Source organism: Sceloporus occidentalis, unplaced genomic scaffold, assembly GCF_023333645.1.
Source record: "Sceloporus occidentalis isolate IW3139 unplaced genomic scaffold, rSceOcc1.0.p SCAF_54, whole genome shotgun sequence".
Classification (NCBI taxonomy): domain Eukaryota; kingdom Metazoa; phylum Chordata; class Lepidosauria; order Squamata; family Phrynosomatidae; genus Sceloporus; species Sceloporus occidentalis.
Window position 1 is genome coordinate 3,208,713 of NW_028317034.1, and position 72,089 is coordinate 3,280,801.

Genomic DNA, 72,089 nt, shown 5'->3' on the forward strand with positions numbered 1-72,089 from the left:
GCACCATGAAGTGTTTCATCCGTACTCAGTTTGCCTATTATTATTGATATTTACCATTTATGTTCATAGTACACTATCTGTACTTTCACAAGATTTCTGTGTATATCTAGAAGAGCATTACATTCCAGAAACAAATAGCAAAGCGTCTCTGCTGTCTATTCAATTTGTTTTGTACTTGCAATTGCTTGTAGTTGCCTAGCGATTATTTGTGCTAGTAGACTCGGAGGCAGGCTCTTTTCTTTGTACTGGGCCCCATGATTTCTAATGATGATCCTGCTCACAGCGTGTGAGCAGGAATACATTCTTGTGCAAAATGTACCGTAATGATTCCCCTCCTTCTACCTACTCTACCATTAAAGCTTTCCTGCCTATAACAAAGACACACATTTCATGTACTGCTTTGCTTTCTCGAGATTGGGATGCACAGGTTGTTTTTTCTTGTTTTTAATGAATAAAAATGCATGTTTTCATACGTTTTATCTGAATTCAGAATTTTGCATTTTAATGGTATGGTATGGTTTAAGTCCCTTGCTGTAATACTTTAAGGCAATATTCAAAAAATAAGAGTAAAACTGTAGTGATTGCATGCCAATAATGAATGACTGGACAAAAAAATAGATATTTCTGTATCTCTTTATTAAAAAGTGGAAATACAGAGTATGAATTTGGTAGTATAAAAAGATCAGGGGCATCTCATTTCTTGTCATGGCTGAGGACAAATGAGATCCAAAGTTGCCAATCGTAGGTTCTTCTGTCCCTCCATGAAAAGCAATTGTAGACCAAATTAAAGAGGATAAGGAAAACTCTATGCCTTCTCATACTGACGGACAGAAACGATGTCACCGAAAGTTAGAGTCTAAAAAGAGATCAACACATGCCATTAGTGAAATGATAAAACACCCTGGAATGCAAAAACGGCACAAGATGTGAAAGTTTTAAGACGTCTTAATACTATTTTCATGTAGCAAAATGAGTTGCTGTCTTATCGCATTTGTAAACTTTGATTCTTACTGAAACAGTTGCATATACATAGTTTTAGGACTAAAGCAAACAATGAGATCCATTTAGAATGAAAAAAAAATGCAAGTGTATTAAAGACCGAGAGTTGTAGATGAGATGAAACATTTTTACACCAAACTTTGCTATGTACTGTGGAGAACTCACTTCAACTGGTTTATAAATGACCCCTGCATAATAAATCTGTAAGATTTATCCCTCCAACTGAACTATATTTTGTACTAAGCCAACTCCATCCTTTTTGTGGAAGAAACTCACCCTACAGCATGCAACAGCATGTCAACAAATGTGGTGAAATAGTTGCAAAAAGGCTCCTAAAGCTAAACTTGCATCTTGAGTGCGGTTTACTCTTGGGTTTTATTTTGTATCTAGTGTTTTCTTCTGTGTTAATGAGCAAGTGGATGAAGACTAGGACACATAAAACTTGTAGGGGTTGCCGGAGATATAGCTCACCTAGCGTTGTTGAAAACCCTGGAGCAAGCACTGATGTTAAGCACATATTGAACTCAGGCTACATCAGAGTTAGAAAATACAAGGCTTCAACTTCCCCTTGCCAGTGTAGGTGTCTAAGGTGTCTAAGGTTTGTTTTGGGGTAAAGGATATCCCTTAAACAACGTTTTCCCTTACATGTTTAAAGGACCAATTAGAATCCTCTAATTGGTAAAACTTGTCACTAATCCCCACTTTTGGCACTCGTAGGTTTTTAAAAGTCTCCCCTGAACTAAACCTGCCTGTAGAAAACACTAAATTTGAGTCTTACTGAATGTACTCATACTCTACAGGCTTTCTGACATATCCACCAGAACTAATGAAAGACCCAATTGCTTTGTCCAGGTTCTGCACATGTCATGATTACTTCAGTATAGGTGCACCATAAGTTAAAGCGGTATTGCTCCATTGAGTAAGGCCACTCACTGATGACACATAAAACTTACCATAACCATCTTGTCATCTTTGATTTCCCTCACAAACTTGGTCTCCTTCCCATCCCACTTCTGAACGTGCACAAGTGTGTCCCCCTCCAGGGCTACAACAGACTGTTAAAGACAGAAACAATCAAGATTTATCAGATCGCAGAGAGGTATGATGATCGTGGCATTATATAAGAATACAATGCCATCATTTAATCAACAAAAAATTATTTGATCTGTGCATCATATAATATGAAATAGATCATTATTAGCACATGACCATTCAGAAATTGTTGAAAGTGGTTGTATCCCCGACATTCCCATATAACGCGCGAGAAATCATATGAAATATTCTAGTAAGGAATCAGTCATTTACACATGTTGCTACATGGCACAATCACAAAAGCATGGAACCAGTGGAGGTTATGTTAAAAAAAGGATGGTGGTGCAAAGTTTGAAAAGTGGTCCTATCAGCATAGCAACCATGCATATGATTGGCCAGTCACACATGTTGCTATAGTGATAAAATCACTTTTCAAACTTTGTCCCAGAATCACTTTTTTACAGATAACAGCTGGTAACTATTTTTGTTTTGGTCTGGTTCAAATGAAGCTTGTGTACAAACGGAGTCATTGGGCTTTATTCACTAAACAGTATAGCAAGAGCAACATTGTCCCTACTATAAATGCAGGGGGATTACACATTTCTGCTGCCACATTTCATCTGAAGGTTTAGCGAATAAACATTGCTATTAATCTGAGGCACCCACACATGCATGCGCACTGTACTCCCACACTGATCAGCATCTTCTGGCCAACATTTAACCGTTTGTATGCCTCCAGGGGAAACAAAGCTCTTCCTCTCACCCCAAGGTTTACTACACATAGCATCTCATAATTTGCTGAATATCCAACTATTCCTGTATTCATCTACAGATCGGTATATACAGATAAGATTCTTGTTTAGAATGTTTAACCTTTTCAATAACATTCACTGAGAGGCAAGTGGCTTTAGGCACGCTCATTCTTCTCTGATATTATACAATGTATAGGATATCCGCCCCTAACTTTTCCAAAATTATGATAACATAAAAAGAGACTAGAAAGCATATTTTGGGTTTAAATTTGTTTTGCTCACCTTGCAGTTCCTGTCATCTGCTGTGGCTTCATCGAACTCCTCACCCAGCTTGAAGCTGATCTCTGTGTTCTTGAAGGTACTCTGTGTCCTGATCACCACCTTGTCGCCCTCTTTGCTTATGATGACGGTAGGTTTGGTGACATTTCCAACTTGTCTGGTGGCGAAGCCAACTCCTGCAGAAGCCAATAGACACAGCACAGTGACTTTTCACACCAGCAAAAAGCAGTTGTGAAACTGAAATACAACTTGCCACTTGCACTAACATTGAAACCAAAGAATATAGTCTGGCACCGGAACATTGTGCCATTGTACGTACACTCTACATTTTTTCCAGAATCCTAAAAGTGGAAATGCATCTAAAACAGCAGTCAAACTGGTCTGTTAGCCATAAAAACCCTTTCACTTCTAGAGATGCTTACACAAAGCAGGTGCAGAAAAAGATTTAGCTTATAGATTTGCTGGCTTACAGGAAGCTGCAGCCTAAATAATGCATGAATAGACACAGCGGACACAAATCTGCAGCTTAACCGATGCAGCACATACCCAAGGCTTTCATGTACTCATCAAAGTTCTGGCTGTCTACCAGTTTCCAGGTGGCACAGAAAGCATCTACCATTTTATCAGTTGGCGATAAGCACAGTGCGCGACACAAGATCTGTTCTTGCTGGGGCTTTATCCTGCCTTAGGATGCTCTGCTCAGCTTGAGATAGGAGCTCTACTTATTGAGAGCCTGGTAACTGGTGACATGGGCTGGGCAAGTGCTAGGTGAAAAGAACTCAACCCCCCTGCACCAATTAAATATCAAGAGGCGGGGTACGGCTAATACTCCAGATTCAGACAAAGGGTCGAGAAAGTAAATGCTAGCCCACTGACTGTGAACTAATGTTCTGATGGCTTGGATTAGAAAACATTGCCAGTGCACTTTGCCAGTACAACATGCACTTTGAAAATTACACACTTTTAGTGTATTCATTATAATTACAACATGCATTATTATAGTATAAATAAAGAAATTAAGTGCATGCATTTATCAATTACTTTAGTACCCTGGCAATTGGAAACGTTATACAAAACTTTTATTTGTTATTATTTCTTGACTATGATAAAAATGTGACTATACAATTCCAACAGACAAATATAAAGGCATCATAGTGAAAAACAAAATGTTCAATAATCCAAATATGTATTCATCAGTTAACATGCTGCATATAATTTCACATTGTACTTTATATAAGGTTATCATATCATGTATAGAAATACATTCAAACAATTACTGAGTTTGTAGACTCAAATTGAATGACAAAGAGACTAAACCAATAAAGAACCAGTCTATTAGACATTAATTGGATTTATTAAATTAGAGCAGAAGCTGGCTTAACAGGCAAAAAAGAATTATTTTCATTATCTTGTGATAACCAGGGGCGTAACTAGATACCGTGCCCTGGTGCAAAATTGCCCTGCCCCAACAGCTGGTCTGTGCCATCATTGCTCCTTTCCCCTCCTTTGAACATATACTCTGGCACACATATGTAAACAAACGTACATAAATTACACACACTTACGCATTCAGACACGTACACATTAATTCTAACACACACTCTGTCTCACCCCACTTGCACATCCATGCTCACACACACAATTAGACATCCATGCTCACACACACAAATTGGACATCCATGCTCATGCACACAATTAGACCATTCTTACGCACACACACACACACACACAATTACACATCCATGCCAACAATCGTACATACAAACAACCTCCCGCCCTTGCTTACCTCTCTTTCCAAACTATTTTGAAACAGTATGAGGAGACAGGAACAAGGGGTCGCACCAGGCCTCCTAGAGGCATGGGCCCTGTCGCAGCTGTGACCACTGCAACCCCTGTGGTTATGCAAGTGTTTGCAACATGAATTTTGGTCCAAAAGACCAAACCCAATGTATAAAAAGTTAAAGGGAAGGCAGTAACAGGGTGTTTGTGGTAGAAAATGTACCAAATGTTTCATAGTTACAAATGACTTCCACAAACCTCATCGTCATTATTTTCCTTGCATGGACACTTTACCTACCAGTGAAACAAATTCTGGTACAAAGTGGCCTTATTATCATAGCAACCAATAGAGTAGTCCAATTTGCAGCAGCATGTAATTGGTTTCAATGGTAATATGATCATTTGTCAAATTTTGCACATTAATCACTTTGTAGGCATAATCCCCCGTATATCTTCCATTATTTAATTTTTTTCCCCCTCTACTGATTGCAGATGCAATGTCTGTTAGGATTGATTATATATATATGCATTGTATAAAAGGCAAATAGTATAAGAGAAAAGAGGAATATACGTATGCATGTTTCTCAGAGTTTAACAAAAGATTACTATTTTTTTATCTAAACGCTACTCTGCAGTTCTCCTCATTCTCATGCTGACAACGATGCAGGGTAACTCCAGTTCATTCTCTTTCTCATGGGGAGAATGGATGGTGATTAAATAAGAGGACTGTAGCTGGCTTTTGAATGTAATCCAATTGTAGCAAAGTCTCTGCCAAACAATGATCTGCTTTATTCTCACTGCAATCATTCTAGTAGGCGTTATACATCTACACAAGCTACTGAAATTCTAGATACTATTCTAAGTAATCGAAACGCAGTTACATGTACAGTATATAAAATAATCTAACATGGTGAACAGAGATCTTACACTAAAATCTTTACTCATTCTAACAGTTTTGCTTTATGTTAAAGTATTGCTTTAAAGCTGGAGCTTTATTTAGGAAATTTATGTAATTCAATTTGTAATGATTTATTACCAGGCATGAGCAAGGTGTCTGTTAACACATCACTGGATTATTATATGTGAAAAGTGGAGTTTAGGCTTAATGAGGATAAGTGAGTTCTAATTTTACACATGTGGAATGACGTATTCACCTACACGGACATTCAGCTACACAGGCATTCTGATCCACAATTGAGCAGATGAAAGGAGAGTGAGGCCCCCAGCTGGGGTCGCTTCATTTTATGTTACATCTCTAATCAACCTAAACAAAAGTCTGCTGTATGTTAAGGTGGCATACTGACCCAGAGGCCCATTAATCAGTTTCCTGAGTCTCTGTGTGAAATCTATTACGTTATAAAAAGCTAGGGGCGTATGTTGAAAATGGGTAGCATATAGTGTTACCAAATAGTAATGTCCCAAGTCCCAGATTTAACTCTTTATGTCCCAGGAAATGTTTGGACCAGTAGCAATGCAGGGGGGACTTGGTAGTGTTTGGAGAAGTGAAAGTGGCTGATTGCAACACTTAACAGGACCCTGCTCCCACATGAAATGCAAGTTGAGGTTGGGATGACATTCAGAGCAAGTGGGGGAGAGATTGTATGTTCCATGCATGCTTCAATCACATGATGGACAAACATGTACTACAGTGTCGACATACACAAGTGTAACTGTAGATATGTAGACTGTGGAGATGGTCCAGGGTAGGAGGCAGCTGAGTTTTACATAACTGTAATATTATGATTTAACATAGTTAGTTCCAGGTGCACTTTGAAACATCAAGTTCACAAACTGACTTGCCAGTTTCCCCACACAACTTGCCCCTGCACCCAGTGACTTGCTATTGCACACCCACAGGAATAATCATGGTACCCACAGTACCTGCCATTACACACCCACAGGACCTGCCATGACACCCACATGACATTGCATTGCATACACTAGACCTTGGTCATTGCACACCCACAGGACTTGTTATTGCCCACCCACAGGACTTACCATAGTACCCACATGACTTGCCATTGCCATGAACCCTTTAGACACCTGTCAATAGGCTAATGAGCCATCAACGGGCTGGCCCCAGGCCAAATAATAATCTAGAATTACCTGGAATTTAATCATGGTTAAATCCAAGCATATCACTAGTTCATATAATACATTAAATATTACAATAAGATTGGCTCTATACTTAAGAAGTTAAACATAAGTAATTTAATAAAATAAAATAACACAGTTATGCTGCAGCAGCAACAACAACTTACAGACACAGATGAACCACAGATACTACTATGAGGTATTGAAGGTGCCCTCTAAGATGCTTGGCACAATGACAGCATTAGAGAGAGGGGAGGAGCCTGATCTGGGGAGGGGCACTGGCACTAAAAGACACACCCAAATACACTACTACATACACCCATTTCCAATCATGCAGACATAGACAAACACCCTTACACACCAAAAAACAATAACATGCCCATACACACAAGCACTTACGATAACATACCCAAACACACACTAACATAGCCAAACGTACACACCCTTACACACCTAGACACACACTAACCCACCACACACTAACTTACCCCAATGCATGTCCACAATAACACACCCAGTCGCACAAACACTAACATTCCTATTCACACAAACACTAACATACTCAGTGACACACGTGCACACACAATCATACAACCAGATACAAACTAACATAACTAGAAAACCACAAGTCCACAATAACATACAAAGACACACATACTATCATACCCAAACACACATTCAAACACACTGACGCCACTCACTTAGCCTGTCTCAGCCTATTCTTCAATGTAGCTGCCCTGCAACTCAATGTTACGTGACCCTGGTCGACCTCGAATACTGCTGGATTCAACTATTTTTGGTAGCATTTGTTTTAGTGGCGCCCAGGGCTGATCCTAGGCACACCAGGCAACAATATTCTCTTACTACAAAAGATTTACCCACAGCGCCCAGTGTTGGAGAAAATCTGAACAGTTGGCAAGTACGCTTTAATATTAATGCACCTCTGTTAATACACTGACATTTTCAAATTTGACCACTAGAGGGTAATCGTGTATTACATGCAAGCACACAAAGTATAGTCTGTTTTTTTGTTTGTTTATTTGTTTTTTGTTTAAGACAGTGTCACTTAACGCTCATTTATAATGTTTGTAGCCTCTTTGGGCTTACCATCTAGGACCAAGACATAATGATATCTCATTAATTAAAGTATTAACTAAAGTAGTTCTTATTTGTTCTTCCATACAACTCTTTAGATATTTGTCGGTTTAGAATGAGTTTATCACCAATTATTAAAGGGTTAGTGGGGACTATTCAATAACAGTCACAAACAGGCTCACAGAATACCCTCCACTATACTACCAAGTGTCTCACTTTCCACAGGATAGTCACGATTTTCAGGCATTATCCTCAAAACTGCCCCACTCTACCACTTTTTGAGGCATTGGTGGTGATCAGTTGGAGAGATGCTCTGTTTACCCCTGACTGACCCAGTCAATAGAGGTCTGTACTGTTGCAGCTCTCTAACTCACACAACAGATCAAGCAAATAAACAACATTGGATATCACATACTGTCCATCTTTTTTACCTCGAAACTTATTCTCAGAGCTTTTCCTCCAGCTCTGCAGCAGTAAACTATATCAAGGACAGGATTTCTCCCACTACAACAAGTAGATATGTAACAAAACCCCATTTTGCATATGCATTGTCTGGTCCCATTCCACATTCTTCATACCTGTATCACCTTATTCATGGTGGTTTTGACATTTTAAATTGCATTTTGTGAATACAACAAATCGAGGAATCTGCAAAACCAGCAAATGCATACCGCAACTAATATTGTAAAAAAAACACTTCTTAGGCACAAATATTGGGCATTCTGTCATACTATAAATATGTTGCTAAGCCAACCACTTTTGATGTTTTGATGTTTGATTGCATGCATTGTTGTATATATACTGTACATACTGGTTATATAGTAGCACACCAAAGTCTGTACTGATATTCATGTTAGAGTGTCTTTTTTATTTTGTGTGTTAGCTTTTACCTCAGAAGATATAGGCATTACATATGTTTATATATCGAGTATAGTATTAAAATAAATTGCAACACTACAAGTATAAGTTTAATCATATGCCATAAGAGATGGTTGGATGGATAGAGGTAGAACGATACATATAGATACAGTTGCTAGATATACAATGACTGACTATGCAGTGCCATCTTGTGGACACATCCATATTGCAATTTACAATTCTCACTGTGCAAGCTGCCCTGGTTCTTCACCCAGTGGGGGTCACATTATGTGACCCCACTGGGTGCCTCAGTAACCAAGACGCCTAGGTTCCGTGCACCCTCTGCACTTGTCTTAGCATGCTCCTTGGCTTATTTTCATGTAATGTTTATTAACAATTTTAAGAGGACCAGCTACCAGCTTATCTATTTTGACACAAGCTAGCCTCCCACAGCCTGAATATTGATATTAGTGATAAAAGTTGTAGTCCCCAAAATGTTGACATATTTGAAGTCATATGTATTGTCTACCTAGAGTTTGTGTCCTTATCACAATTACAGACGATACACTATGCGTCTACCCTCCTCTGTATTGTGCACTGTTACTTGTGCAATGTGTCTGTATAACCACACCTATTGTAATGTGTTTACATTTACCAGGAGGGAGGGCTAAAGAAAAAATATTCAGTTTAAGCTGATTTTACTATTTATTTTGACTTTGTAAACAAATAATTGGGGGGGGGTGTTTAATATATTTTCATTAGAAAAAAAGCACATAGGTTTCTGTAGTTAAAATGTAGGTTGTGTATAGGATTGTCACCAAAATGTAACTATAGTGAGCGATTGCTATAGCTTGATGCAGATAGTTACCTCAAGGCAAACGATCTGTGGGGGCAAGCAAACAGATCAAATGTATACATAGGATCCTGATGATTTTGAACCTTTAAATCGTAAACAATCCATATGGTGTTGAGACTCACGGCTTCATCTCTAACCAACTTTTCTGGCTCGATAAATATCACCTTAGCCCTTACATCAGATGTCTAGCTGATAATATATCTGAGGTTTGCTGTGGTTACATCTGGTATCATTTGTGATCAGGCAGATGGTCTCAAAGAATCCATATTCCAAATATTGTTGAGACCCGCTATCACACTTCTATAAATTACAGTTCAATTCAATTTCTTTTGCATCAGATAAAGTGTAGAAGACAAAAAGTTATATTACATGTACCAACTTAATCCATCATAAACGTTCCATAGCTTTTAATTGGCAATTAATATAAGGGTTAGGGTCACAGTTATAACAATGTTTTATGACTAGGACAAAAGTCTTTTGAGTCTTATGACTAAGACAAGCTGAACCACAACTGCAATAAGGAAATGTTTTTTACGGTACCCTTGTCTTTTCAAAGATGGCATGGTGGTACTTTCCCATACACATTGTGGTTGCTAACTTGCTAGTTAATAAAGATAGAAATATAGAAAATATTTTGATTACCTATCAGCTAGTAATGGCACAAAGACTTATAGCCAGGCGAGGGTGCATGTGTACATGTCCACAGAGTCATATGGCCACATAGCCTACCCCGCTCCCAGCAGTGAATACATGTTTCCAGATGACTGGTCCACTTAAAGACCCAGATTGACAAGTGTTTTAACTTACGTATGACTCAATATTAAGCTACTAAACACCAACAAAGACCAGTGTTTAAGTATCTGCCTAATAACCCCCTTCTTCTTTCTACTAAGAAGAATGCTGCAACAGTTATCACTGCAGGCTCAGAATGCCCTCAATATCATAATATCTCATATATTCTTTCAAGCATTTTACATAGGAAGCCGCATCTATACATTGTATTGCACATATCTGCAGCGCCTTACACCATCCATCACAGCCTTCGGTGTTGTCAAAGCTCACTATGTAGTTTTTATAATAGTTTTGAAAGTCAATACTCTGCGGCGGTTGAAATCTCTTCAGAAGGCCATATAGACTGTTGGGCTGAAGATCCTTTATCTGGTATATTTCAGTCATGATATACTCTAGTTTCCAAGTGGGTTCTTTTTTCAAGTTGGCATCTGTTAGGTTTAGGTAATAACCATGTAGGTCCTGAAATACGCAAACAAAAATCTGTTGCGATCAACTCCGTTTTCTAATCCTCAAAAGGAAATGGTAAACTAATGAACTTTCATATACTTTACCTATAAAGTCATCAAGGGTGTCATAAAAAAGCTGAGTTTAAGGCAGTTATTTATAATCCATGTTAAACATTTTATCAAACACTTTTTTATAATTGTCTACAAAGAGGACAAATATAAAAGTTGGGGTTTGTATCTTGGAAATCACTTGTTCTCAAAGCCTTTGTAGTAGCTGAATGATATTATGAACAAGATGTGATGGGCGCTGACAGTATATAAAATCTTCTGCTATTATGCCAGTGTTGCCCATGGACTCTTTAACACTTGTTTAATAATAACTGGGTAAGCAAATAAAGACTGTGTGATATGCAGTAGGGATGATAAAAGTGATGGACATGATACATAGCCACTTGGCATTGCTACTGTGTGTCCTGTGTGTATAAAGGAAAGGGTCGTAAGAGGCAATTCGCTCACCGTCTTGAATGTCGATAGTTGTAAGCAAAAGCTGGCACGCACACAATTGGGGGTTTGTATAGTAAATAGGAAAGTATAAAAATGTTGCACGACACACACTAGGCGCAGAATACTGAACTGGAAGGATTCTGATAATAAAAGACCAAGATAAATTATACAATAGGTCTATATAAATTGATTCTGGTGGAAAGTGTGAAAATTGGTTTTATCACACTAGTAACCAATGGAATTGGCCAATCAGCAGATACCATTCTCACTTATATTAATTGAGAAATTGTCCACATTATTCTCTTTTATTAATTGATTCAATATTATGAATGTGCCAAAAAATCATGTTAAAGTTTGTTGTTCCTTTTTATCCAGATTTAGAGCCCATGATCTTTACTTACCAATAGATTATAGGATCCGGTGTCATACTGATACAACCTGAAGCCTGGGTTGTTGGATTCTTTCTCCGACGCAGATTTAATTGGTGTTACAGCTGGAGCCACAAATACTGATCCAACAGGCTTTTCTGAATAATAACAGATATATTCATAATTAAAAGCAAGCAAAACATAGCAGTTATGGTATTTTGCTCTAGAGTGCTATAGATTTGTAACCAGAAGATCGTTTCATAATTTCTACTCCACTAGCGGAATAATCCAAATATGGTCATGCACTTGTATAAGATTTTATAAAATATAACATGGATCAGGATTTTAGTCTGGTCATTTTTCTGTTATTGTGATACTGTAAATCTGAAAATCTGACCACACTAAAAATATATACATCATTCAGGGACATTCGAGGAGACTTTAGCATAGTAAGGAGGTTAAGGTAAGTGCTGTAAGAGGATAGAAGTTTGGCTGGGTGGAAAGGCAGCATATTGTCAATTTCCACAGCCACACGCTGCATGTTTCATGAGTAATTAAAAATATAGCTGAAAAGGACAGACGTGAATAATATTTGATCTTCATATTAAACACTTGCTGCCAATACTTTTTACATGGGCAGGTCTATTCACTAATGAGCAAGCGCTTATGGGTTGGCAAAAAAAGTTAAGTTAAAAAAAAAAGCAGATAGCTTCAGTAATCTGTGAGTTTCCTGTAACTTTATATGCAAGCTGCAACTTTTTTCCAATTTGCAAACTTCATCAGCATCTCCCAATGTATTCAAGTCCAATGAGCCCAATGAAGTCAATAGAGATGCAATACAGGCTTCTAACACTAGGGGCTGCTTGTGCACAAGTTTCTTTTTTCAAGCTCGCTTTTTTTTTTAATGGTCTCTTACGATGGGCCAGAAATTGAGAAGCCACTGCTTCATGGATTAATCGCTGGTTGTCCTTGACTGTAACTCGCAAAATTTAAAATCGCAGGCAGCTTAGTGAATCTGTGACTTTTTTGCGATTGTTAGCATGCAAGGGCACGCAAAGAAAGTCAAGTGTGGTCAGATGAGTTAAGCCTTAACTCAAGTGACCACTACACGTCCATTCCTGTGGTTACATTTCTGAGGTTGTCCAATGCACAACATTGTAGTAATATTACATATAGTTATTTTTTTTAGTTACTGGCTTCAAGGTCAATACGCTTTTTCATAGGTTGTACAAAATATCAGCCAAATCTTATAAGCAAAAATTGTAATGATGTCAGATAGCCAGGTATATTACATGAGACTGCTTTATATATATATATATATATATATATATATATATATATTATTGGGGTGGGATTTAGGGGGTAGTTACTTAAGGGGTTGTAACACGAGGCTTAGGGACATTTTGCAGTCATGTTACCTTGTGTTGTTTGTCCCTCCCTCCCTCCCTGTTTATTGTGTTATGTTGGGGTATTTGTGTTATGTTGGGGTATTTATTCTGTCACAGCCAGGTGGGTAGCTTACCAGGCATCTAGGGTGTGTGAATGCTCTGGGGGAGAGAATTTGATGGGAGGTTCCCGGTAGGTGGTGTTGGGAGCCTCAGGTTTGAGTTTGGCATCTTAGTATGTCCGTCCCTGTGTGGTGGTTCCTAGTTTGCCTGGTAGGCTTTATGGTTTTTGTTAGTTATTTATGTTTATTGATGTTATTTATTATATTTATGTGTTCAGTTGGTAGTCTTTGACCTGTTAATGCAACAAGGTGTTGGGCCTAAGGTTGTGTGGCATTGACTTGGTTAATAAAGAAAATTGGCTGTGGCCTTTTCAACCCAAGTTCCATGTGTCTGTCATTATTGGGTTAAAGTTAATTGGGTGGGGGGCTTGAGCTGGAGATCAAGGGTACTTCAGTCATGAGAGTGGATACAAAAATCAATAGAAGTGTCTGATGATGTCTATGTTTATGCTTTCAAGTCTTTTCAAACACAGAATTTAGAATCTTACCATTTTCATTAAGAAGCACCATAATGCTGTCTCGGTGAGTATGACCATAAAACTGACCGGCGATAACATCACTGTAGTTTCTGAAGATTTTAACCAGTTTCTCATTAAAATCCCCCCTCATTGCAGGTGTATAGGGTACAAACGCCAGGTATCCAATGGGCACATGAGCAATAATGTACACCTGCACAAGATAAGGAAATTTATTTTCAACTAACATGCCTATCATCTACTATCTCCACTTAGCTCCCTTGACCAACCAAGTATCTCCTAGATCAGTGATTCACAACCTGTCTGTAACCAACTATCTCCTGACATCTTCAGCTAGGTACATGCAATGTATAACAAACAGTAACCCCTAATAGCTGGAATTAAAGTCTTGTGTACCTTCATACCCAGAAGAGGTAGACCAAAAGGTACAAGGCAAAACTGTTCTAGATGTTCTAGATTGAACTTTTTTAACTTTCTTTGTTTCTTGCACTTGTGTCAGGTTTAAGAAACCCACCTTCAGGACATCATACCTTTTCGTTGTTTTGACGAGATGCTGCCAATGTCTCCTCAAGCCAATCCAACTGACCAGCTGGGTCACTTATATTTAGAGTCACTTTGTTAGGACTGTAGTATAAGTTGGTGTTCAGACTAATGATCCTCAGAGGAAGTGCAGTAGGGCTTGATTTGTAGATCTGCGAGTAGTATCCCCCTGTATAAAGTGAGCAATAAAGGAATTTCTAATAAAGTAATTATTATATACAATAAAGTATTAGTCAGGTCTAAGTTGTACCGGTAATTGCCCTAATTTTATTAATATACATGCACTCATCATAACTAGTATTACTATATTATGATCATTCTGCTTTGTTTTTTTGGCTTTTAAAAAAGTTCACATTTCTCTAAGATTATGCACAAGATGATACAGGTCAGACAGTTATTTCACACATGAGCACAATGCTTACATTAATAAAGCTTATATTTTATATTTTTATGTTTTGGCTTCATGTTTATATTTAGCTGTTGCAGGTTTTGAGTTGGGAGTCACAATCTATCCACTCTAATGTAAATTCTTCAAGTAAATTCGTAATTTGAATTTAGTCATTTAATATTATTTACTTTTGATTAGTTAAAGGGTATCCGAAAGGAATACCATAACAGATACCGTAAGTAATTATTACAATGACATTTGATTTGAATTGTGTTGAATGGACAGAGCGGTATAATGAAATTAGGGATAGGGTTAATACGGTATGAAGTGAGAGGGACAATTAGTAAGATAACATGTGGACAAGATGAAGAAGTTGAGATGTGTTCCCTGAGTTTGAAATGTAAAACAGTGAGTAAGGAGGCACCTGAGACATATTGAAGATTAATTCAATAGGTGCAATAATGAAGTGTGATAGAGGCAGAGAGAAAGACATCAAAATTGGTTACACACTATAAATGGTGGAAAGAGAATATCAAATTTTAAATAATAGCAAGAATAATGTGTGAGATGCTTTAGAGTATAAGAGAAAGAAATAATGAGACGCACATGCAAGAGAAGGAAGGGATTTGACAGTACCTGGAGGACTTCAATATTAAATTATAGGCAATACAAAATTGCAGTTTTTCTAGGCAAAATGCCAGTGTTGAAAAAATTAGCATAAGCACTCCATTGCTTTCTACGGTAATTGCTTCACATTTTTCATTGTGCTCCAGAATAGCTCAGTTGTGCCTTGATGAACGTGGCTCTAAAGAATGTCAGGGCATAGACATAAACCAGCACCTACCATATCTAAAACTCTCAAGCAGGTACATGACAGTACCCTGCCTTAAACGTATTTACTTATTTTGCTTTTTTAATTTTTGGGGTTATTAGCTAAAGAGCCATCAAAACAATACTGATAGATAGAAACAACCATATTGGGCATCTTCCTATTATAGTCAAACTTGTTACATGATACACTACCTGCTATGTCTTGTTTAACCACTGCGGAATATAATGGAATAAATAATAATTATAAAGTAGTTAACCTGTTTCTAGAATATGACGTATGTATACCATTCATTCTCTGTAAGATTTTACCAGTGCTGTGCTGGTTTTAGTAGTCACAGAATATATCTTCACCAGTTTCGTTGTTATAGAAGTGCTAGCTCTCTCAGATATAGCCCATGTAAGGTTTAATCAGTAAGCCTGATATCCTTTATTTATTAATGATTAACAAAATGGGGAAACTCTTAAATCACGCAAGCTGCATATTAGTAGGGCATGAGAAGTTCCAGTAATTGCACTCAACAGGAAGGGCTTTAAAATAAAAAAAAAGATAAAATGATGATATATTTGCCTGGTTTTCATATAAGTCAACCCCAGTAATCATTACGTTGTTCTTCCCGTGGTGAAACAAGGAATTTCATAATACTTTGCAAAATACTGAAAAATTTGCAGGTTTCAACATTACTTCTGCTGTACCTTTCCGGAAAGTGGTAAGAGCTTGTTCATTTAGCCAGGGTTTCCAGAACTCTGCCACTGCTGTATATACCTCGCTCCCGTCTACAGGAAATTGATCCTAAAAAATATATATATATATATTTGAAAGCGTAACATGCCATTAATTAAAAAAATATATTGCAAACGATCTGCACATGACATGTATGTTCAGCAACAAACAGTGTGGGCCAGTAAGTCTCATCCCAACTGGCCCCCGGGAAAAAAACGCTGTTAAAGCATGACGTGGGCAGCTTATCAGACAAAATCCCATTGTTTTTCCAAAGCACCGTTATACTCAAGTACATTTTTAGCAATGACTTGCGATAGTGTTTCAAAACTTAGCAACTTGCGCAATTATTAGGACAGTTAAGTATAGGTCATTTTAAAATTCTATTCCCAGATATTTCAGTGCGTATTTTAAAGAAATAAGGAAGTAGCGTACTTATATGACAAATTAACTTTTACAGAATGTGACAAACAGTGTCTGGAAACTGTTAACCATCTCTTGTCTAGATCATAAATCTAAATTAACCACAAAAAAAATATGACCATCGTAATATTATCTATGTTACTACACAAGAGATGACGCAACCAAGCTTTAGGTACATTTCAGGCACTTAAACGGTAAAATCACTGGCCTTATTGACCATTGCACCTAAAGGGTTATTGATAGCAGAATTCTATTGTACTTTTTAATGGGGCAGAAGTCAGGTCCCAAAATAAATAGCGCTGTGCCACAATCTATGGTCAGTCTATGGTCAAAGTAAGTCAACATGGACCTTCATGCTACGCATGCATGTCTGTGAAAACATGATAAGTATGTCTTTTCATGTATTTAATTATAAACATTTATACTTAAGCTGATACAGTGCTAGTTAGCCTGACTCTGATAAAATTCATTGAATTCATTCAATGATAATGTTATGAAAACAATAACCTGGCCAGTATTGTTTTTCTTGGAATGGTGGCACTCCTGTAGTGTCTTTAATCTTGCCTCATAGCAGTGTAGGAGGAGGTTATGTTTCACTAATTGCAGCCCTTGCCAAGTGTCTGTGACACAATTTCGTCTGGAGGTAGCCTTGAGTCCATAAATATAAAGTTGGTCAATACCTGGGGCCAGTAGTCATGGTTACCAAGTGCGGGGAATACAGGCAAATCAGGTAAAAGGCTGCGGATGGTAGTTGTCATGTTACCAATAACATCAATTACGATTTTGGTGGACAGTTCATTCACTGGTACATGAGGAGGGCTGTCACTGTAGGAGAGACATAAAGAGAAGATGGGTTAATAATTAAGCAAAACACAAAATCTACCAAAATTCAAGGATATGGCCTACAAAAATGGGAAACACAATCAGTGAATAGTTTTGAGCTTTTACATTGTGGAATTACATTCCTAGACTTGGGCTGCCATATTTCTGGGAAACAATAGATCATTAACTTCTTAATGGTTATTTGCTTTAACCTGCTTGGAAAATACTGCCTGGTTAACTATCTAAAAGCCTTGTAAAAAAGGGTTGCAAACAAGCCATCTTTTATGCGCATAAGAAATACATATCTCACCTGAACTAGGAATAGTATTGCATGTTTTTAAAGAAACAGAAAACAATTTTTTTTCTACCAAATATCTATATTTCTGTAATAAAATATTAGGGTTCATTCGCAAACATCTCACGCAGCACCGTACAACATACTACCCCAACACTTCAGGTGTTGGAATTGTGATACCTGTTTTGGGGGGGAGGCAGGAGGCAGAAGTGGGCACGTTGATACATTTGCTAATCCACCTTACCCAAAGTGCCACCTTGCAGTGTTTAGAGGGTCGTTAGGTGGCCATGTGGAGCTACAATGGACGTCAACCCTGTAACTGCACAGACCTCTATTGATTTTACACCTCCTTGGTCAGTTGGAGAGGAGTTCACCAATCCCTTGAGTAGCTACTTGGAACAGCGAGGCAGTGCCTGAAAACGGTGACTGTCCCACAAAAACCATGATTGTTGGGAGGTATGCTACTCGAACCCCTGACTGACAATAATATGAGTTGTAGCTCAACAAATACTCGCAAGACCTGCTCTGTAATAAACAACTTGTGAGAACAGCTTTCATGCTATGCTATGACTCATTACATATTAACTTTTATGATTGGATTCTTAAATGCATGTATGTGACGTGCAGAAATTAAATTATGAGTCAGTGTACTTATTTTCAAGATACGCATTTATCTGCATGCCTTATACAATTTCCCAACCACCTCTTTTCTCACCCCTTTTTGGTTTCTCTTTCTTTTTGGTGAATGTTGGTCTAATAAAATGCCCCTGACACCATCAGGGCCGGCCCGACAATGGAGCTGAGTGGGGCAACCGCTCCAGGCGGCACTTTTGAAGGGGCGGCACTTTGCTGCCCCAAGCCCTTTTTTTTTTTTTTTTTTTTTAAAGCGAAAGAGAGAGAAAGGGGCGCGAGTGGTTTTCGCTTACCAAGCTGTCAGTACCCGCTCGGCGCCCCTCTCTCTCTCCTCTGCGGCGAGTCTCCCTGTTCGGTCTCGGTACCGGCTTGTAATGCTGAGTGCCGGAAGATTTCCGGCGCTCAGCATTACAAGCCGACACCAAGACCGAACAGGGAGACTCGCCGCAGGACTGCTGAAAGGTAAGTGCAAGGGGGGCGGCAGGGACGGAGGGAGAGGAAGGGTAGATAATGGGGGGGGGTGGCATTTTAAAATTCGACCCAGGCGGCATTTTGCCTTGGGCCGGCGCTGTATAGAATAATGTATATTAGAGTCCTTTAACCCCTTAAAGACCAGGGCTTTTTTTTTCTCTATAGGACCAGATCAATTTTTGTTTTGCGATGTTTATCTTTAATAGTTATTTCCCTCTTTCTCATTTGCTATACCCACACAATTTCTTTATCTTTTTATAACCATATTCATATGTGTAAGTCATTTTATTTTTTTTTTTAAAGAAAATCACATTTATTCACAGATTAGTGTGCATATAAATAATCCACAGCAAGAATAAATGTGAAAAAATAACTTCTTGATTTAAAAAACTGGGGGGCTGCAAAATCTTCTTTCTTTCTCCATCATCCAAAATTTCTTGCCACTGATTGGCTGCCTGAGTTGTCAATCAGCGGCAGCAAGGTACTTTGCAATGAAATCAATGGGAGTCTGATTGAGAGCTTACGCAGATAATTAGTGACAGGAAAGTGCTGCCATTGAAATCATTAGTTAGACTGTGAACCTAACATATGCATTAAAAGTGCCTACGTTTTAGATCGCTTACCCAGTCCAAATCATAAAGTCTGCTTTTTGGTGAGAGTCTTTTACGTGTTGAATTGCTGATAAGATGAGTTGATAAGGGGAATCACATAAGAAGTCTCCAAAAACACCAGGATTCGAGGCCTTGGCTCCCTTAGACGACAGGCAGACTTTGGAGCGATCGCCAGTGATGTGATACGAAAAGTCCAGATGTAGGTCAGTAATATGCCAAAACTGCCCTGTAGACAAACCATTGAACATAAACACTTTTAACTGTTTTATGATTCCTGAAGTGTCCTACTTAATAGTTATTATTAATCAATACTTATCAATTTTAATTATTATCAATACAAAATCAAGCAACCCATGTTGGTGCTATGTGTAGGCCTTTGCATGAACCAACATGACTCTCCAAAAAAAAAAAATTCCTAAAAGCAAATAAACTATGCTCCATTTCCCTTTCACTTAGTGGATGTATGTTAGAGTTATAGAACAGGTTATACTGCCTTATCATCTTAATAATTCATAGCTTCCTGATTTCACATGACTTAAGAATGTTCCAGCTGCCAGACATAACTCCTAAAAAATGTGAGGATTTATAATGCTTCCCAGTTAGCTGCTTTATCGCTGTGTAAAGGAAAATAAGTATGCTTTAATGAAAAGTGGACAACAAAATCATTGTAGAAGAGCTACCTTTTAAGTTCTTTGTTCATATTACAGAGAAAAAAAAAATCTTTGATGCTGCTCAGGTGTCCCTGTTTAGGAGGAGCAGTCCCACTTTGTAATCCAAATCTCTTCCTCGTTCTTTTTTTTCTTCCCTCAATGTCCCTTTTATATATGTGAATGTTATAAGTGTATTGTTTTCTCCTAAAATTCACAATAATTTTATATAAACAACAGAAAATATGGTTACAACTGAAATTGTATAAATGTTTCCTAATTCATGTTAATTCCAAACATGCACAGAATGCCAGCGTCAGATCTGCCTGCATTCTTTTACCTGCGTCTCCATTGTTTCCCGGATAATCTTGGGGATCCACTGGCAGAGCCCAAACAACCAGTGGGGCAACAAGTACTAACCAGACAGAAACCGATCTCATCTTCAGGCTCGAACAGCGTGAACAGCTCTGTGATCTGTGTACAGCTATTCGTGTGTCATATACAGGACAAACTTCCTTGTTTACGCTTGAACTTCTCAAATTACACGGAGCTGTTAAACCTGGATTTTGTTTTTCCTACCAGCGTGTCCTCAGTGATACCTGCTTCCCAAGAGAGTTTATAATTTCGAAGTATCCCAGCTACATATTTCTTTTTAAATGTCACTGAACTTATTGAATAATATTACCATATATAATTATATGAAAAATGACATCACACTGAACACTTTAGGTAGATATGAACCTTTCAAAGTTGGCTAGTGGGAGGCACTAAACCAACAAGTAACATTTAATTGTCAAAATAGGGACATTTGTGAAAAGCCCTGACTCTATTTAGCAGTCAGGGCGGCATGTGGTTGTGGGGATAGAGGGGTCAAGTATAGGTCAGGTTGTATAACAGCTTAGGGTTGAGGTTACATAAAAAGAAAAAAAAAAAAAGAGAGTGTAGAAGCTTCTGGATGCGCTCGCGCTGCTTAGTTGGCCGCGCCCCTTTTGTGCTCGAGGGAAGCTCGAGCCAGTTAGTTTAACCACGCTTTTGTGATAAAAAAAAAAAAAAAGTTGTAGGAGAAAGAGGGTGAACCAGTGGTATTTTTGACTGTCCTGGCTTTAGGGCGGATGGTCTTTGAGTATTTTGTATGGTGGCACTCTGGGGCTTGGGCCAAGAGTGTATTATGGTTATAAGGTTTATGTTGATATTAAGTATTCGGTTTATGTTACAATGTAAGCTAAATAAAAGACCACGGCCTGTTTTCTCCAGTTCAAGTTGTCAGTGTCTTTATTTATTTATTGAGTTTTGAAGTAAGGTATTTTATTTATATATAGATATCGCTTACAATCACATGTGCCAAACTTTCAGGGCTACCTAAGGTTTTTGTTTTATTGTTACGTTTTGTTACTTAACCTTCAAGTGTTTGCATGCCTAGGCTTGCAACTGGAGTCGAGTCAGTGTAGTTAACCTTTAGTTAACATCAAGTTAACATCAAGAGGTCGTGGATTGGGACAGCTGATTAACACACCAGTTGAGTGTGTCCATCTGTGTGTAAGTGCAATCACTCTGTATTTATACATATATGAAGATACCATCCCATTTTGGTCTTTTTTTCCTTTCTTCACTTAGATCACTATGAATTGAGATAAGCTTGAAAATCACAGAAACACTGTGAGTGCAATTATTGAAGTGAAAATACATCACTGTTGTGTTTATTGCTGCACTTATATTTTTGTTTTTGTTTTTTCCCTTGCTTCTGTATTTATTGTACACGAGCGCCCCTAGGTGGATATAATTTACTAAACAAACACAGCCCGGAGAAGATCAAATCATGTTTTATTGGCGTAATATCATGGTCAAATCATGCACCTGTTATTTTCAGTATAGCTGAGCAATTAAAAATTGTGAAAGAAGGCAATTAGAGAATAAACGACTTATTACTTTCTTGTGTAAAAACAAAAGAGCTTATGAGCCATGAGTTAAAAGAGTATTTTCAGATAAACGATTTACCACAGACCCCAGTCCAAAAACTTTGGGAGGCCCACAAGGCAGTCCTACAGGGCAGCTTCATTCCCCACGCTTCATATGTACGAACAGAAAGAGAAAACCGCTGGAACATGTTGATACAACAATAATGCGCCTTAGAGACTTTACATAAAGCCCAAATCACAAGAACATGCTGCAAACAGATGCAAACTATTATAAAGCAAAAATTTGCAGACATCCAATTCTATCATACACAGTTGATGCTTACAAAGCTAAACAAAATTACTACACAAAAAAAAGAAAATAGAGACTTAGCTGGCCAGGGCGTTGAGGAAAAGAAAAGCCAAGGTAGCCACTATCCTTCTATAGTCACCCAAGCTGCGGAGAATATCCTCAACCCGGCAGATATTCCAAATGCCTTTGCAGATTTCTATTCTAGCCTTTACAATCTGAGAGCGGATCAATCCAAGCACCAACCATCGCATGAAAACAGCTTTTTAAGTAAGATAAACCTCCTACAAACCTGGAAAGCCAAATAAGACACATTGACAGCTCAATTTTCAGAAACAGGTTGCCATAAAGAGTTTGTCCTTACCTAAAGTCCTGGACCCATATGGGTTTTCAAATGTTTATTGTAAAAGAATTTCCAACATTCTCTCATCATACCTGGTTACCTTGTTCAACTCCTGCAGTAATCAAGGGAAATGTCCTTGCTCGATGCTTCCGGCCCATTTCAACAAGGCCTCATACTTCATTATGATCAAGTAGGCTTCATCAAAAGCAGACAGTCTACAGACAACAACAGGAAATGTATACATTTGTTACATGATGCACATTCATTCTCTGGATTCCTAGATCCTTTCGATCATCCCTTTGAACACATTGGAGAATCATAAGGAGAGAATTCTCAAGGTGGAAGATACTGATCGCACCTAAACAACCTGCCTGGGCTATCTTTGTACCCAGCTCGTCAGTGCAATCTTTGTCCCCAAACAACTTGTCCGTGCCATTTTTGTCAGTTCCACAATAAAGATTAGCTGTGCCATCTTTGCCACAAAACAGCTTGTCAGTGCCCCCAAACATATTGCCTGTGCCATAGTTGCCACACAACAGCTTGTCAGTACCCCCAAATAGTCTGCCTGTTGTCAGATGTGTTATTTTGGGTTACTTTCACTGCTTAGCCACCTTGTTGAACTGATGTTCATGAATAGTGTTTGGCTGGATGAACCATTCTATGGTTTACCACAGGCAGTATGATAAAGAGTTTGGCTATTTGTCTAGTATATTGGGCTAAGATTACAAATCTAGAACGCATACAGTTTGAAAACATATTATGCAAAAATTAGAACTGTTTTAAAAATGGAAATAGCACAATATTTTTTATCTGATACTAGCAATACAAAAATATTAGTGGGAGTTCCATTTTATTATTTGAACAGTCTTAAGATCAGTTTATTTCTCGTTAGTGGACGATACAGTACCTCTTGACACTGGTGGAAATCCATATATACCTTTTTTTAGTGTGTCTATACTTAACCCAAACAATTATCATACTTATGGGCATGCAACGTATATTATTTGTATAAAATGACATTATCTTAACGCACCAGTTGAACATATATATATATATATATATATACATATATATATTTATGTTCAACTGGTATGTCCACTTTATCATTACTCTCTGGGGCCTAAGTAGCTGCATAATCCACTTAGGGTATCCCATATGAGATCCCTGTCAGAGCTCTTCATCCTATTGAATATCAGTTGCTTACACACTGACTTATGGTAGATAGGAGGTCCTACAGTGCATCTGCAGAGACTGCAACAAGGTGGGATGAGCATAGGGGCTCCATTAACCTCAATTCAAGTCTTGATAACATTTCAACGGGTTTCTTCAAAAGTGTATTGTTTTTCAGCTGCCTACTCTCAGCCCATTTAATGCTAAACCTGCCCATCTCAACATCTATCCCCATACCCACATGAAGCCATTCCCCAAAACAGGGAGAGCTCTTGGAGGCCTACCATGGCAAGTATTTATATGTGAATGTACGTTCAAATGACTCTTAAGTGGGTTGGGTAAAAAGTCTAAATGGTCATATTTCCTTCTACATCAATATTACTTCCTCATTATAACAGGCAGATGCCTGTTTTTTTGTGTTTATATTACAACTCTTTACTGATGTTTTTGGTAACATAACCAGATGTTCTGGTGGCACTTAGGTTTAGAACCTAACTCTTAGTAGATGTTAATGAAATTTTAGGTGTATCTCTTTTTTTTTTAAATGATCTGTTTAATGGTTTTCAATTATGTGTTAAAACAGACTGTGAATTTAAGTTAAGCATGAAGAAAAAAACGTATTACATGTTATATTTCATATGCAAAACAGTACAGTACATGTTTTTACAAAATTCCATATGGACATTTTCTTTAAATCATAAAGTAAAATGTAATGTCATTTGGCTTTATCAATCCTCCAAGTGATACTTCACAATATATTTTGCAGAGAACATGTACACCTCTGAGTGTTTGTCATAATTTATCCATAACTCATATTCCCTTTAAAATTTGAGATGTGCAAACCAGGACACATTTGATGAGGAATGTGGGAGTGGGCAGGGGTCTGGGTTGGTTCCTACCTTACACGAAGAGACAACTCATTGCACTCACATTCAGAGGTGGCCATGTGGGAGTTACTATATGCTATAACAGCACACACCTACATCCATTTTACAGCTCCCTGGGACAGTCAGGGGAGATCAGAGGAATTTAACCGCTTAAGGACAATGGGCGGTTGCCAAACCCATTGAAAACAATGCATTTTGAGCCCGTACATGTATGGGCTTTGTCATTAAGGGGTTAAAAAAAGAGATAATCCCCCTCAGCAAATAATGATGATTTACTTCTGGGGGTAGACACAGAAGTCTTTACAAAGCCAGGGCCCATAGTCAGTAGGGAAGAGGCTGGCTGTCAGGCCTCTCCAGTGGCCCCAGTGATGGAGGGTTCCATCACACAGTGCGTGTGCTGATGTTGCCTCCAGACACAGTTTGGAACTGTGGAGTGAGTGATTGTACACAAGATAGGCGATTTTTATGTGCTACGTGGTTCAGCACTCGACGGCCCTTCTCTGTGGGTGTATCTGGTTTACCACTACTCTGTGGATGAGCTGTTGTTATTCCTAGATTCTTCCACTTAACAATTATAGCACTTACAGGGCAGAATTTCACAAACTGTCTCCTGGCGAAGGTAGCATTCTATGACAGTGCCACATTTAACCCCTTAAGGACCGGGCTCGTTTTTTCTTTTTGTACCCTGGGCTTTCTTCAGATACCATTATTTTGATCGTATCATCTTATTTACTATAAAAAAAACATGGTGAAAAATTGAAAAAAAAACACATTGTATGACTTTTATTTGAAAAATCTTTTACTCACCTAAAAAAGCAAGTAAAAAAACTAGCTAAATAGATTCTACTACTTGTTATAGGGCAATAAGTACAAGCAGCGTTTTATGATTTCCAAACCTTCTCCTCTTTGGAACATATTTGAAGCCGGTTAACTCAATTTAACCCATTCAAACCATATATTTTTGAAAACTAGACACCCCAGGGTATTTCAAATGCTGTTATTTTAACCCTTTCCATGCAACAGTTATACAACCACACTTTGTCAAACTTTGTAATAGTCATTTTTTTTTTTTTCACAAATTGTACTTTAGTTATAGATATACAGGTTCTGGTATATGTCACTGTCAAACAACACCCCAATGTGTGTTCAGGAACATCTCCTGAGTACAGCGATACCCCACATGCATGGGTTTGTCAGATTGTTTGGCTGGTAAAAGGCTACTTTTGGGGCATGCATAATTCAGGTGGTCATTTGGTCATTCTGCCTCCATCTCCTCTTTGGAATATCTTTGAAGCCGGTTAACTCAATTTAACCCATTCAAACCATATATTTTTGAAAACTAGACAACCCAGGGTATTTCAAATGCTGTTATTTTAACCCTTTCCATGCAACAGTTATACAACCACACTTTGTCAAACTTTGTAATAGTAATTATTTTTATTTTTTTTCCACACAAATTCTACTTTAGTTATAGATATACAGGTCCTGGTATATGTCACTGTCAAACAACCCCCCAATATGTGTTCAGGAACATCTCCTGAGTACAGCGATACCCCACATGCATTGGTTTGTTAGATTGTTTGGCTGGTAAAGGGCTACTTTTGAGGCAACACAGACTTTTAGCATCTGGTCATTCTGTCTCCATCTCCTATTTGGAACATCTTTGAATCTGGTTAACTCAATTTAAGCCCGTCAAACCATATATTTTTGAAAACTAGACACCCCAGGGTATTTCAAATGCTGTTATTTTAACCATTTCCATGCACCCATTATACAACCACACTTTGTCAAACTTTGTAATAGTCATTTTTTTTATTTTTTTTTCACACAAATTGTACTTTAGTTATAGATATACAGGTGCTGGTATATGTCACTGTCAAACAACACCCCAATGTGTGTTCAGGAACATCTCCTGAGTGCAGTGATACCCCACATGCATGGGTTTGTCGTGTTGTTTGAGATTTAAAATGCCACATTTGGGAAGTGTGCTTTTTTTCTCCATTTTGGTCAGTCTGTACCTATGCCCTATCTTTGAGCTCTGCCACTCTACCCCATCAGCCATTTTTTTTATATATTAGACACCCCTTGGGTATTTGAAGTGCTTTTATTTTAACTCTTTGTTGAGATTTTTGAGAAATTTTAGCACTTGCTCCAAATAATAAACTTTATTTTTTTATTTTATTTTATTTTATTTTTTTTAATAATTTAAATATTTTTTTTGCACATTTTGCTGGTACTGGATGGTTCATCTAGTGACATCACTGCATAATTATTTTTAAATGTTAGCACATTTTTTTTATTTTTTTTTTCCATTTTTATTTTATTTTATTATTATTATTTGAATATTTTACTAATCACATTGTGATTAGAAAGCTGGGCTCCATTGACTTGCATGGTTGAATGCAGTACCTGTATTCAACCTGCAAGTGGAGCCAGAGTTCTCTAGAGGGTCTGGAGACCATCTAGCGAACTCTTTCATCTTTATTGTTTTTTTTCCCCGGGCCGCCGCCCATCCAGAGGTAAGTGTTTGGTGTCACTGGATGCCTCTTGATCGAGGCATTCCAGAAACACCATTTAAGTTTAACGCTTTTAAAACGGGCTGTTGACGCCCCGGGGAGGGGCCAGACATGCCCCCCGATGCTGATCTCGGCCTTGCTGAATGCCTCGACATCGAGGCATTACAGTAACACCGTTTAAGCGAAGAAAGTGATCGTTGATCACTTTCTAAGCTTATTTAATTTTTTGACGGTGCAGGACCGTCAAAGGTCATTACATGACCGTTTTTCCATGACGGTCCTGAACCGGAAAAGGTCGTTAAGGGGTTAAAGTCACTGAGCTCTTTAGTATGACCCATTCTACTGTCAACATGCCTATGTGCTTGCTTTTATACACCTGTTAGTAATGGATGTGGCTGAAACGCCTAAATTAAATAATTAAGAGGAACATCCTGATACAATTGGTGATATATTGTGTCTTGCAGAGATCCAAATATTTCACTAGATGGCATTGTTTATCTTCTTACTTGTGTTCTCATTTATTTACCCTGCATGTTGCTCTTTGAAGCAATTCCAGTTGGTGAGATTTGATGACAAAATAAATTTAGTCCACATCCTTGGTGACATATGGTAGACAGGACACTGAATAAATATTAACAAATCATATTGTAAATGTCCATATGAGACCAGCTATTTGTTTTAATCCCTAAAATCAGATGCAAATGTATTAAATAAATAAATAAGTGGCATAGTATCCTCTACCCGAATAAAACACAGTTTATAATTCCAATCGAAAATATTGGATATACAAAGCAATCTCTAAAGCGTGTATATAAGTATATAAATGCAGAAGCCCATAAAGCTTAAAGTAAGCAAAGATTTGCCTGCTATTTGTAGGCAACCAAAGTGTGCACAAATTAAATATTTGTATAACAAGATATTTTCATATTGTGAAGGATCCTTCTTTCGATGCAGCCTGGGCGTAGGAGAGCTTGAGGTTTTTTTAGGTGCCATGAGCGAAATGCTTTGGGTGACCTGTAAGCAAGCAATTGTGAATATACACAGCACAATCAAATATTACTTACACTATCAAATATTAAATGCATCATATTTATTGTAACTTCTGCCCACCTCTGAGTTTTAATTTGTACATACATGAAGGTTGCACCCAAAGACCATGTACGTGACAATACACTAAACATGGCAGGGCAGACACATATAGAGTAGGGTTAAATTTCATAATTAAACTGAAGCAACAAAATCTAAGACACACATTTTCTGGCGCACCTGCATTTCCAGGCTACAACTTCCATGACTCTTGTCATCCTAGCTAAGGCTCATGAGATATGTAGTCCAAAGAATCTCATCACATTTTAATTACAAAAAATATTTATATACATTTCTCTCAGGGTTTTGGCGGTGAGGACACCTTTCATGTCACAATGACTGAGCCAACATGTTAGCAGGTAACAGACAATTTTGCAGCATGCAGGCACCTTTCCAACACCTGTTGCTATGGTAGCTGACATATTGGGCTACCTGCTCAATGCAACGGTCCCTAAAGGCAGTGATGGAAGTGTTTGTTTTTTATCCTTGCAGAAGTACAAAAGTACAGCTGTCACATGGAGCCTGCTTATGATAAGTTTAAGTTCCAGATCTGAGTGTGAGTGGTGCTATAACAGCAGCGAAGGGCTTACACTGTTTAATGGCCCATACAACACCTCAGTGCCAAACTCTGCTACTCCTGGAGATTAAAGTATGGCCTAGTAATTAGCCCTGATTTTTTAAACTAATAAGAGTTCCTAGGTATATTATTGTGCACTATACAGCTGCTGAATACATTAGTAAGTCATGGTGACTATGTGTTCAGGATCAACCAGCACCTTCTACATTGTCGTGGAATGAGTCTCTACCTTCTCTCGCTGACTGCTTCGACATCCCTGTTTCCTTTCCTGCAACAGTACTTCTCCACTGTATCAGCTTCGTAAACCAGGCCTTCTGGACTGGTTTTGCATAAGGGCAAAGCCTCCACACATCAAGTGGACAGCCCCTCCACTGTTGAGACCATGTGGTCGCAGACGGTCCGCCCTCATGCAGAAGCGCTGGGATGCAGACAGCAGAGAAGGTAGGGTGTGAATAGGAGGGAGGGAGAGTAAAAAAGCAACAAAATGTAAACGAAAATGATGATAATGATGATGATGATGGAAAATGGGAGTTATGCTATACCATTGTCTGTGTCTGGCTTATTATATAGTGATTGGAGTATGGTGTACCACCATCAGTGCTGTACCACAGTTAATGCCTGGCTTAGTATATAGTGATGGGAATTAAACTGTACCTAGATCAAGCTGTGAATTTCTGACTCAGTATATAGTTATAGGAGTCATGCTGTACCACCATTAGTGTCTGGCTCAGTATATAGAGATTCTGTACCATCATCTGTGTCTGACTTGCTATATAATTATAGGAGTCATGTTGTAGCACCGTCTGTATCTGGATCACTATATAATGATAGAAGTGATACCACTGTCTGTAGCTCTTAGAAGTGAATAAGAAAGTAAGCTTCCCTGAATGGCAGTTAGCTCATGTGGTCACCCTGTTACCACTAGGCCTTATAGAGAATTGATGTAGGACAATGCACTTGAAAATGTCTAAAATTCTAATTTTTAATCTTCTAATTGGGAATTTGTCCCAGAAAAAAAAACAAAAAATGAATCCACTATTTCTGCTATAAAAGACACTGATGTAAGAAATGAACTGAATGAAAGTACTCCTGTTCTGACACATCACACAAAGGCCTTCTCTATGCTCAGAAAATGCTTTTATGAAAAGGTCAAATCAACAATCCACCTTTCCACCCACGTTTGAATACTATGTACTGTGTTTTACTGTTGTCTCACCACCCCCAGACACTCTTAAACCAAGGTTCTGCATATCGCTCAGCCTGTGTACTTGACAGTGTTAAACAATGTGTGTACAAACTGATGCACTGTGTACAGAGTGTTATTAAATTATACAGTACCACTAGCACTGGCTCAGGGAAGACTGTAGATTTGTGAGCGCATGTGTGGAAAGCACTCTCATTGGTTTCAAGAATAGTCTGACCATGAAGGGGCAGGGCTGCATCTTCTGTGTAAGTGTTTTAAACTTTCCATTTTTGGAAGAATGCACATTAAAATACTCAAATAGTAATTTAATAGAATTATTCTATAGTGGGAATGTCAGGGACATTAAACTGCCCCTTTAATGCTGCCAGTTACTCTAGACTCCAAGGTGGCTATATAAAGAATTGCAAATTAAACACAAAAAAGTTTCAGCAAGTCTCTCAAAAACTTTAAATGAGAGCAGCCCAGAGGACAATTGTCTTACTGCACCCTGGCCAGCCTTCGATTATCCCTGGAGAAAGTGTTGGAAGACTCTGGCATCAGAAGTAAAATTACCTACACGCAAGCATAATACCGTAAGGTAGTCCTGATACTAATGACAAACACACATCCACACGATTTGGAAAAGGAAAAAGGTCTGAGATTATGGGAATAAGAGAAAGAAGAAAAATGCTTGGTTGGGCTTGTCCCATGGGCTAAAATTTACCTGCTTTCCACCTGTAAGAAGACAAGTAGGGTCAAGAGTGTATGCGATATTACTACACTACATCATGGGACATAAGAAGATTGATTTGTACCTCTGTGGAACATCAACTTTAAGTAGAGAGTACTGTAATAACAGTGATGTAACAAGCCTTTACTTACTGTTTACTGTATACTAATTCATCTGCATTAACAGGTATTTCTTGTTACTCAATCATATTTCTTACCTAACTGTAAATAGGACTCAGCTATCCGTAAGAGCTGTATCTATGACATTTTACTAAAGCAGTTTAAGGAGTTATCACTGTGCCTTGCTGATACATCTGTTGTCTACATGTGCTGGAATTACAATTCATTTGTTACGTAATACAGTGTCCCACTTTACTTTTTCTAGCCATATTGCATTTTTAATTATTAGCAGATGCACAGCAACTGCACAGAATGTTAGTCCCAGTTGAGATATAAAAGTCTCATGCAAATGTGTTCTTCTTGCTTATAAATTGATGTATTATTTATAGCCATGAGCTTGTTAGAGGGGTAAACACTCTATAAAGAAGAATAATCTTAATGAGATGTTGTAAAATCATTCTTCCCTAAGGATTGTGCATTCACAAAATATAATTGATGGACAAAACAGATCAATGTCGATATTATTTTTATTTTCATATCAAACAGCTGAAACCACAAACATTGCTACATTGGCTGACAGTGACAAGCACAGAAAATGAAGTATTAACTGCTGTTGATGTAGGTAGCCACTTCTGTCGATAACATCGTTTGGGCTCATATGGAATCTTTCACCTTACTCATTGAAAGGATTGCTAACCAATGACTCTTCTGGAGATGCTGGACTAGAACTGTCCTCGATGATGGGAGTTGTAGTTCACCACCAAAGTTAAGAGTTTAGGATGTCAAGCCCCTTTGGGGATTGTCACACTTTGGAATGATGACATTAAGGCACTGAAAAAAATGGTTGCCTTTATACATGCCCCTCTGTCCCCATTAGCAAACACAAAAGCAGCTCTCAGGATGAATATCAGACAGTGACCTAATTTTGGCATTGGTTGTCGGGCTAAAGTTTAAAAAGAAAGAGGATTTACGGAGACTGAGTTTATTGACATTGTTACAAAAAACAAAGCTATATATTCCATTATCCTAAACACCAACCTCTGTTACCTTTATCACTGTTATCTTTTTAATAAATCCTTGAGTCCAGTTGTGGTAGTATTTGTGGCTGCTGACTATCTGCAAAGTACAAGGATCAGAAAATACCTTCCTTAACATTCTTTCTCCTATAGCTCGAAACCTAACTGAGTTTTAAATGTTCTCTATTTCCAGCTAAAGTAGAAAACACATTTCTGTCCAAAATGAGCAAGAGAACTGAGGGGCTAGTTGATATTATGCCCATACAAAGATGTTGCATAGTCCACACACAGCATTAAAGACATAACCCTGGCTGATTTATTCGTGCTGCTCTGCCTCTCGGTGGATATATTCCTGTGTGATAACCATCTTCAAGTCTCTGACTTTTCTTCAGGAGTTTCAACTGGAGACTCTCCAGAAGATGCTTCTCCACCTTCAGCACCTTCATCTACAAAATTAAAATATCATTAGAATAAACCATCTAAAATCAGAATGAAATAGTCCTGTTGATATGGTTTGTCTCACCAACACTCCATGGATGCTTGGGATTTTAATAACAATTTCTAAAGTTTTGATAAATACCAGAGTTAGATCAATGCACAAGAAAACCTAGGTGCCTGTCTAGGGCATGCATGGGAACTTACCAAGGTAGGCTACCCAGATCACTCCCTATAGAAACTGACCCACGGACAGAAGAAGCAGGGCTTGGTCACAGAGTCTGGGTCAAACCCTGAGAATTGGCAGGTATGGCCCAGGGCCCAAGGAACTTTTGGGGCCCAGCCTAGCAAGACTGGGATCTTGTATAGTATGGGTTAAATAAATAAAGCAATTGAGAAGGGGGTCATAACTGGTACCTTGCATAGGGCCCAATGGAATGTTAGTTTGGCTCTGATAGATACTATACCAGAATGAAGATCCATTACATCCAGTACCCACAATAAGTGCAAAATGTTTCTATTGGCAGAGGCCATGATTTGTACCACATATATCTGTGGGCATACAAGATACAGTCGCGTACCTAAAGGGGGCGGTGCACTCCCGGTGGCACTAATCAGGGGGTTGCCGCGACAGCTGCCTAAGGCAGGCCTGCATCTCACTGCTCTGGCACGCACGCGTGAGAGGAAACTGGTCTGGGGGCTGTCCAATCATCACTGGGGCCACACAGATGTCCTGCTCCGCCTGGGCGGTGAAAGAGTTTTCTCACACAGTGTGCTGGCGCCACAGAAGTGAGCTGCAGGCCCACGTTAGGCGGCATAAACATCTGCACGGCCCCAGTGATGATTGGTGAGGTAAGAGAGGAGAGGTAAAGGGGTGCGGGAGAGTGAATGGGTGAATTAAGGAATTAAGTGAGTAAGTTTTGAGGGGCAGAAATGGGACAGGCAGGCTGTTTAGAAGGGTAGAGGTGGCACAGGGAGGTTGCTTCAGGGGCAAAGGTAGGCTGTTTTAGGGGCAGAAATGGCACAGGCAGGCTCTTTTAGGGTCAGCAGTGGCACAGGCAGATTGTTTTAGAGTCAGAGGTGGCATAGGCAGGTTGCTTCAGGGGCAAAGGTGACAGAGGCAGACTGCTTCAGGGGGGGGGGCAGAAATGGGACAGACGGGCTGTTTAGGGGTCAGGGGTGGCACAGGCAGGCTGTTTAGAGGGGCAGAGGTGGCACAGGCAGGTTGCTTCAGGAGCAGAACTGGGACAAGCAGGCTTCTTCAGGGGCAAAGTTGGCACTGTCAGGCTGTTTCATGGGCAGAGGTGGCACATCCAGGCTGCTTCAAGGGCAGAGGTGTTCAGTAAATGTTATTTAAATGTATTTAATTTATTTATAAGCTAATTCATTTTTTTCAGATTTCTAGTTTTTTTCCAGTTGACATACAGTTTTCAAATTTGTGAAATAAATATTCTTGCCAATATTATTTTTTTGGGGGGGGGTACCACATACACTAGGTACGCCCCTGACAAGATACAGAAATGATTTTAACAAAATAACTTAATAATAATATCTGTATCTTGGTGCATTAGACATATTAACATTCATGGATTTGTGTGACTAATTTGGGTTTGTTAAAATGATTTTTACCATCTGTTCTACTTTATACCGATAGATCACAGGCATTTGAGCATTTTCCTTGAAAACCTTACTTGTTGTAAAGAAATCCTATATTTTAATGCCCTGAATTTCTGAATAATCTAGAATGTAATTTTTGTAACGTAAATATTATTTATGATGTATGCCATTTATGAAAATGAATCAGAAATATCATATTGGTATATGCAACTAGGTAACTTTATCTAAAGGTTTAGTTATTTTATCAAAAGGTTTATTTGTTATTGATGTGAAAGTGGGATGATGTTGCATCCTGTGCTGAAAGAGCCCTTGCTTTTCTGAGAAGTGGCTTTCTGAAGGGTAGGCTTTAGTTGAGGAGTAGGAAGAAAACAGGCAGTGAGTGAACATGGCCAAATGCCGCTCCTGTGCTCAGAGAAAGAAGAAACTGACCTGGAGAGACACGTTTTCACGGAGATACACTTGGTCAAACCTAGAGAGTTCTTGGGTATGGTAATACAGAAATCCTTATCCTCACAATTTTGTTTGTTGCAGCTCCACCTTTTTCCCGCATTCAGCATGCGGCACATGTCCTGAGCAGATTGTTGGTCAAACTGACAAAAGGTATGTAACTCAAGTTGTCCTGATGAAACCTGATAGGGCTCAAAACATATTTCAGCCTTTGATGCTACTATCTGATATCATGCATTGTTAATATATATTTAACATTTGTTAAATCAGATATTTCCAAAACTGGGCATTTCCACAGCATGGCTAAAAGATACCTGGCACTGGTGACATGGGGCCTGCTAATATTACATTTTTTGACATGTCCTGTGCAGCCCATCACCATGTGTGGGTTCAAAAAAACATCTAAATGGGCTGCTACTTGGAGGTTGTTCAACATAGTAAGTAAAGTCATTAAGAAGCTGGGAGGGACAAAATTGACAGCAAAATATTGCAAACAGACCAAGGCCCAGGGAATCAGGGCACACCAGTGTGGAAATAAACCCATATAAAACCAACAAGGCAGGAACATGAGCCATTTGGATGCTTAGTTATTATAATGACCTACTTGCATTACTCTTTGAATTAATTACACCGTGAACAATAGGTGGCATTCCCAATAAATCAGATCTACAGCCATTTCTGATTAAAAAATGCACACACTATAAAATAATAATACAAAAAAATCCCAGGCCCATGTAGACATCAATAGAGACAATGGCTACAGACCCTATACCCTCCTCTCCTTGGGTATAAAAGAATAACACATTTCAAGATGCTTTGCAGGTGGATCATAGGTGTAAAAGGCAGAAGTACATGACCAAAAATAGGCAAAACCCATATTATTGTTACTTATTGATTTAAAAAGCTCCATATTCTGCAGCGCTGTACATCATATTCTATTGATACCACTGCAGATAACCAGTGGTTTCATGAAGTTATCTATAAACCAGTAAATTTACTAAAGTGAGTAAAAGGTTTATAAAGTAAATAGAATTTGTGACCCTACTGTGGTAACAACAAACTGTGTTTTTTACTACCCCTACTTACAGTAGTTGTAACATGACATTACAGTAGCTGTGACATTACCCAAGCTATAGGGTTTTTTTTTATTCCCTTGTGATGAAAATAAGCAAATTTGGCAAAGATGATACATTTATTGGCTAAACTGCATAAAGACTACTTAGGACTCTTATTCAGTGAGAGAAAGTTGCCTTGAAAGTTTGAAATGTAATATTACTCCGTTAAGCAATAAAGGGACTTGTCTTTACCAAATATTTTGTATAGACAATTACTAGAGTTTGGCCAATAATTTGAGACAGATACAGAGACACGTACCTTGGGACAGGGATAGTTCTGCTAGTTTCTGAGGGAGGTCAGCAGTCTCTGCTCCAGCTGGAGATCCAAGGATGTCTGGTAAGGCATTTCGGCGACCGGCTCTCCCTGATGATGCAAAATCTGTGACCCCAGGCTCTACATCAGTCATTTCTGACCTCTCTCTTCATAGCAACATCTACAGGTGGATATATAAAACAATTCCAGAATTTAGAAACTTAAAATGTAACATACCAAACACTGGAGACATTCTTGTAAAATTACACTGATAAAAAAAATGCCTTTGAATTATATTAACTACTTGAGGACCACTGACTTACCAGGGATGTCACTAACAATGTCGCTAAAAATGGTACGTCATGTGTTAAAATTTGCGCTGCAGAGCCAATAACTTTGGGGACAGACAATTTGGGCTCCCTCTCTGCCAGCAAGAGCAAGCATTACTTGATTTGGGCAGACTTACACAGTGTAATTACATTCGGTACATACTCGGTACTGAGTATACTTGGTTATACTTAGTGGAAGTATCATGCAGTGAAAGTATCATGAAGTATCATGCAATAAACATTGGAAGTATCATGCAGAGTTGCAGAGACCCTGCTGGGCCTGATCACATATACTGTGATCAGGAAAGCAGGGCTGGAGGACGCTGATTATATGTGATGTTCAAAGTGAGAACAGAGGAACTAAGTTTCTCCTGCCTCATAAAAAAAAAATATACAAAAAAATAAAGTACATACATATTTAAAGGGACTCCAAAGCATCTTCAGTAGTACCTAACAGTTATAGAAAGATCCTATGGGCCTACAAAGAATACATGGAATCTCTACTCTATAAAATAAAAGTGAAAGAAAGTCTGACAAAAAGTTTAAATAATAATATTAACATAACAATAATAACATTAAAAATAAAAAAAATGGTAAAAAGGTTATAAACATGCCAAACACCCCATAGAAATATATTTACAGCCCATCAGCCCAAAGGCATTTAAAAATTCAAAAAAATAGTGCATTGTGGAACATACGGTACTAAGGGAAGTTAAAAAATCAAGTTTTAAAAGTAAAAAAAATATTTCATTCATAATAGATATTTATGGTACAGGTATTAGTATGGTATCAAACAACAAGGTGGGACGCCTTTGTTGGGGTCATGGTTGGAAGTGAGTGGGGTATGGTTACCAACTTGTGATGCATTGAGGCTGAATGCTAGGGTATGATGTCAAGGAGGCCAATCAATCGATTGGTTAGGGCTAATGTAACCAAAAGCGGGACAGTGGGGCAGCTCTGTGGACAGCAAGACAAAGTGCTGGAAAATCTGGACTGTCCCTCCGAAATTAGTAGTTAGAAGGTAAGTAATGACACATGATAAATGTATAACTATATAAAAAAAGACACAGATTGCATATGTATAATTATATCTACTTTCAGACAAAGCCCTACTTATTTTGCTTGATATTTACCATTTTTTCCTGTGATTTTCATCTCCTAAATGTTTTATTTCTGTACTTTCAGAAACAATTGATGCGGTATAAGTTACTGCTTTGCGTGAAAGTAGTGAGAGTCCCGGTCCCAAGTTATACATTGTAACCCCACTTCCAAGTAAAAAAGGGGATATTTATTAGTTACGTCATCAAATAATATTGCACCTGAGAACTGCCTAAAATGTTTGTGCTCTGTAAAACTCCGAAGGAGAGGAAACATGGCTTTAGGGAGACCATGAAAAATGACTGGACAATATCAAAAACGGCTCAAGCTCAACGAAATCAGCCCATTGCCAAACAAGGAGGTAAGTTGAGAAAGAACTGATCAACTAAATCAAAACTAAAGATATTTTTTTTAAATCAAGAAACAAGCCTAATTTTTCATACTGCGTTATAGAGTTAGCCAATTCTGCCTTCTCGCTTTACATTATTCCCCATGTGGCAGTAGTCATTCTGCACTCTTTTTTGATCAGTATCCAGCTGGCCCAATTCCATCTAAGTAAACTGTCAACTCTGACTTTAGTAAACAGGTTGGCGCATATTTGCCACTATTTCAGCCTGTTAGCCATACCAGGGAAATTTTTAAATGAGCTGACCCTGAGACTCTATTTAAATATTAACCCTTTAATGGCCTGTCATGCTGATTCCATGTAGAGAATCATTGTATGTGTCAAGCAAATCACTCTTAACACCCGCCAACATGGATACATTGACTTGTCATTATTTAAACATACCTGTAACGAAATAACTAATAAGGAGTCTCATTTAGATCAGATCAATCAATGGAGAGTATGAATGAATCAGCTCCAGACTGTGTGACCCTGAGATTTTACCCCTTCACTCTGAGCCCCTGAGGTTGGAGCAAAACCACTGAAACTCATGGGCAAACCTTGAGAGCTTCCAAGTATGATGTTAGCCAATTAACATGTTTTACATTAATGCTAAAGGATGTTACTACAAATGCAGTCAAAGAAAATAAAGAGACAAAATAGCCTATGTGATTAACATGAAAGTTTTTTTAACCTTTGTAAATTAGTTGTTAGAATCCAGACTACAAATTTACCCAAAAGGGGTTCTGTGTTTCAGTTGTAATCCTCTCCCTATGCCTTCTATCTGATAGGGTCTCTGCAGGAGCCAAATTAATGACCAAGAAAAGGGGTTATTCACAGGCTGAGATAGTCTTTTCAGAGCTGATAATTATTACTACAGAACAGCAGGAACGTGTCCACAAGACAAGATAACCTTCCATGTGTGTTTTCTGCATTAAAATTATTTTTTTCTATTATACGTGTAATTTTACTATGAGAATTATGATTTAGGCAATACTCTTCTGTATTTCAAATGTAGCAATAATATATATATATATAATTACTTTTTTGTTCTGTTTGCTGTCTATTTTAAATTTTAAATTTAAAAAACGTATACATACAGTCTTTTATATTACTGCAACAATAGATATATAACAAATTATAAAATGTAAATATCTTTTTCAGCACATTATTTAATTGACCTGCAAGTCTTCTGGTCTGTTACCTAACAATATATCTGGGTGCCTTATACTTGTGATGCTTTCTTTGGCCATCCATGGAATGGCTCCCAAATAAAAATAGGTTGACCTGGTTGGGCCAACAGCAAGACAAAGATTTTACAAGTCACCAAGATGTTAAGTAAACTTAATCAAAGAATACCAAGAAATAAAGATCGGCCTCTTTAGGATGCGGTCAATATCTTCCGTTGATTAAGTAGTCAGCTTTGCTCTGGTAGATTATTGGTGTTCTTTATGCAACTCTGTTTTTGTCAGCATAAAACAGGTTTTAACTGAAATATAATGTGCTACTTGTCAGTTTGTTACACACAGAGATAAATTATTAAGAGCATACGATTAATGAAAACACTGAATATGGTTCACGTTGACCTGTTAAACGTATTATGTGTTTCTAACGCTCACCCATCCTGTATTATCGCTTTTTTATTTTTTTCCTTATGCAGACATACTCTGAAGTTTCTGACTTCCAAGTCAATTTAATGAAATCTGAAGCCATCCCAACCAGGTATCAAATTGAGTAAGCTCAACTTTAATTTACAAATACAGTTTGTACGTGTCTCCTTACTATGAAAACACAAAAGCCAGAATTGTGGGGCAAATATACTGCTCCATTTACATTATGGTTTCAAAATTCCTCCTGTATCTTCCTAGGTTTTCTCTCTCTACATTATACAGTGGATACATTTATTTGGCATAACAAAGACATTAGGTTCTGAGATGATCTCAAACATGGTATCCACCTCCCGAGACTGGGAGATTTTTTTGGATTCTGAGATTCGGATTTGATAGCTCTAGGCCCGCCACAATAATATTTTTGGACTCCCAGACATGACCGGTTTCTCTTACATGCTAAATGTCCTGCTATTTTGAATTATTTTCTTATATGGGATAACTGCATGGAAAAAACTATTTTGTGTTCTGCGCCTTCTCCTATTTCTTGCAAATGTTTTGCAATTTTTGCATTTTCCTCTCAAACCTGATCCTCAAACAGTTACAACATTTTGTATGTTTTTTATATGTGATTTATACCACCAAAATTATTTTGCATCACTTGATTCCCAAAGCTTCGTTGTTTGGTCTACCTATAGGGATTAGTTTTGATACCTCCAATTATTGTACTTGACACAGCAACTCCTTTGCATATTCAAAGTACCCAATATGTTACTAAATGGGAAGTAGATCTGTGACCTGCTCTGGGGGATGAACTGGGAGGCTATATGGAAAAACTCTGACCAGATTCTCTTTTTTATTTAAACCCAGTGAAAGTCTTACTAAGAATGAGAACAAAATGTTGATCAAAATGTGCTAGGAGGCAAAAGCGGAGTTAGGCTGCAGATTGCCAGTTACTAGAGTTTTGGAAGAGATTATGGAAAATATAAGCTTTGATAAATTGACTGTTCTGAGTCATTTCAGGAAGTCTAGATGTCATGATTATCTAACCCAGGTTGCACCTTTAGCTTTTACCCTCTACCCTTCCACCTCTCCCAGTAGTGTCTGTAGAAGCATGTAAAAATACACTGGTTTTCTTTGGTACCTCCCACTGGAGCATTTCTTAACTTTGAAACACTCCATTTTTCTAGCTCAGGGCTGAGGAGATAACCACTTGAGGTTGAGGGTTGCCTCAGCATTATGTGCACAACTTATAAGTCTTCACTGCTCTGCCCTACACATTATAGCCGTCTATGAAATATATTATATAAAAAAAACAGTGATGTAGCATTAACCAGTGAGCCTTTTTTAGATAAGGTGAATATACCACTGACTTTTCCTGCTGTTGGAAAAAACAAATCTGCCCAACCTTCATCTGCTCAGGGACTTTTTACAGGCCAAAGTGATGTTATGGGGATAATAATAAGCTTTTAACCTTGGCATCTACTAGCTGACCCAACAGAACAATATGAAAAGCACAGGTGTAACCTCTTCGGGGGAAAAAACATGCAACATTGCATCAGCGCTTGCACCAATAAATTTCCTCTAGATCACAAGGCAATAATATATAGAAAATAGCTCTTTCCACTGACACATTTCTCTAGTTTGTATAGAGCATCTGTTCCCATCACTAACAACTAACAATGGATTTTTTGACTGAAATAGGGAGAAAGTTATGTATTCTGCACTTAAGGGAATTGAGTCTAAGGATTAAAGAGAAACTCATAAGAACAACAAACCAGAAGGAACATGCAGCTGTCCAAATCAGTACCTATGTCAATACAATGACTCATTCTATAAACATTCTCCTTAACCTTTACATCTGAGAACATCCTCCTCCAAGCAAATCAAATATCAGTTGAAACATTTTCATTTATTTTGGTACTATAGTTTGTGATAGATGTAACTAAGGTACTTTATTTATGTATGTGCCTGCAAACAGGGATATACTGTACCAGTATAAGCAGGGTACATCATTTGTAAAATACATTAAATGGTTTTCACAGTTTTTGAGGCCATTTGATTTTATGTTGTAGAAGAATTATGAAATTCCAGTTGTACAGGTTCTTTATTAGAACATTGTATGCAGTATTTGTTTGCTTACAATGCTGAGGTGGAGAACATATCAGATTTCCAGTTTTACAAATAAAACTACAACATAAAGATCATAATAATAATTAGGTTTTGACAGAGAGTGGATCAGCTTATTCCTATAATGCTCAAAACATCTATTTATTATATATTTTTTTAATATATACAAGTTTATGTGATTGACTCCGAGCAAGGCCGCTTTATTCAGCGGGCAAAATGGGCATTTGCCTTCGGGGACCCACTGGCAGTCATACTGCAGGTTTGGGGCCCCCCTCTGCAGGGCCAGACTGGCCACCGGGATACCAGGAAATTTCCCAGTGGGCCGGCCGGTCTGCGGGTCGGCACTTCATCCTACGCCTTAAAAGGGGTGGGATGAAGAGCTGAGGCACAGCCTTTGGGCGGCGCGGCGTTTAATTTTATGAACGCCGGCCTCCACCCGCTTGCCCCACCAGACACCAGAGAGTCAGAAGCAGTGGTAAGTCGGGTGGGGAGAGTTATATGGGGGGCATAAGGCTTTTCTGGAGGCAGACTGCCCCATGAAATGCCTTTTAACCCCCTTTATGCAACTCTGCCTCCACAAATGCCTTTTAACCCCCTTTATGCCACTCTGCCTCCACAAATGCCTTATACTCCCTATATGCCACTCTGTCCCATGATATGCCATTTAACCAGAATGGCCTGTCATTCAAGGCCCCAAGGTACTTGATGGTAAGAGATGGCCCCAGCCTGGCTGTCAAACAAAGACAGCACGGGTAGGAACTCCATTGTTTAATTAATCCCATCAATAGGATTGCTGCCAGGGGAATTAAAGGTTGGGTTGTCTACATGCACCTATTTATTAATGTTAATTTATGTTAATGAAGTTCTGTGGCTATATGAGTCTATGTTTTACATCAATAAACTGTTCATTCCTGTTGTACTCAATTCAAGGTAGTTGTGTGTCTACACATAGAAGGGTTCCAAGGTGTGCATGCTGGCTGGTGCTGGAAGTTATTCCGGGGACAACAGGAGGATACATGTGGGTGATTACTACAGCTCTCATGGTGAACCCGTTACAGGGGGCATAAGGCATTTCTGGAGGCAGAGTGGCAAGCCTGGGGGCCGCATACTCTGCAGCCATCTATAATTCTATAGAGATGGAGTGCTCGTCTCCGCCTGGCCCCAGCGGCACCTCTCAGCTCTGATGTTTAGAGCTTGCTGTGGGTTTACATATTGAAAGTGTTCATTTTGTCGCTGTAATAGGAGGAAGCACATTAGCCCGTTTTGAGTTAGCACTTCCAGGTTTTTCTTTGGATGCACTTGGACATCTGTATACCGCCAAATAGTATAATAAATTTGTTCTATTCACAAAGTTTTTCAAGTTTATCTTTCTCTCGGTTTTTTTGCATTTGATTGGCGGGAAGGCAGAAGGTCGGGAGGGGGGCCCACTATTATATTGTTTGCCCAGGGCCCACCAGAGCCTTGAATCAGCTTCCTTTTGTTTCCTGAGACCAGGGAGAGAGTTTCTAAACTGAATGAGCTCTGCTATGCCTAAATACTTTGTGAATACCCTTTGTTTTCTTGTTGGTTAATTTATGCAGCATTTTATATGTATACATGGTACATTAAATTGCGAAACTTTCATTTTTGAGAAAGGGGCAAGGGCAGATTCATTCAAGTTATTTAGGAACTTCCCAAAGTACGCTACCCAGAGCTCTCCCTCTTCTGTAGGAGAGACTTCTTAAGGGGCAGAGCTAGTCATGTGTGAAGGAGGGATAGTTGCATGTGGAGGTGAGGTTGGCTAGAGACAGCCTAAAGGGGACAGGAAGTAGGAGGGGAAGTGGGTGAGGAGTGAGCAGGGTCAAATTCAACTCCCATATCTGGAGAAAGCGGGAACTGACCACAGAGACCTAGGAAAGCAGCAGTTCACCTGGTCAAACACAGAGTTCCCAGGCATATTAATGTTTTGTGAACTTTAGTCTTAAAAATTATGTCTCCATTATGCCTCCAAATCACATCTTATTGCCCACTCTTGCTCACTAGTTAAAATCAATGATAAAAGGAATCAACCTAAGAATATGTGGTTGGCACAGCGGCTTCCTACATAGCTTTGGGAATGAGTATATTATTACAAAGTCAGCAGTAACATACATAACAGATGTTGAACTGCATGGTGGCTACAACAAAATGAATGATTAATTCCTGACTAAAATATTGTTGACAGCTTATGCGAATCCACATACAAGAAATACAATCAAATACAAGGAGCCTTTTGTAGGCCATTTCCTGTGGTCAAACTTGGTAAGATGAACCCCTCATCTCCTGCTCTTACCGCTGTTTTCCACCTGGTATGAATATCCCATATTTTATTTGAACCCCTCATCTCCTGCGGTTACCCCTGTTTTGCACCTGGTATGAATATCCCATATTTCATTTGAACCCCTCATCTCCTGCTGTTACCCCTGTTTTCCACCTGGTATGTCTGTATCCTGCCTGTCTCCATACCCTGCTGCTCTCAAAGGGTTAAATTTGGTGCCCTCTAGTCTAGCTTAATTGCATTTGTTAGTCAAGGTGTGAAACATCTGCCTCCTGTATGCAATCACCTTATCTGACCACTTGTGAGGAAGCCCTATATATTCCAAGACCTCACTTGGAAACAAGCTTGCTTGGAAATGTAGCTGCTGTTGCCTCTCTGCAGAAAGCGGCTACAACACCATCGGAACCAGATCAACACATCCCCATCCAAGCAGTCCTCTCCTATTGTCTCACTTCCCCCTCAACCACCGATTGTAAGCTCGCAAGAGCGGGGCCCTCTTCTCCTTGTGTACCAGTGTGTTATTGTATATGTTTTTGTATGTGAAATTGTTTTACTGACTGTAACAGCGCTGCGGAATCTGCCGGCGCATTATAAATAAATGTAATGTAATGCTATGTGTTCCACAGTATCCATTCAGTATCATTTTGTTTGAAGGAGAAATGTTCTTTACATCATATTGACAGTCTGAATGGCTAATAATGGCCATAACACATAAAAGAATACATATAAAAGGTTACACATGAAATGGCCAGATATTAAGGTAATTGTCTGAAATGCTCTAATTTGGCCAGAATCGGGTTGTACAGCATTGTTGCATAATGGGTTTTAAATGACAATTTACATTTGCAATTCACACATTTAAAAACAGAACACTTTAGTATACAACCAGGGACACTTTTAACCAGTATTCTGCATGTGAAAGGCTGCTTGGAATTTTAATTAAGGAGAACTCTCCAGCTGAACACAAATTTTCCTTAGTTTTCTAGTGACTTATGTCATGACAACATGTATTCCAAAGTCAGGGACGTAACTAGTCCATTTCAATACTTTCAATACTTGAGCTAAAAGGACAATGCAGCCATCATATGCATTTTGATGCATGACAGCTGAGAGGTCTCTTTAAAGTTACATCTGGTTCCTTGCCAATTAATGAGTGAATGAGTGAGTGAATGAATGGGTGAGTCAATTAGCGTGTAAGCATGGATGTGGATGTATAAGTGTTTTGGAGGCAGAAATGGCACAGACAGACTGTTTGGTGGCAGAAATGGCACATTGAGGCTATTTGAGGGGCAGACGTATACGGACAGGTTGTTTTATGGCAAAGATGGAACAGGCAAAAGTTGCACTCTAGGACATGTTGGTTGTGAGTCAAGAGTCTGTTCCCCAGGTATTTATTTGGGCCTTTTAACACTTTTGGTTCCTGGGATTTTAAAAATAATGTGGTATTCTGTAATCATTAAGGAAAAATTTTGTATAATTTTAAAAAGAATCATTTATAGCTATTTGGATGGCAAAAAGTGTGACTCAGACTATAGTCATGTAAAAGTATCACATAACTCCCTATTTTGTGATGGGTCTCACACATCAAAAAGGCATTTCAATTTACAAAGGGCTACTTTTGTTTTAAGGAGTATTGATAGCATTTAGAAGAATAATGCATTTTATACAAAAATGTATATACAATTTTGTGACTTTTAGGTATGTACCATAATACACTCACTGAACATTGTGAACCCATAGAAAACAGTGACATTAGGGGGGATTTGGTTCCCAAAGAGGACTGCCCAAACTGCTGCTTACTTTGCTTATATGGTAGTACCAGCTGTTAAAATTTCTTTTTGTGATCCAGCTTTCAAAAATACCTATAACAACATATTCTCATAGAGAAATACCTACAAAAACAAACTGAATTAAAACTATTCCCCAGACTTCTCTTAGCATTTAATAAGAATTGATTTTTAATTGTGGTGTATTTTCAGCTTGGTTACTTAATTATGTTTTAATGAACCTGATGATAGCAGAGACCATCAGCACATTTCAAATAATGATAATAACTTTAAACAAAGTTTTTTATATTGAGGTTGGCACTGCTGCCACACATTAATTTTGTAGGATGATAATTTCACATAATTACTTAACAATGCCGATGATTAAAACATTGTATTATATTTTGTACAAATAAAATGAAAAAAAAAATTACTATAATTTCTTTCCTGTTTCACAACCCTAAACCTTTATGTGCCACTTTTAACGCCTTAAGGACCAGACTGTTTTTTAGTTGCTCGTATTTAGCTGTAATTTTCTCCTCTCCTATTTAGCATACCCACACAAGTTATATATTGGTTTTTTTAGACCACGAGGGGCTTTCATCAGATACCATACCATTTGATCATATCATCTAATTTTCTATAGAAAATATGATAAAAAAATTGAAAAAAGCTAATGAAAAAACCTGCTAGATAGATCCTACTATTTGTCTATTTGAGTTTAGAAATACCTAATGTTTTTATGTTTTTTTGCAAGTTATAGGGCAATAAGTACAAGTAGCAGTTTGCTATTTCAAAACCATTTTTTTCCAAATCTGGTCATTCTGACCCCATGTGCTATTTGGGACATCTTTGAAGCCAGCCAATGCAATTTGCCATAGCAAACCATATACTTTTGAAAACTAGACACCCCAAGGTATTTCAAATAATGGTATTTTTACCCTTTCCATGCACTAATTCTACTACCACCCTTCGTCAAAGTTTGTTGTTGTATTTTTTTACACACAAATTGTACTTCAGGTATGAATGTATTGCTCCTGGTATATGTCACTGTCAAACAACCTAACAATATATGTTCAGCAACATCTCTTGAGTACTGTGATACCGCCCATTCATGGGGTTTTCGGTTGTTTGGAAGGTAAAATGCAACATTTGGGAAGTGCGCATTTTTTAACTTGGAACATTAACATCTGGTCCTTCTTCCACCATGTCCTATTTGGGACATCTTTGAAGCTGGTCAGTTCAATTTACCCCATCAAATCATATAAAAATCATAGAAAACTAGACACTCCAGGGTATTTCAAATGGCGGTATTTTAACCCTTTCCATCCACTAATTTTACCTCCAGCCTTGTGGGTTTTTTTCACATACACTGTACTTCAGGTATGAATGTACCAAACACTGTACTTCATGTATGAATGTACCACTCACTGTGAAACAACACCCCAATATGTGTTCAGCAACATCTCTTGAGCACAGTGATACCACCAATGGGTGTGTCTGGTTGTTTGGGGGCTAAAAGGTGTGTGCCTATGCCCTATTTGGGACACGTTTGAACCAGCCACTCCATTTACTTTTTAAAGTAGACACCCCTTTGGGTATTTCAAATGCTAGTATTTTAACTTTTTCCATGTCAGGGTTTTAGGAAGATACAGCTCCAATTTCAGCACTTGCTCATAAAAATAAACTTAATTTTTTATATTTTTGGACTTTTTTTTTTACATTTGGTTGGAACTAGATTGTTATCCTGATGGTGACATCACTGCATTATTATTTTTAAGTGTTACCACATTTTTATTTAAAGCTAATTGAATTTTTTCCCATTTTTTTAATTATTTTTTTTATATTTGCTAATCACATTGTGATTGGAAAGTTGGGCTCCATTGACTTGCATGGTTGAATGCAGTACCTCCCAGAGTTCTCAGGAGGGTCTGGAGAGATCCTCTTGGAAACTTGTTTATGTTTTTAAAGGAGGCCGCCATCTTGCAAGAGGAAAAATGCCTTGCAGTGGCGCTTGTGACCGGTCTCCAGAGAAACACCCTCTAAGCTCTTTTAAAACAGGCGTCCGCCACCATACAGTGCATGGTGGACGTTGACGTCCAAGTAGATGCCGATCTCAGTGTTGCTGAATATCTCTGCCACTGCTAAGTGGGCCACTTACCAGGGGGGCTCTGATCTCCCCAACCAGCCCATTTACCAGTATAAACATGTACAAGGTCTGACTGACTGCTTCTGTGTGCATTGAAGGCACACAGAATAAAAAGACATTTCTGGATTTTGTCACCCTTGTCTTTATGACTGCCACTAGTCATAGGGGATCTATGATGGACTGCAAGAAGACTTCTTCAGGAAAAAGTGCTCACAAACAACTTCTAGGTTAATAAATGTACAAGTCGCATGCTCTTTCAGCTTGCATCAACTCAAATCTATTCCAGTCAGGTATATGTGACTTACGTGTTTATGTAAGTGCAAATGTGAGTTGGGAGTAGTGAGTATGCACTTCAGTGAACATGGACTGGCATTTTTTGTCAAGGATCACATGGGAATCAGTTCTACTACATGTGTATGCTAAATCTATTTTATTAACTGAGTATATACAAGAGACAGGATCTGGCTTCTAAGATTTAATTAACATTTAAAAGAGACTAAACCATGACTTAACTAAATGTGAATTTTATTAACATCCCAGATGAAAAGGGCAGCGGAGTGCAGTTATAATATCTTTGAGTATAACGATACAATATCTCATTGTTCTTGTCAATCTTTAAAAATCTCATCCATTGTTATCAAGGGATTTATTTTTTAATCATTTCTATCTATTCTTAAAGTCCCACTCACATACCAACTAATATGGAGATAGAAGCATTATATACCGTACTTGCTCGATTATAAGACGACCCCCCAAAATCTGAATATTAACTTATGAAAAAAAGAAAAAGCCTGAATATAAGACGACCCTATAGGAAAAAAGTTTTACCAGTAAATGTTAGTTCATGTAAACTATGTGAACAATTGTTTGTTAATAAAAGCTATGATTGAGAAAAATATTTTGTTTTTATTTCCTTTTTTTTTTTCAACCTGCCCCCCCAGTTATGCACATCTGCCCCCAGGCTTGCCTTATACCCCATATATGCCACTGTGCCCCATGATATGCCTTTTAACCCTCTAAATGCCACTGTGCCCCATGATACGCCTTTTAACCCTATATATGCCACTGTGCCCCATGATATGCATTTTGACCCCCTATGTGCCACTCTGCCTCCAGAAATGCCTTATACCCCTATATGCCACTCTGGCATTTAGGGGGTTAAAAGGCATATTATGGGGCAGAGTGGCATATAGGGAGGTAAAAGGCATTTCACAGGGCACTCTGCCTCCAGAAATGCCTTACACCCCCCATTTAACACTCCCCCTCCCTCCTCCAAACTTACCGGGGCTTCTGAGTTGGGGGGGCGCATAACACAGGAGGATCCAGGTCCCCTGCATCTGAGCCCCCGGTGTTTAGTCCGGGCAGCATGTAGAGCTCCACGCGAATCGCGTAGAGCTCTACACGCTGCCCGGACTAAGCACCGGGGACTCAGAAGCACCGGTAAGTTGGAGGGGGGGGCATAACACAGGAGGATCCAGGTCCCCTGCATCCTCCTGTGTTATGACCCCCCTCCAACTTACCGGTGCTTCTGAGTCCCCAGTGCTTAGTCCGGGAAGTGTCTAGAGCTCTACGCGATTGTATCGTGTAGAGCTCTACGCAATTGTATCGCGTAGAGCTCTACACGCAGCCCGGACTAAGCACCGAGGACTTAGAAGCACCGGTAAGTTGGGGGGGGCATAACACAGGAGGATCCAGGTCCCCTGCATCTGGGTCCCCAGTGCTTAGTCCGGGAAGCGTGTAGAGCTCTACGCGATTGTATCTACACGCAGCCCGGACTAAGCACCGGGGACTCAGAAGCACCGGTAAGTTGGGGGGGGGGCATAACACAGGAGGATCCAGGTCCCCTGCATCGCTGCGGGGGATCTGGATCTTAGTCTCATAATCAGACCTATTTGAGGTCTGATTATAAGACGACCCTGATTATAAAACGAGGGGTATTTTTCAGAGCATTTGCTCTGGAAAAAACCTCGTCTTATAATCGAGCAAATACGGTATTTTATTCACATACTTTAATGTATAACTCCATTGTCTGCTGTTTCTATACACATATGTGTAATGTTTACAGCGGAAAAACTCTTTGACACAGTCATACCCAGCAAATATTCAGAGCTCTTAGAAAAGAGGGACATTAGGTGAGCAAAGGAGACTATTCGAAAGCAGCATTCTTAGGAGTTATTTACTAATACAAATAATACAAAATTATCCTTATTTCAGAAAAGGACATCCAAAAATACTAATACTAGTAGCAGCATATGGTTATAAGGGGCTTAAAGGGAAAATCTCTTGAAAATAAATAATTTGCTTTGCACATGAAAAATACAGTGCTGTATACAGTAATGTAGATTAGCATTGAAGTAATTAAGATTGGTTGCAAGATAAAGTATATGAGGAAAAACTAAACATTAAGTGCAGCTTGGAGGAAAGAAAAGAGAAAGGGAGATGTGATAGAAAAATTTAAATATATAAAGGATTTAACAAAGTACGGGGAGAGGGAGTTTTTATCAAAGGAGGAAAAATATTATATCAAATGCTTATTATCTAAAACTTGAGGGTCAGAGGTTCAGATATAATGTAGAGGGTCAGAGGTTCAGATGTGATGTACGACCAAAAGGTAAATGCAGAGGACATTCAGAAAGTGTAAATGTGTAAATGCTGCCTCAAGTAATAGACATTCCATTGGGGAAAATTGTGTTTTCTTCTGGTTTAAACTTTTAAAAGTGATATTTCAACCATAGCCACCAATGGAATCATCCAATCAGTAGAAATATACTAGTGGATATTGGAAAAATATCACTTACCATTTATACATAACCCTCAAAATTGTCAGTAACCTACATCGTGGATGACATGCATGTCATTTGTTACAGCAACCCAACAATTACAAAGAATAGATAAACACGTAAAATGTGTAAATATTGCCCATGCAATCTTCTGAAAGTTTGTAAAAGACATTAGTAGGAAGCCAGTTTGCAGCATGTCACTAACTCATAGGTTCCATGTGCCATGCTTGTCCCAAACATCCTGTCTGTGCCATCAGTTACACATCCATGCTATAACACACATACTGATTCATTCACAAACACTCATTCATTAACTCATTCACAGATGCTCTATTATTTACCTTTTTAGACATATTAATTCACAAAAACTCATTCATACAACCTCCCCCCTAGAGCGGTGGGCCCAGTCTCAGTTGCGAGCAGTGCAACCGCATTTGCTGCTGGCTCAAGAGGCAGATGCTATGGGCCCCCTGGAATGACTGGCACCAGGCAGCTTTCCCTTTTGCCCCGGGTTAAAGACGGCCCTGGTTGTGACATATAGAGGGCCCCATAACTAAAAAGCAGTAATATATATATACCCAGGGTACTTTTGTGAGTGTAGAGTGTATGTAAGCTACCCAACTTGCTTACCTCATTATGAAACAATTATTACTCTACAGGATTTTAGATGAGCTGATGTGGCGCACTCCTCTTACTCAAAGATGCCCACTCTGAAAACACTATAAAGGGCCCTCGAGGGTGATAATCCATTGTATCAAGTGGTTCGGCAATTACATGGCAACCTTGAAAATTTAGTAAAATGAATTCATTAAATTCATGAAATTCATTGCCTTATTCCTTAGTTACAGTTTACTTTGTAATTTCACATTATGGACCCTCTAGCATCTAACAGGTAGTCAAGAGTTAGATGCCCAGAGAGTATGAACTTTGGACATAAACGTTAAACTTGGTTCCCATGTAAAATCTCATAGTCATGAAAGTGTTACACAAGACAGACTTCTCCAGGCCTTCTAGTTGAAAACCAATTAAAAGCTTCTTGGAATTTATTTCATATTTTGCTGACATACTGCATTGTGTAGTGACTGTTAATGCCATTTGTAACTTGACATCACCTCTTTTGTGCCATGTTTGTATGACTAAGATCATTTCCTATGTTTGAATGAAAACGCATTGAAATAAGCATCCCAGCAGCTTATCTAATATCTGTGTTACTGAAATTACATTATTTTCCTTTACCCATTCATGCAATACATGAACGGACATAATGATAAGCAAAGTGAACACGTGTTTTTTTCTGATTAGTCATTTCCTTAAATCTATAATGTTAGTCTAAACAGGAAAATCGCTGCATGTATTGTCTCATCTGTGAGAAAATATTTCTTGCACAATGACCTGAAGGGACACAAGGAAAACAATGGACGTAAATGTAATTTCTGTAAAAGGTGGGGGATGCTTTTAGCTTTAGCAGGCATGGAAAAAGATCCCTTATACTTATTATTTTTTTTAGATATGGTGCATACATCAAACTCTTTTATGAGCCATGAGCTCTCATATGAGCACTCCCAATCTTTACCATTGTCCTTCAACTTTAACCATTGTCAGATAAACTGATGCACAAACCTCCAGACCACTCTCATCAAAATGATGCGCATGTACACATAACAATATCATTTAATTAGTTACATGTATACATTGATTATGATCATTTATTAAGCATCTGATTCATTCATGAATTTATTATATTTATTATCATTACCCTCCCAATCATGATATACAAACAATGTATCCCAAAAAGCAACAATTTAGTTAAATAGTATCTCAGACTAATTTGGCCAGTACTCACTTGTCTCAGTTAAGAAACTAAGTATCAGCACTCCATTGTGTTTTAGGTGTGAACACTCAGTAATGTTTAAAGCTAGGCACAGAGCGAAGCCAAAATATGGGGAATCTTTCAAAAAATCAGATGGTAGAAGATGAGAAGACAATAAAGAATAAGTGTTCTTTGTCCTTTTTCGTTGTGCTCCTGTCTCTATGCTTCCAAGGCATTTCCTATCTTAACATGGCTTTATACAATAAGTATACAATATTTTCAGAAATAGGTTAAAAGGATTGCATTACTTGCTACATGAACAATAACTATAATAGCTACCGTGGGAATAAGGTTACCATTGTTTAAATTGTAGCATTTTTTAGTATTAGGTACTTGGAAAATATTTCTAAAATCTATTATTTTCCAAAATAAATAAATGCAATTGCAAGTGAATACATCACAGGAATTTTGATTTATAGAATCTTAGGAATTTTACTTGGGAATATGACAGGAACCACAAATATTATCTTTAACATTTGTTAGGGCATTCTAACTCTGGAGGAGAGTTCAGTGACAGAGCAGATGGAACAAATGGGATTTTTTCACTAAACTGATTCAATGAACCGTGAGCATAAAGATTTCATCTCACTGACTTCACAATGGATTATGAAGGGCAAACATTGATAAGTTTATCCTGGTCAAATGGCCTTGCAGAGTGCTTAGTTAATTCAGTGTGATAATTTCACTGATTTAACTAAGCTTTTTGCAAGGAAATGTGTCAATTTTTATGAGTAAGGGGTTGTCACATAATGCATGATCCACTACAAATCAGCTAATAAAGTATATACTGACATTGTGTTTGCGTCTTATATTACATTTACATCTGTCTGCTTACAATGTCTGCGACAGTGATCCAAACGTTAAGGTCCTTCTTTGACCTGTCCTATTATGTATCTTATGCAGTTTTATAAAGTGACAAAATAATCTGACACCCCTTACAGCCTGGGCAGTGACACTATATTGGACTTACTTAGAAACAAGATACTCTCTGGTACCCCTACCCAAATTTTCCAATGTCAGTGACTGTTGAGAGCCCATCTTGTAGACCCTAATTTCCTAGTACAAAATACAGTTAAGTCCTTTACTCAGAACTTAAGTTAAGTCCTTTACTCTCTTCATAACCGGTTTGTCCTGCTGAAGTCAGGTCCAGTGGCAACCCTAGGCCCAGCGCACCCAGATCCAGGTGGTCCCAGGCAGCCATCTGGTACTAGGACTGGCCCTGGAGACCCAGTTGCAACCTCCCCATGCCACTGGATTCTACTGGACAGTCCAAGGTAAAGGAGATAGACTGTTTTACAAGAACTAGAGGGCATTAACCTACTGGACAGACCAAGGTAAAGGAGCTAGACTGTTCTACAACAACTAGAGGACATTATCCTACTGGACAGACCAAGGTAAAGGAGCTAGACTGTTCCACAAGAACTAAAGTACAAGAAACTGCATTTTCAGAATTGAATATTTCAATGTGCTTGGTTACTATACACATACAGCAAAGGTAAATGGCACTCAACTCCCATCAAACTGAATTCTGTAAACTCTGCTATGATGCTGAAAATCTTCCTTATTTTACATGTTATAGTTAAACAAGAAACAGAGCCAGACACACTTAACACATCATTTCACCCTAAGTGCTTATTCATATATTCATATATTCATTTAACAGAGTTTACAGAATTCAGGGTTTTGAGTGGCACTTACCTTTCCTGTTTGTATATAACCATTTGTATGGTCTGAATCCAGCCCCTGGTTCACACAGCACCGACTGTGGGAGTGGGAGGCTTATCCGGGGCAGAGACTTCCAGCATTTGTGAGTTTTCTGGCTTTTATACACACCAGGCTTCTATACCCTTTAGAGACAGCCAGTGTCATCTGGTTTCATTATGTTGGTCATGACTTTGCTGTATATATTTGGTGATCTTCTAACCTGTGCAGGTAGCTTCTTAACTGCTGAATGATCAAAATACAGAAGTGCTATGCTTCCATGGTACTGATGACCTCTTACACCTTCATGGGAGCTGATACAATTTTTAGCTTCAGCTCCATAATCATATTACAGTCTACAGAGCACTTGTGTAAGCTATTCACGAGAGCCGATGCCATTTTTAGCTTCAGCTCCATAATCAGATCATGTGTGTGTGTAAGCTAATCAGGATTTTAGAGCAATACAGTTAGTTACCTAATCAGCATTTTTTAGACAAAGTAGATACACAAAATACTGTAAATCAGAAACCTACTTTACTATACAGTGGGTAGTAAAATGTTTTTAATTGTTGTTCTTGATTGCACACCATTTAGATTGCATTGTCAGCTTGGGCTTAGTTTAGGATTTTTGTTGGTGTGTTGATAGGATATAATTATTATTCAGTGTTAATAGTGTCAACAGCCTAGCAAAGGTCCATCATTGCTTGTAAACACACATACAATCACAAACAGGGATTTTAAGACCTCTCTTTTTGTACCCTACTACTTACATCATACTTACACAAACATACAGCAATGTTCAAAAAACTAGAAATACCTTCTAATAATGTTACCCAATGGTGGGTAACCCCAGAAAACTCAACAACACTTCAAGTGTTCCACATTTAAGTTGAGCTTTCCAGTGCTGAAACCCCATCTGGTATATTTCATAAAAAAAAATAAAAAGGCAAAAAGTCAGATCCTGAAAAACTGGTCTAGCCAATGTAGGCAATCTGAACCACTTGAACCTAGTTAAAGGGAACTGCTAAGATTCCTAGAACAGGATGTAGAGAAAAAAGGAAGGAAACGGGCAGGTGAGCATGAATAAAAGAGGACAGCAAAAGAGGAAAAAGGATAGAAAAAGCAGAAGAACTTGAAAACCAGAAAAATGAAAAAGAAGTTATTAAAAGTGGTGCAAAAAAGATATAGCAAAATAATTCTCCTCTTTTTTTTCTTATCTCTTTTCTGCCTTGTTCTCATGTGAGATCAAAGGCAGTACGTACATGTTAGTGTGTGTGCTAGTGAGAGTGCCCTCCCAAGATTAGGCTCTGGATCTGCCCCTGTTCTCAAGATCACATTTTTATTTTCAGCATACAAACCTACAGCATTTTAAATGCTTTACTGATTGATTTCATTTTATTTTTTTTACTGTTTTTTTTTTAATTACTCACAGGCATATCACTTTTTTGTTTTCAAATATTTTTAAATCATGGCATATATTTTTTTTTGCAAAATGCTTAGCTTTACAATATCTCCATTACTGTTTTGGTCCTTTATAAAGGAAATGGCGTGATTCTATTATAAACCCATGGTTAATTAAGCTACTTTTAAACAAGGGAGACTATTAAGGATGTGGAATCCCATATTTTGTTCTCCTTCAAGTACACATCCACACTATTATTCGATAACACCAGTTTTGGCTGGAACTAAATACAAGGTTCTTTTGGATGCAACAACAATTACCCATTGCCCACCCATTTGCTCTGTTATTTTTTAGATATGCTGCTTATAAAGGCATACTGCTACTTTATGTAAAAATGATTGGATTAGAATAGGCTGTTTCCTGTTTTTGTAATTATTATACATACACTCCTATCTGTGTATCTAATTTCTCTCGAGCCGCTCGATAAAGATATCTACATAATTTGGAACCCCAAGCTATAAAAATACTCGGAAATTCTCAGACAAGGATTATTTTAATAATGCATAGTTATGCATAGACATTCATGCTCACAACACATACAATTATACATACATATCCCCTCTGCTTTATACTCACAAATGAGCATATAAGTTCTTATGTAACATTAAATCCATGCTATTTGCACTTTAACATGAGTATAACCTGCTACTCAAATAAGCATGGTATATTTTAACCATATCAGATTGAACTATACACTATAAAGGTCACATTAAGATGGGTGATTACTCAGAATAATCTATTCCTAGCATTTTAATTTAAATCCAATTTGGTAATACAACACACATCCGTCTAATGCTACATGTCACTATTTAGGAATGAACGATAAGAATCATCACCCTATCTTGTATGCTTCCAAGAATTTGCATTGTCCTCTAACAGATAATGCGGTTCAAGGGATGGGCAAGCGTTCTTCATTTATTAGAAGAACTAACCTCATTCACTTATGTGAGTCATAAACATAGCGAGAAAGTGAATTCAATGGACTGCTCAGAAACATTTTTACAGTTTATGACGCCGGTGACCTCAGAGTATGGAATATAGTGGGTGTTATTTTCCAGTACAATCCAGTGGCACTTTGTAGTTATCTTGGTTTCAAAACTGCTGTTCAGGTACACTTTGTTGCACAGTATTTGTTATGCACAATATGTATATTAAGTTGCCATGTTAACCTGTTTTGCATTTAAAAACTTCCAGAACCCTACAATAATCACCTTACTAATAAAGACGTGAACTGATTACTGAGTTGCCCAGCTACAGTTACACGACACAAATATAACTGATATATTTTAAGGATTTACACCTAGTTTCAGCATTTTCCTTATCTTTGTGAGAGAAACAGGCAGAAACAGGGGATGAGGGTGTAGTGTGTTATGACAAGACTTTATTTTATGGGTGCAGTTACAGTATATGGACAATAGTTTGGATAGTTTGTGGAGCTGTACGTCATGTCCGTCAACCAATACTCTTGGTTTGGGGTAAGCATGCTGTATTTCTGGTCTTGTAAGCCACCTGGGACTAAAGCCCAGTACAAAATTTAAGATGTACCACAAAACATTCTGAGCCCCACCCTATACCATATGTGAGACGGTATATGTTATCCTTTGATTGGCAGAAAGACAGACATTCAAGTCCTACAGTGCCCATCTTCCCCACACCTTCTTCTAAAGCAGCTATGACATACCGGTCTGTATCAAAGGGATGAAATAAATAAAAAGTGATGAATTATCATCTATTTTATGCTGCCAACAGATGCACCATATAAGGTGAGCATTTGGAAGGGTGACAGATTGATTTTGAAAGTTTTTGGTATATATAAAGTTAATTATCTGTTTTAATTTCACCCAGAAGATTTTGTTCCTTCACAGAACCTGGAAATATCATGACCCCAAGATTTAGAACCAGCTGAAGGTACACTGTTAATGGTTTATTGCTAATTATTCACAATTAATTACTCTCTAAGATATTGTCGTCATGTGTTCTTTCAAAAGATTTAGTGTTTTCTGTGCATGGGTCATATTAGCTGTAAAGTAAATTAGTTTGTTATTCTGACATTATTTTACCCTTATCAGTACATTTATTAACAAAAAAATCATGCATTACGTATACTAGGCAAAAGCTAAAAAAATTTGTGGTAAAATAAGAAATAGTAATAATAGCAATTATTTTCCAAATACATTACATTGTATTGACTCAGTTTAATGCTTCCATGCAGCAACATATTTACCTTGGGCTCTGCACTAAGCCTGGTCCCAAGCCACCCCCCTCCACAGCCGCCATTTCTCACTGCCGCTGTGTTTTAAAGGCACATATTGTGCAATCGGCATAGTGCAAATGGAGAGGCTGGACACATCAGAGATCTGTCCTGTAGCCTGCCCATTTAACAGCCTCACAGCAGAGGGGTAGATCACCCAAGAGTGCAATCTGCCCCTGTTTTTTTTATGGCAGAGGGACTGCAGCCCTAGGTCCAGTTGGCCAAGGCCAGAATATTTCACTGGTTCCTTGCATTTTATTCAAGGGATAGGCAAAGTGTGATTTAGCATTTTCTAACTAAACATTATGATATTTGTAGTTTACTGATAACCAGCTGGCAACACTTAACCCAGTGACATATTCTGGCCTAGGTCAAATAGGTCTAGGGTGGCAGGATTGTCGCATGACAGGGAGTCTGATCACCATATCACTGGCCAGTGGGCCAGATAAAAAGGGAGGTCATGGATCTCCCCAACCGGTCCATTAACAATATGGAGGGCCAAGTCGGCACAGTCCTGCATAGTTTCTTTCTAATCTTCCTTTAAAAGGCTTAGGCCTAAGGAAACACCAAACATACATTTGCCACTGATTTAGCCAACAATTGAATCCAAGGAGTTGTGCTCCCTTTTAGAAATTGAGGGGTTTATAGTTATTTTGTCACAAATACAATAAGAGTATATAAACACTGCATACATTTCAGACAATAAAACATGTAAACAACACAGATGACAGACTGGCAATGCTACCCTTTCCTTCATTGTCTACTGTCTCGGTGCTTTGTTACCCTTCATTTTATACTTTTCACTTCATTACCTTATCCAATTTGGTTTGCAAACTGAGAAGATGGGAATTGCGGTACCATTATTTAAAAGTAGTAACCACCTTAACCAGATCTTAAAAAAAAACCTGTTTTATTGTGACATTTGCCTTTGACATACTATTCAGGGAGGATCGATTCAATCCTCTTGTTTCTGTTTCGTTGACTAGTGGCAATTTAAAATTGTTTATCTGATCCTTTCCTTTAATGAGAAAACTAGGAAGGAAATACTAGAACCTTTTGAAAGCTGGGTCACAAAGAGGGATCATTTACAAGAATTGTCCACTCTTCAGGCGGAGAACTTAAATGATTGATGAGCTTTATTGTCACCATTCTGTCATAACAGTTGTGCTTAAATGAGGTAGTGTTTGTCATACCTTTTTAATATATATTACATCATTAGTTAGCTTTAGTGTGGATATCCCTAGTTTAGAAAAAAAATCTACAGTGCCAGCATAGGGAGAGCAATATATTAGGATAATGGGGTTTATTCATCAAAGAGAGCATTGGAAGGGGAATTGTGGTTTCAACTCAGACCTCACTCTGTATTATGAAAGGTCATCCCTAGCAACTTTCTCTTACCAAATAGCAGAGCGCTCACTGATTTAACTACACATTATACAGGGCTTACCAAGCTTTTTTTCCTGGAAGAGTGATGCAGAATCTAGTTTTGCACATTCTACATTTGGATATTGTGAGTGAGTGATTTCAATGTAATTTGCCAATGAGCCTATGTAGCACTACAGAGTGTTCTATGTACAGAGGACAACAAGAACAGCATTTAAAGGGCACTGTCACTACTCCTATCAAAAAAGGAACTGTCACACTGAGATAAAAATATTGAATCTATCAATTGTGTTAATCTTATTTATATTTACTGTCCTGCAACTGCGTTAGTCGGGTTAATATTTTCCAGCTGTGACGTTTACAAAAGGAGTACTCATGTCATTTTGTTCAAATGTTTGTTCATTATCTCATGATCCCTTAGCTAGGACTGCCTCGAAGTCCTACCACCAGCAGAGCCACTTCTATGGTCTATGCATGAACCTCTAGTGCTAGAGATTATTTATAACTGTGCAGTGCTTTGGAGTCCCATCGCTACATGTATTTCTGGTATTAATGCTAATTGGTATCATCAATACAGTTGTGTCATTGCAATGGTTTTTTAGTTGGTGAGATATTTTTAATAAATATGATGTTCTACCTAGAGTATACAGTATGTTTCCCAGTATTTGGTTAAAGAACCAAGCCATTTCCAGATTCGTTTTTAAATAATGGAAAACGTTGTATCTTAATAATTTTTAAGGGCATGCTTAATTGTAACGTGACAGTTGTTGCTGTAGAAAATTCTTAAAAAGTTTCTTATGTCACAATGACAGATATTCTAATATTCCTAAAGTAATTAATTAACACTTTCTATAGCTTGTGGCTTTTTAGCATCTGCTGTTTGGAAAGATATTTAATCTTAAAATGTTTATATCATGGAAGCTGAGATCTGGGGCAGGATTTGGCAACATAATTGATTTTCTGCCCATTTTGGTTATGTTTAATATGTAAACTGATTTGGGGAAAGTGACTGATAACCTTTAACCCCTTCCTGACCAGGGGTTTTACTTCCCTAAGTGACCGGGGAATTTTTGCCATTTTTAGCATATTTTTGTTTAACCATGATTCCCCTTTTCCATAATTATTGTACCCAGGCAAAATATTTTTGTTTAGTTTTTTCAAGGATAGGGCCTTCTCTTAATACTATGTATTTTGTATAGACTCTCATTTATTATGAATATGTCTAAAAACAGTAAAGGTTTTTTAAAAAAATTTACTTACATTTCTTTCACAATTTAAGTCCTGTTGTTGAACATAAATCAGGGATTTCTTATCAACATCCCCTGTGTAGAATAGCACCTCACATTCATGTTTTTTTTTTAACTTTATAAGGAAATAAAATGCTCCCATACACTCAATACTATTTTATATTGTTTAACTTTGGATAGGGGCAAGAAAGGGTTTTTAAACTATATTTCTAGTGGTGTTTGGGCACCTATTTAAAAAAAAAAGTATGTTTTTCGTCCATTTATTAATTTACTTTTTCTTTTTTTTTTGACAGATTTAAATACCTCAGTGATCTCTCTTGGAACTGGATGATGTCACGGTGACTTCAGTGAATTTTCTCAGTCTCAGGAGGGACTGGATAAACACTTTGGCAACCTTTTTACATTTAACGTTTCCAGCAGTGTGAAGATTGACACCACTGGCAGAGAATACCCAAACACTCATTAGGCATTCTCCTCTATTCTGATATAATTGGTGATTGTGCCAAATACTGTTACATGGACCAGTAAGATGGAAGCTGACAGGGGATACACCAGACTTTCTAAAGCCAGCCCATTCCCCATGTACTGGCAGAAAAACATCCCCACCGGTATAAAAACCATAGGGCGTACCACTTGTCTAGTGTCAAAACATCTGTTTTGAATTATTTATTTGAATCTAGTGAAGCTATTTAGTATTATTTTAAATAAAAAAGATGGTGTCCTTCACCAACTTTAAAAATGACCGCCTATCGTGCCTATCCCTGGCGCAGCTTTTAGCACACCACTATCCATCTCACCGACTTCTACTATATAAACTTACTATTTCCGATTACCCTACAGTGGTCTCACTATCTTTATCATTTTTGTGTTAATGTTTCAATAGTCACTGGGGTTAGCTGCATTGAAGGTTGTGCCAGACCTCCAAACTAAATGGCCAAAAGGAAGAGCATTATCCATTGTATTGTGTGTTGGGGGCCACAACCATAACTGATTCTGGTACTTTTGTTCTGCAGCAGCTTCAGAAAACAGAATTTGGTTCTGTGCAGTGATCGGATATATGAAAAAATACTCTTCCACTGCCAATAAGCTATGTGTACATCTTCAGCACTTATGTGTCTGAATTTATAACATGGTATTGTTCTCAGAAGTACCTGTAATTACAGGTCAGAAAAAATCTGTTACTAAATGGCTGCAATAAAAGGTTGAAAATACTACTTCTAACAAGAGACATTCTGTCAAGCACAATTAAGTCACTTGGAAAAACTGCATCTGAGAAGCCAATGCAGAGAGACATAATTACTCTACTCTTGAAGCAATTAATTGTCTGACTTGTCTCAGAATATTTTTTGTAACCTTTATGTTAGTTCTTGTTGATTTTACAAAGACGAGAGTATGAAAAGAAATGGTTCTGTCACACATAGGCATTAAAAACAAAGTTTTCATTAGTACATTCAGATCTAAGGCATTATTATTAACTAGTATATGAAGCTGTTTCTGCTGCATGATAATATTTTCTATGTAATCAGATACTGACTGCAAATGTACTTGACACTTTATCCATTTATTAAGCTGGGTAAATACATTACATAACAGTGGATCTTGCCAATGTTTCATAGTGCATTTGTATATTTTATAGCAATACCTATTAAGATTGATACATGTGAAAATGCGTTGTGTTTTCACGGATGGGCCTTGGAAAATAGAAATTTCACATTTAGCTGTCTTATGTAAAGCAGTAGGCATTGTGACTTTTTATTAAGTTGTTTCTATTCACTTTTTGAAGTTTAATACAACTCATTGGTTATGCCCTAATGTAAACCTTGTTGGTGAAATATTGGTGAATTTCATTGTGAACCACTGAGCACAGCTGACCATTTTTCTTAACTACTAATGCACGTTTATGTGTAATCGCACCATTCATTTTTAATTCCCAATTACTTACTATAAAAATGGCAACCTCCTTCTTCACCGAGCAGTGCATTTGCGTAAAGGGTGGCAGAAAACACAGGTATGTGCTCCTATAGCACAGATCTTGATGAATTTCCCTTGCACAGTGTAGTTCACCAGAATGATGTCATTTTCCAGTGCTCATCCTTGTGCAGCAATTGGAAAATGCATATTTTGGAATTCTGTGTCAGAAGAGGTCGAGATCTCCACTCAGCTGAAGGCAGGAAGGTGGAGTGGGGTCAGGTCTAGGGTAGCAGTCACTGCACTACTGCATTTATCCCACCTCAATACTTGCTAACCAGGTCTCCAGTTGCTTACCATGTTGGCAACAGAGTAATTCATTGCTGTCCTTAAAACAATGGTCCTTTGTGACCAAGAACAGCATATAATCCCTCATGCAGTGAGGGTGATCCGTGGTCTGATAACGTCCTCTATGTCAGCTAGAACCACGATCATAAGCTCTAAACTGACAGAGAGATATTTTAAATGAGTGAGGGTAATCACTGCTGAACAAAGAAAAATTAATAAACAAATGCTTTGGTTACTCGCTATTAAGAATGTAAAACAGCCTTTGTCATGAAAGAGTTCATTGTGATATTGTATTAATGAAACCTTCAGTATCTCGGTATTCGTAAAAGTTTAATCTGTCATCATGAAACAAGCATGCAAATTTAAAAGAGAGAAGCCTAAAGACCAATGCCGTATTAACAGAGGAGCACAGAGAACAATTGCGCCAGGGCCCCGGCGTTCTGACAGGTCCATACGTCTCACCTGTCCCACGAAGTGCTGATCCTATTGGGTCCCGCCACTTGCGGCAATCATCCGCCCTCAATAACAATCCTCGCCCGGTAATGACATCACTTTTCGGCACGCAGTGTCAGTGAAGGAGGATGATTGCCACAAAACATGGGACCCTATCAGAGCTTGCTAAAGGCAAGAAATCCAGAGAAGGGGCCCTTCCTATATTATTGCTCCAGGGCCCAAAACTCCCAAATCTGGCTTTGCTGAGGAAACTGACTATGAGGAAACATGTTTGTAAGTGGGTCAGAGACACGTACAGAAGTTTCAGACAGAAAATATGGCAGACTCAAATTATAGAAGTGTCATTTTGTGTATTCTGAGATCCTATGGGTATAAAAAGGAATTCAGAAATGTCAAACAATGCACATAGATTCTCTAGACAGTATGGATAAAGAGCTGGGTCCAAAGTGAGTTGTATCTTGTAGTTCAGCCTGTTATCTGTACAAGGTCATCAAATGCCACACATCTCCCATTATTTAATCCAATGTGTGAACGCAACAATACAAGAGAGAAAAAGTAATTCAGTTCTCCAGAGTGTGCAGCATAAGGCAATCAAGTATAAAATTGTGTTGTATTTTCATGTCGATACTTGGTATAATACAAAAGGTTACAATGTTTAGTCATTCTATAATTAAAAACTTTTCTTTCCAAAGGTTGATCTGATGATCTGGGGTTATCATTAAATTACATCCCATTTATCCAACCACAACTCCCTTAGGTTGTGATGTCATCAAAAAGCAGTTACACACATACAGTATGGATTGATAAAAATGACTATACGTTTGCACATGCTGTAGGGAACCTAAAATACATCGAGTTATTGAACATAACTCAATGTATTTTAGGTACACTACAGCATATGAAAATTGTATGTACAAATTATGGTGAAAATCTATGCTGGCAGTTAAATGACAAATATGAGTAAAGTAAAGTGAGAGGAGTTGTTTGTCCTAAAAACAAGGAAAGTACATGAATTTCTTATTTGTTTTTGCTATTAAGTACACATACTCTGTAAGCACCATTACATGTGTTTTTTTAGTGTATAGAACTGTAAATGCAAAAAAAGCCTTTAGAAATATGCATGGTTCTTGGAGTAGGCAACAAGGAACCTCCCCAAGTTGTACACATACATTCAAAGTTGACCTTTCCATGCTAATCTCTGTATGCATATGCAAGACTACTAAAAGTCTAAGAAATATAGAAAACATAAATATAGCAGTAGTTAAAAGTCTGCCTGTTTTGTTGCTGTAAATATCTGAACCTTTAATGCTGGTCTTGTCTCCTTTCCTAATGTTCTCAAACTTATTGTATCCCCATCAAATGCCTGTATGACTGCTGTATATAGTGCACATGACTGCATTTATTGTAATAACCCTTTATTTTACTGTAAACTGTAAAGCGCTAAGAACATGTTAGCACTAAATAAAAATATACATGCAAATATACAATTGATGCTAGGCCATATGCTATATGTTTACACTTTGGGCAAATAATACAATTATTTCTTCTACAAAGAATTTTTCTTGCTCAGTTGTCACAGTTATACCTTATACCTTGTATTTTTCTTCTCATGTTTCCAAAAGTAACAAACAAGGTAAACTAAGGACACATAATTAACAATTTTATTTTGCAAGTGCATGAATACATTTTTCAGTTCTCTAAATATAGCTGTAAGGAGATGAATTTACTAGTTTGACCCTCTTGTAATAATTATAGTTTTGTACTTGGAACTGGCAAAGAAAGACAGTTCCTAAAGTATAATTTATGATTACCAGCGGAGGAAACCGGCAATAGTCTCAACGCAGAGGGCTTCCTCACAACCCACTCTCAACAAACAAAAATGGGAAACATGTACTCAACATAGTGAGAGAAGCACCCTACGAACAAATGATCTTTAAAGGGACGTATTATCAAACAATTAAATAGTATTATTTATTTGAGAAGGCTTTAAAATACAACCAAATTAAATCAGGTAAAAAGCAGGTGAGGTAAAAAATAAAGCCAGGTCAGCAACAGAAACTGAGGGCAACAAGAAACTGAAGGCCCAGAGTAGAAATAGACAGTCCAGCATGAAAACAAGGAAATTCCAGGCTACCAGAGGTCACCCAGTGTCAGTGACATCATATGCGCGTGCGAGTAAATTCAGTCACGTGCAGCCAGGTGGGGTGTGGCTTACCATGAGCCAGATTGGCCAAGTGAAGTAGCAGAGATAAGATACAGGAACCACATACCTCAAAAGATCCTTCAGCATGGAAGTGGACTGATAATTGGGAAAGAACATTGACTCCCCGTAAAGAAGGAGGTAAGTTCTTACAATAACACTCCCAATACACTTTGTGTGAATAATAGAGCTCAAGAGCTTCAGACTCACTGTATGAGAGAAAAGATAAACAAGGATAAGGAGGAAGACACAATAGGTTTTAGATATTAAGAAGAATCACTGGAGATCTAGTAAAGACCAAGGAAGATCTATTCTATGTTTCTCAGCATCTAGCCTACTGAACACTGGACTGTAAAATGACACCGGCCATTAAGATTGGAGAAAAAAAAGCATCATGGATTATAAACCATAAAACCCTTCTACCTTACATGAAGATCCACCTTGTGACACTCATCTTCAGAGCATCTTAAGTGGATCGTAACCTATATTTTAAAGATTATGAACTATGTAACAAACATAGCACTTCTTTATATTAGGAAATGTCTTATTTTGTCTTATGCAGCAATGACAATTTTTTTTAGTTGACATATTGTATTCTCAGCAAGCTTTAGACGCGGTACCCTTAATTTGTGACAAACATCTGCTATATTGGCCTGAAAACTGGACAGCCTATTTATCTGCAATAATATCTTTGGAAGTCTTCCAAAATCCCATTTAGTTTACAGTCTTATTTTATTTATGTACTCATAAGCCAGAGCTTGTAAACACTAAATTGAACTGAATATTCTAAGCAATTTCCCCCTAAACTCATTCCTACAGTGTAGTTAATGTTGACAGTTGGGCATTAGTTGGAATTTCATGCATTTGTAAGAGGGTATACATTATGACCGTTCAAAATCTGTAAATTATATAGTTTTATCTATTCAGTATGTCGTATTATAGTTGCTGACGGCTTCAGTAGTCATAGCTGTGTGTGTTTAGCTCTTGTGCAGGTATAAGGATCAGTAATGCTTTAGAATGGAAGGTTTTTAAATAAAATAACAGGCATGTTCAGAAATAAATATAAAAGTTATGAGAATTGACCTGCATTATACAGAAATCATTCTATGAATGGTATGGCACATTTCAAATAGCTGAATTCTCACTGGCTTCTTTTTGCATTCAACCTATTACGCAGCAATAATACAAAAAATATCCAGACATATTTGCATATTATTCTGAAAAATGTTAATTACATATGATCCAAAAAGTGTTAATAGGGCTAAGGGGTACAAGAAAATTTTTAGCACTTTGACATTTTGCCCTTCTACACTCCTCTTTCTTTATCTGTTCTGGCTGAAGGGTAGTTATAATCATATATGGGAACTTCCTAGGTTATGCAACAAGGAGCTCTCGCTCTTCTGGTAGAGTGACTTCAAATTGTGAAGGAGCTAAGTGTGCATGGAAGCAGGGCTAGAACAACAGGGTAATTTGTGGGTGGGAATGTGAGGAGTAGGCAGGACATGGGCGGGGAGTGGGCAGGCCACACATCACTCCCCTTCTCTAAGACAGAAGAAACTGACCCAGAAACCAGGAGAAGTATGGCTTCACCAGGGGACTCTGGCTTAAACACCTGGTAGTTTCCCAGGTATGACTATATTTACTCTTGTAGCCTGGTAGAAAGAAGCAGTGATCTTTGCACTGTTGCATGAGTGAAATTTAGTTGTCAATTAGTGATGAGAACGCCTAGTCCCTTATGGGAAACGCTATGTTCTGTGTGCAAGGGGCAGATAACGAAAGAGAATATATGTATTATTTTGAGGTTATCTTCGCTCTCAGAATGTTGCTGTAAGATGAGCTAGACGTAGACACTATTAAAAATAAAACCTATTTTAAAAAAAATGTTAAACTGAGCTGTTTCATTAAAGCAATATGTACAGAAGTGTTTTTCGAATTTCATATAGTCAGATAAAATACACCACCTGCCAAATATGAGTTTGTTCTTTGGACAACCGATTAGGCCCCAGTTTACAGCTAAAGATTAATAAAAATATCCTGCAGGATGAAATACTCATTTATCTGTAGTTTCCACTAATGCAATTCCTGTAATATTGCCAAAGCAAAATAATTCTACATTCATACACATTTTTTGCCTCATTCAAAGTTTTTCCCAGGAATACTCAATTAAATAATGTGACACACAAGCTCTGGTAGGTTGTTGCCACAGAAACTAAAATGTCTTCTTAAAGGAACACTCCAGCCATGCTATACACCTTAATGCATAAGATAGTTGATAAGTCTCTTTTAACCCTTTATGAGATATTATATTCCTGCAAAACCGAGGACATAACATTACATCCTCTGCTACTATCACCGATCACGACAAAGTGCAGCCGGAGACCCAGGAAGACCAGCAGCAGTACTTTCATAAAAATTTTTATTCCTGGGCACTGGGGTGACCCTTTAATGGGGTCTATCACAGCTTATCAACAAATATACCGTATGTATTAAAATAATACTTACCTTTCATCCAAAATAAAGAGCTTATCGGACAGATTACCATTTCACTGCTGCTTCCGACGTCCAGCCCTTAATGAAACCTGAGCAGAGCACATAGGAAATGTGAGCTTTTCTAGCCTTCTTAGGGCACAGGTAAAGAAAACGCAACAATGGTGGTTCCCAGGTGAAAAAGAACTTTGTAAGGCTGCAGCAGTGAAATGGTTCTTTTGTCAGATCCAGCAATGTACCTAGTTGGAAAGGTGTGTTCTGTAATATATATGTTTGCTAAAGAAAGTACTGTGTAGCTGAGTCAGCACCGGGGCTATACCAGGTATCAGGAGCTGATTTCAGCCAAACACATCCCCTGCACGGAAAGTAGTAGCGAGGGGGCAAAGGCATATGGCACCATGTAAAGTGCATATGATTGCTGGAGAGCTCCTTTAAACATAATTTAAATACTAAATTATGTTATTTGCATATGTAAACCTCAAAAAGCACTTATGTTCCCCTGACCATTTCACGCTTATAAAATGGTTCACCCTTACTAATTTTTTAACAGTATATTATTATTATGAATGTTTTATTATACTTAACCGTCTTGTCCGCTCCACCATTATAGCTTAAGGTTCACTAATGGTCATTAAGCCCTCACAATGGCATTCATCTGGCTGAGCATCTCATTAGCGTAAGACAGGCATTCCCAAGGCGAAAGTGCATTATAGAACATTATGTTACTTTACTGATCCTTCTTCAATGATATGCCATGCATATGCCATGCTAATGAGCAGCTCCCATGCCAACAATGTGTTACATATTCGCTAATGTCAGTCTGTTTTAATATTGTAATACACAAGTGAAAGTTAAAAGCACTCTATTACTTGCATTGTGAAGAGTATATGCGTAAATCATGAGTCTTTTTATATTAACCCACCTTGTATCATTTCCCATTATGACTTTAACTATAGATGATGCTATGCTATGATGTGCACGTCAGTTTACGCAAATAAATTAAAGTGTGTAGAGGGCATCTGCTTGGACAAAATTAGAAGGTGCACCTTAGCACAGGACAGAAAAATTAGCCCAAGAGACAAAGAATTGGATTGACATTCAATCTCACTGGATCACTCCATTTAACATCTCCTCTAACCACCTACTTTTATTTTGATACAATATTATGTCACATCAGTTATGGAGTATCTTTGGAAATCCTGGAGAATCCTTTAGGGAGATAATCTTGTGGCATATTGCATATTAAAGTTCTTTGTACTTACCAGAGATGCAGGGCACTGCTTACTTCATTGATTCAGCAGCAGAAAAGCACTCCCACTGAAGTTATTTAATAACAGGCCTGTGTTGGGTTCACCAAAGCCGGGCACTGACGGCGATATGGCAGAGGCAGTGACATAAACTGTAAGCAACTGGTGTATGGCATCTAGTGTGATGACGTGTTGTCACAAAACATTTTTTCTTTCCCTTGGTAATTGTTACTAAATGTTATGACCGTTGTGCAACAGAAAGGCGTCTGCTTTGTTCTTTGGGTATTGTAGCCAAGGTGATAACAAGGAGTGGCCAGCATAGGTTCTTGATGTTTCACTTGCCATACTCCAAGTGTTTACAAAGTGACGGAACTAGAATCCAATCAGTACCTGAGTTTGTTTTAGCAGCAGGTGTAGTGTCAGGCAGAGATTGTGGAGGAAAAAAGTCTTTAAGTGAAATAGTTTATCAATATTCAGAAATGTAATAAGCACAATCAGTGAGTACTTATACAAGCAGAATTGCCTCAACATGAACATTTAACATGAAGCAAACTGCATATTTATGAGTATTTATGGAAATGTGATTTATATATTGCATGGTAGAGAGGTAAGGTATTCCAGAAAATATCTAAGGGAACCTTTGAGGAAGGGGCTCTACATCAAGTATGTCTCAATTTAGTAAGCACCAAAGCTTGCAGGAGATGTGTTCAACCTAACAGTTTTCAAGAGTGCCAAGGGGTCCCAAGCACTAGCTTCAATGGGAGTGCTTTCTTGCTGCTGATTGGCTGATTCAACCAGCAAGAAAAACAGGACCACGAATGAAGCAGTGCCCTGCATCTCTGGAGCTGCATCTTCTCCAAAAGTTAAGTACAAAGTACAAAGTACAAATTACTTTAATATGCATTATTCATTGGTGGAGCTTTTATTTCATGTAAGTGCTACTCTGGCTGACTCTTCGGAAACTAGGAAGAATTAGGAAGTCATTGAAATCACTGAAGCACTGACTGTATATAAGGGAAGGTTAAGTAAAAATCTTAATACTGAAGAGCACATTTTTAAACCTAGAAAACATTTCTTAAATTTTGCCATTTCTTTCCCTTAAGAAGTAAACATAATCTAATCTGTATTTATGTGTTCCTTTGATAGGATATACTAGTCAATACCCCGAGAATAATCTTCGATATGTACGTTTAGCTTTGTTAAATATTTAATGTAGATCATTAGTTCTTCATAGGGTCCTCTTTGAAAACTGATAATGCCGCAGAGGCAGCAAAACAAAAATATATACTTTCACAGAATTTTAAATAACAAGGTAGGAACAAAAATATTGGTGCAATTTAAATTACATTCCATAAGTGAAATTCTTAGGCTTTGGGAGGCTAAGAAAATACTGCAGAAATACAACGTTATATCCTTCTGATGGGTCATCACTCGATATATGTTTTCAAGAACAATTAAAACATTTGTAATTATAAAAAATATGCCATTATACAAATATGGACATGCCTAAGACATGCAAACATTTTGATTTCTTAGCCATGATTTGCTTGCGTGGTCAGTCATGTGATCAATGTCCATGTCTGTTTGACTGGCATGCCCTGTTAAGCCAAATCTCACTCCTAATATAAAGTAAAAAGCACTTTCTATATTATATTCATAAAATCCAAAGAGCAGATGGAAAATCAATAGCAATATTCCACCTAAACAAAAGGTAGATTACACTGCATGGTTTGAGAGCAGCCATTAACAAATAGGCTTTCAGAAAAAAAGCCTTTCAAGTAGTTTTATAGAAATATAAATACAGTATTTCAGTGTTAAAATATTCAAATATTTACTCACTTATGACTTATTTACTGACTTATGATGATCTTATCACTCTTAACAGGCCAAAATGTATGTTATATATATATATGTTAACAAACTTATCAATCTCTTGCTGTCTTTCCCCCATCCCTATACATTGTGATTGAAATAACCAATCGTTAACTTTGTTACCACTTGACACTCCCATGAGTTACCTGCTTGTAAAAGGAAGAGCCTGTTTGTAACAATCAGCCTTGTATGTCCATTCCTATGAATGCCATGTGACTGGAGAGAACTTTTCTTACCACACTAGTTAAATATGGACAGCGTTTTTTCCCCCTCTCTATTATGCATTTATAGATGTGAGCAAAGAGCTCATGACTTAATCAATTTAAACTAATTAAATTGTCACCACAAAGCATCGAAAATACATTAGTAATAAAAATTAGAAATAATGTCTTAGTTGTTATGTGTGTTTGTTATTCTTAATGGATGCTACTAATTAGCATATCAAACCACAGGTCCTATTAACTGACTATATTCTAAAGCAATACAATACCTTCTAGAAAACCAGTGAACTTACTGTGATTGTTCGCATTATATATTTTAACTGCTACTTAACACTTTAATTCATCTATCAGCCACTGCAAGTAGTTTTATTTGCTATCCTAGATTTCTAGAGATTTTGGTATGCTTTTCTGTTTTGTTTTTTTACTTAAAGTTTACAGCATCAAAATTGATTAATATATTTAAGTTTCAGCATACAGTAACGATGATATTGAATGTACAGCGCTACGGAATTTGATGGCGCTATATAAATAATAATAAAAATAAAAACTTTGTTCAGTGTACTATATTTTACTTTCTGCAGATTTACATTAGACTTGCGCATTCGTCTTCGGGCGAACATGAAAACGAGCACGAAGAGGCCGTTTTTTTGTTCGTTCCGAAGACACGCCGAAGAGAATACAGTGCCGGCAAAACGTAGGAGAAGACGAAGACTCACAACCACGAAGAATCGAAGATTCTTCGTGATCGTCTTCGTTTTTGCCGCGCAGCCGCCAAAATTTCAAGCAGGAGTGAGCTGATCTCGTCTGTCCAATCAGCTCGCTCGTGTGACGTCACGCTAAGGGTCTCGTCCAATGCCTGTGCTGCTGTTTTTTGAATTCTGAAGGCGCCTTTATAAGACCAGAGCTTGCCTGAGAGATCCATTCATTTTTCGCTGTGACTGCTTTGGCAACACTGCTGTGCTGCATCCGAGCGTTACAGAGAGAGAT

The 72,089-nt window shown here is 38.0% G+C and overlaps 2 protein-coding genes across 2 annotated transcripts; both read right to left on the reverse strand.

The window, feature by feature from the left end:
- Positions 1-805: 805 nt before the first annotated feature.
- Positions 806-3,681, reverse strand: LOC149288036 (fatty acid-binding protein, brain-like). Its single transcript, XM_089492135.1, has 4 exons — positions 3,609-3,681; positions 3,066-3,238; positions 1,953-2,054; positions 806-856 (listed from the first exon to the last, which is right to left on the reverse strand). Exons 1-4 carry the CDS (start codon positions 3,679-3,681, stop codon positions 806-808), a joined length of 399 nt encoding a protein of 132 aa, XP_089348261.1.
- A 6,975-nt stretch (positions 3,682-10,656) lies between these two features.
- Positions 10,657-36,066, reverse strand: LOC149288037 (cyclic GMP-AMP phosphodiesterase SMPDL3A-like). Its single transcript, XM_089492171.1, has 10 exons — positions 35,919-36,066; positions 32,428-32,491; positions 30,905-30,915; positions 19,582-19,795; positions 17,418-17,562; positions 16,290-16,386; positions 14,368-14,546; positions 13,850-14,030; positions 11,888-12,012; positions 10,657-10,995 (listed from the first exon to the last, which is right to left on the reverse strand). The coding sequence occupies exons 1-10, from the start codon at positions 36,064-36,066 to the stop codon at positions 10,657-10,659; spliced, it is 1,503 nt and encodes a 500-aa protein (XP_089348297.1).
- Between the last annotated feature and the right edge of the window lie 36,023 nt (positions 36,067-72,089).

What these genes read in the sequence shown, in the direction of transcription:
- LOC149288036 (XM_089492135.1), bottom strand. Translation starts at nt 3,681, where the DNA reads ATGGTAGATGCTTTCTGTGCCACCTGGAAACTGGTAGACAGCCAGAAC. An exon ending in TGAGTACATGAAAGCCTTGG is followed by an intron (nt 3,239 to 3,608) that starts GTATGTGCTGCA and finishes TGGCTTCTGCAG; the next exon opens with GAGTTGGCTTCGCCACCAGA. An exon ending in AAGATGACAAGATGGTTATG is followed by an intron (nt 857 to 1,952) that starts GTAAGTTTTATG and finishes ATCTCTTTTTAG; the next exon opens with ACTCTAACTTTCGGTGACAT.
- LOC149288037 (XM_089492171.1), bottom strand. Translation starts at nt 36,066, where the DNA reads ATGACTGATGTAGAGCCTGGGGTCACAGATTTTGCATCATCAGGGAGA. An exon ending in GACTTTATGATTTGGACTGG is followed by an intron (nt 17,563 to 19,581) that starts GTAAGCGATCTA and finishes TCTCTCCTACAG; the next exon opens with TGACAGCCCTCCTCATGTAC. An exon ending in CCGGATCCTATAATCTATTG is followed by an intron (nt 10,996 to 11,887) that starts GTAAGTAAAGAT and finishes TGCGTATTTCAG; the next exon opens with GACCTACATGGTTATTACCT.